This window comes from Ranitomeya imitator, chromosome 3 (assembly GCF_032444005.1).
Source record: "Ranitomeya imitator isolate aRanImi1 chromosome 3, aRanImi1.pri, whole genome shotgun sequence".
Classification (NCBI taxonomy): domain Eukaryota; kingdom Metazoa; phylum Chordata; class Amphibia; order Anura; family Dendrobatidae; genus Ranitomeya; species Ranitomeya imitator.
The window spans coordinates 535,752,361-535,824,449 of NC_091284.1; positions in this window are offsets into that span (position 1 = coordinate 535,752,361).

The following is a 72,089-nucleotide window of genomic DNA, read 5'->3' on the forward strand; positions in this document are numbered from 1 at the left end:
ATTCAACTTATTTTTTCATAAAGTATTATTGTTTTACAATTAGCCCCTAAGGGTAATTCTGGCCATTATCCTCTAATAATGACTCCTGTCCTGTAATAATGTCCCTAATTCTGTAATAATGTCTCCAGTCCTGTAATAATGTCCCCTGTCCTGTAAAAATGTCCCCTGTTCTAAAATAATGTCCTTAATCCTATAATAATGTCTCCTGTCCTGTAATAATTTTTCAATACTATATATAATGTCCTCAGTCTTGTAATAATGTCCCTAATCTTGAAAAAAATGTCCTTTGTTATATAATAATGTCTCCCATCCTGTAATAATGTCCCCCTGTCCTATAATTATGTCCCCAATCTTGTAATAATGTCCCCAATCATGTAATAATATCACATAATGTCCTAAAATGTCCCTTATCCTCTAACAATTACCTCAATCCTGTATTAGTGTCCCCTGTCCTGTGATAATGTTTTTCATCCTGAAAAAAATGTCCCCACTTCTCTAATAATGTCCCCTGTCCTGTAATAATGTCCTCAATAATATAACAATGTTGCCTATCCTGTAATAATGTCCTCAATCCTATAATAATGTCCTCTGTCCTGTAATAATGTCCCTAATCTTCAAATAATGTCCTTTGTTTTATAATAATGTCTCCCATCCTGTAATATTGTCCACCTGTCCTATAATAATGTCGCCAATCTTGTAATAATGTCCTCAATCATGTTATAATGTCACATGTCCTCTAATAATGACCTCAATCCTGTAATAATGTCCTAATGTCCCCTGTCCTCTAACAATTACCTCAATCCTGTATTAGTGTCTCGTATCCTGTGATGTTTTTCATCCTGAAAAAATGTCCCCACTACTCTAATAATGTCCCCTGTCCTGTAATAATGTCCTCAATAATATAATAATGTCGCCTATCCTGTAATAATGTACTCAATCCTATAATAATGTCTTCTGTCCTGTAATATTGTCCCTAATCTTGAAATAATGTCCTTTGTTTTATAATAATGTCTCCCATCCTGTAATAATGTCTCCCTGTCCTATAATAATGTCCCCAATCTTGTAATAATGTCCCCAATCATGTAATAATGTCACATGTCCTTTAATAATGACCTTAATCCTGCAAAAATGTCCTAATGTCCACTGTCCTCTATTAATTAACTGAATCCTGTATTAGTGTCCCCTGTCCTGTAATAATGTTCTTCATCCTGAAAAAATGTCCCCAATTCTCTAATAATTTCCCTCGTCCTGTAGTAATGGTTTTGTCCTCTAAAAATATCCCCTGTCTTGCAATTATGGTCCCCATCTTGAAGTGCGGTAATATAGGTAATAGGAAAAGGGGGTGGGAGAGTGAGCTCACCTTCTGTTCTTTGCTGCACCTTGCTGTGGATATGATCTTCGAATGGGGCCACCCTGTTCCAGGACGCACCACCAAGGATGACGAAATACATTTTTCCACTGAAGACACTTATTAACCACTTCGTCCTGTTTTCACTTTCCTGATTGGGCCAAATTTTACAATTCTGACCACTGTCACTTTATGAGGTTATAACTCTGGAACGCGTAAATGGATCCCACTGATTCTGAAAATACTTTTTCGTAACATATTGTACTTCATGGCAGTAGTAAAATTTCTTTCATATCACTTGCATTTATTTGTGAAAAAAACGGAAATTTGGAGAAAATTTAGAATATTTCACAATTTTCAAACTTTTTATTTTTCTACTCTTAAATCAGACTCATATCGCACAAAATAGTTAATAAATAAGATTTCCCACATGTCTACTTTACAACAGTACAATTTTTGAAACATAATTTTTTTTTGTTAGGAAGTTATAAGGGTTAAAAGTTGACCATCAATTTCTCCTTTTTTACAACAAAATTTGCAAAACCATCTTATTAGGGACCACCTCACATTTGAAGTCACTTTGAGCGGCCTATATGATAGAAAATACAACAAAGTGACATCATTCTAAAAACTGAACCCCTCAAGGTGTGCAAAATCCCATTCAAGAATTTTATTAACCCTTCAGATGCTTCACATGAACTTTTGGAATGTTGAAGGAAAAAATAAACATTTACTTTTCTTTCACAAAATTTTTTTATTTAGACCTATTTTTTTACTTTCTCAAGGGTAACAAGAGAAAATGGACAATACAATTTAACATAGTAACATAGTAACATAGTTAGTAAGGCCGAAAAAAGACATTTGTCCATCCAGTTCAGCCTATATTCCATCATAATAAATACCCAGATCTACGTCCTTCTACAGAACCTAATAATTGTATGATACAATATTGTTCTGCTCCAGGAAGACATCCAGGCCTCTCTTGAACCCCTCGACTGAGTTCGCCATCACCACCTCCTCAGGCAAGCAATTCCAGATTCTCACTGCCCTAACAGTAAAGAATCCTCTTCTATGTTGGTGGAAAAACCTTCTCTCCTCCAGACGCAAAGAATGCCCCCTTGTGCCCGTCACCTTCCTTGGTATAAACAGATCCTCAGCGAGATACTTGTATTGTCCCCTTATATACTTATACATGGTTATTAGATCGCCCCTCAGTCGTCTTTTTTCTAGACTAAATAATCCTAATTTCGCTAATCTATCTGGGTATTGTAGTTCTCCCATCCCCTTTATTAATTTTGTTGCCCTCCTTTGTACTCTCTCTAGTTCCATTATATCCTTCCTGAGCACCGGTGCCCAAAACTGGACACAGTACTCCATGTGCGGTCTAACTAGGGATTTGTACAGAGGCAGTATAATGCTCTCATCATGTGTATCCAGACCTCTTTTAATGCACCCCATGATCCTGTTTGCCTTGGCAGTTGCTGCCTGGCACTGGCTGCTCCAGGTAAGTTTATCATTAACTAGGATCCCCAAGTCCTTCTCCCTGTCAGATTTACCCAGTGGTTTCCCGTTCAGTGTGTAATGGTGATATTGATTCCCTCTTCCCATGTGTATAACCTTACATTTATCATTGTTAAACCTCATCTGCCACCTTTCAGCCCAAGTTTCCAACTTATCCAGATCCATCTGTAGCAGAATACTATCTTCTCTTGTATTAACTGCTTTACATAGTTTTGTATCATCTGCAAATATCGATATTTTACTGTGTAAACCTTCTACCAGATCATTAATGAATATGTTGAAGAGAGCAGGTCCCAATACTGACCCCTGCGGTACCCCACTGGTCACAGCGACCCAGTTAGAGACTATACCATTTATAACCACCCTCTGCTTTCTATCACTAAGCCAGTTACTAACCCATTTACACACATTTTCCCCCAGACCAAGCATTCTCATTTTGTGTACCAACCTCTTGTGCGGCACGGTATCAAACGCTTTGGAAAAATCGAGATATACCACGTCCAATGACTCACCGTGGTCCAGTCTATAGCTTACCTCTTCATAAAAACTGATTAGATTGGTTTGACAGGAGCGATTTCTCATAAACCCATGCTGATATGGAGTTAAACAGTTATTCTCATTGAGATAATCCAGAATAACATCCCTCAGAAACCCTTCAAATATTTTACCAACAATAGAGGTTAGACTTACTGGCCTATAATTTCCAGGTTCACTTTTAGAGCCCTTTTTGAATATTGGCACCACATTTGCTATGCGCCAGTCCTGCGGAACAGACCCTGTCGCTATAGAGTCACTAAAAATAAGAAATAATGGTTTATCTATTACATTACTTAGTTCTCTTAGTACTCGTGGGTGTATGCCATCCGGACCCGGAGATTTATCTATTTTAATCTTATTTAGCCGGTTTCGCACCTCTTCTTGGGTTAGATTGGTGACCCTTAATATAGGGTTTTCATTGTTTCTTGGGATTTCACCTAGCATTTCATTTTCCACCGTGAATACCGTGGAGAAGAAGGTGTTTAATATGTTAGCTTTTTCCTCGTCATCTACAACCATTCTTTCCTCACTATTTTTTAAGGGGCCTACATTTTCAGTTTTTATTCTTTTACTATTGATATAGTTGAAGAACAGTTTGGGATTAGTTTTACTCTCCTTAGCAATGTGCTTCTCTGTTTCCTTTTTGGCAGCTTTAATTAGTTTTTTAGATAAAGTATTTTTCTCCCTATAGTTTTTTAGAGCTTCAATGGTGCCATCCTGCTTTAGTAGTGCAAATGCTTTCTTTTTACTGTTAATTGCCTGTCTTACTTCTTTGTTTAGCCACATTGGGTTTTTCCTATTTCTAGTCCTTTTATTCCCACAAGGTATAAACCGCTTACACTGCCTATTTAGGATGTTCTTAAACATTTCCCATTTATTATCTGTATTCTTATTTCTGAGGATATTGTCCCAGTCTACCAGATTAAGGGCATCTCTAAGCTGTTCAAACTTTGCCTTCCTAAAGTTCAATGTTTTTGTGACTCCCTGACAAGTCCCCCTAGTGAAAGACAGGTGAAACTGCACAATATTGTGGTCGCTATTTCCTAAATGCCCAACCACCTGCAGATTTGTTATTCTGTCAGGTCTATTAGATAGTATTAGGTCTAAAAGTGCTGCTCCTCTGGTTGGATTCTGCACCAATTGTGAAAGATAATTTTTCTTGGTTATTAGCAGAAACCTGTTGCCTTTATGGGTTTCACAGGTTTCTGTTTCCCAGTTAATATCCGGGTAGTTAAAGTCCCCCATAACCAGGACCTCATTATGGGTTGCAGCTTCATCTATCTGCTTTAGAAGTAGACTTTCCATGCTTTCTGTTATATTTGGGGGTTTGTAACAATTTATGCAATTTGTTTGTGCAATTTATGCAATTTGTTTGTGGGTTTGTGCAATTTATCCTGAGCATGCCAATACCCCATATATGGGGAAAATCTACTGTTTGGGCACACGGCAGGGCTTGGAAGGGAAGGAGCACCATTTCACTTTTTAAATGTAACATTTCTGGCATAATTAGCGGACACCAAGTCTTGTTTGGAGAGCCCATGATGTAACTAAACAGTAGAAAGCCCCAACAAGTGAAACCATTTTGGAAACTAGACCCCTTAGGGAACTTATTTAGATGTGTATTGACCACCTTGAACCCACAGGAGCTTTATAAAAGTTTATAACGTAGAGCCGTGAAAATAAAAAAAAAATCACATTTTTCCCAGATAAATCTTTTTCAGCTACAAATTTTGCATTTTCTTAAGGTTAAAAGGAGAAATTGCTCCATACAACATTCTGTGCAATTTCTGCTGAGTGTGCAGATACCCAATATGTAGAGGAAAACAACTATTTTGTTGCACGACAGGGCTTGGAGGGGAAGGAGCACCATTTGACATTTTGAAAGTAAAATTTACTGGAATAATTAGCAGATGCCATGTTGCCTTTGGAGAGCCCCTGATGTGCCTAAACAGTGGTAACCCCCCACAAGTTACATCATTTTGGAAATTTGATCCCTTTGGGAACTTATCTAAATGTGTATTGAAATCCTTGAACCCCAGGTGCAACACAAAAGTTTATAAGCCACGAAAATAAAAAAAAATCTACTTTTCCCCGCAAAAATCTTTTTTAGCACCAAATTTTGTATTTTCACAAGGGTAACAGGATAAAATGGACCCCAAAAATAGATTTACAATTTCTCCGGAGTTTACCGATACCTCATATGTGGTTGAAAACTTTTGAGGCACAGTGCAAAGATCAGAAGGGAAGTTGCAACATTTTACGGTGCAGATTTGGCTGCACTGGTTTGAGGAGGCCATGTCACTTTGGCAGAGCCCCTGAGGTGCCATGAAAGCAGAATCCCCCATAAGTGACCCCATTTTACAAACTAAACCTCTCAGTGAGTTTATCTAGGGGTGCAGTGATTATATTGACACCGCAGGTGTGTCACAGAATTTTATACCAATTGGCAGTGAAAAAATAATAATTTACATTTTTGCCACCAAAATTGTGATTGCCCCACATTTTATATTTTCATACTGGGAAAACGGTAAAAATGGCACTAAAATTTGTCTTACAATTTCTGCTGAATGTAGAAATACCACATATGTGGCTGTACAGTACTACAAAGCTATACGGTGAGACTCGGGAGCTATTTGTCTCCTGGAGAGCAGATTTTCCTAGAATAGTTTGCGGACTCAATATACAGAGCCCTTAAGTGCCAGAAAAGCAGAATCCCCCTCAAGTGACCTGATTTTGGAAATTATATCCCTTTGGGAATTTATCTACAGGTGTAGTGATGATTTTGACTCCATGGGTGTTATCCAGAAACAAGCAGCAGTGGATGTTGCTGAGTAAAAATTGCAAACTGCTATTGTAGTGACCTGTACGTTATGCCTAGTCCATGCTTCTGGAGACGCGCAGCTGTAAATTAGGCTGGCTTTCATCACTACAGAAATTCCAAATCTGTGGGCGCTAAATGTGGTTTAGGCACACTGGGGCTCAGAAGGGAGGGGGGCATTTGGATTTGGGAGTGGAGAATTTGCTGAATTTCTTTTGGGGGTTGATGAGCCATTTTGCTTTTTCAGAGTCTTTGTGCTGCCAGTAACATGGAAACCACTATATTTCTGTTAATAGATGACGGACCTGAGTGAGGTCTTGATTTTTGTGGATTGGGTTGAAGCTTTTATTGGGAACATTTTACATAACATTTATTATCACATTTATCCAGCGCTCAACACTGAGCACTTACATTGGGGTTTCCATATAAATCTTCAAGCGACATTACAGATGAAACCGCCAATGGATCCATTCACTATCGTAAGGCATCTGTCCTCTGTTCAGTGGTGTCCTTCTTTTCAGATGCGCACAAAACTGTGGCTGATGGCACTTTTATGCAATCATAAAAAGACGGACACTGCTGGATCACAGATCCTTTTGGTGTCCATGGTGCCTCAATCTGCCTTATTATAGGGAATCTTCCGCCAGAGGTTCTGTCTGAATCACGTATTTCAGAGATTTACGTGGGATCCAAGAAGTATCATTTCTCTTTGCGGAGAGTGACATGTTAAGCATGTCGAGGTGAGGAGACTTAAAGCCGCAATGCTCCTCTGGGAAATATGCAAATTGTCTCTTCAGAGAGGAAGAGGACTAGAACTCTAGTGCCATCTATTGGAAGTAGCAATCCTAACACTCAATGTCTACTCTTTAACGAGCCTTGTCACATGACTTAGGATAAAAGCCAAACCAGAATCTCAATTTGCAGACACTGTGTTTCGGGGTACTGCCCCTCGTCAGTGCAAAGTGGAGATCTGGTTTGGCTGATTGAGAGGCGTCTGACCGGGATCCAAGAAGTATCGTTTCTCTTTGCAGAGAGTGACATGTTAAGCATGTCGAGGTGAGGGGACTTAAAGCCGCAATCTAGAGTTCTAGTCCTCTTCCTCTCTGAAGAGACGATTTGCATATTTCCCAGAGGAGCATTGCGGCTTTAAGTTTCCTCACCTCCTCACCTCGACATGCTTAACATGTCACTCTCTGCAAAGAGAAATGATACTTCTTGGATCCCGGTCAGATGCCTCTCAATCAGCCAAACCAGATGTCACGCCGTTTATGGCGATAAAGGGGCAGGATGGCGAACTGGAACCTGCACCTGTCACTGCCACTATAAGGGGCCCTGGCTTACCCTTATCTCAGGGGTACCTATGAAGGTTAGGAGGCCTGAGCTGCCAGCGTATCCCTGTCTCCTGTGCAGGCCCTATCAGTGACCCCCTCTCTCCCCAAGAGAGGTGGACTGCACCACAGTATAAATATCACCATAACAGAGTATACAGACAAGGAAAAGGAAAACCACACTTAGCTTAATGCTGCAAGGCACAGCACAGCAGGAAGAAACACCATATACAATGGACACAGCTGTAGAACAATAGTTCCCAGCTAGCTCCTACTCCCGGCTTGGTTGCTGAAGAATGAACTAACACTGACAGTCAGCTGATGAACCAGGTGACCTCTTAAAGGATGGAGGGAGTGGTCACCACAAACATCAGCCGACCCAGCAGCAATGCAATAACATCAACGGCCACCGGGGGGAAAAAACTGCATAAAACGCCGATGACCAGAAAGGAAAAAAGGTCTTAAACTGAGGCAACCAGATCTGCCACAAATCCAAAATTGGATCGTGACATCAGATCTCCACTTTACACTGACGAGGGGCAGTACCCTGAAACACAGTGTCTGCAAATTGAGATTCTGGTTTGGCTTTTATCCTAAGTCATGTGACAAGGCTCGTTAAAGAGTCGACATTGAGTCTTAGGATTGCTACTTCCAATAGGTGGAACTAGAGTTCTAGTCCTCTTCCTCTCTGAAGAGATGATTTAGAGATTTACATGGAAACCCTGGTGTAAGCGCTCAGGGCAGAGCATAGGATACTGTAAATGTGCGCCGATCCTAACTTTGATCTTTGGGAGGCAGAATGAAAAAAAATCATCAGGATGTGAAGAATTGGTTCCTCGTGCAGTATAAGTGAATGGGTGACTTTTTTCTTTGGGTTCAGTGAAATTACAGTGTAACGCCCAAGAGACCGGGGTACCCAGCACCGGACCAATGGGGTCTGTCTCTTGAGGGGGATGTCACGGGTGGCTTGACCCGGTGCTGTGGCCTCAGGCAATGCACAGTGTAAAGGGTATCGTGAGGGGACAGGCACTTACTTGATCAGCAGCAGGTTCTCCCAGCGGTGACGATCCTGATCCTGGATAGATGGCTATTGTCCAAATGAAAGACTGAGGCACTGAAACGTTTAACCAGTTTACTTTAACAAAAAAGGATTTACAACCAGTCCTGTCACCGGAGTCTGTATGGGAACTCTGAGTTACTTTGACCCTGCCTGGGTCTTCGCCTCTTATTGTACGCAATATCTGTGTGGCCCTGCTGCTGTATGTGAACTGGCTGCCGGCCCAATCTGTCCCCTCCGGGTCCTGGTTCGACGGGCAACCCGAGTCCTTTTATCGGCTTACCCCCTCCAGGAGTACCGCTGAACTCTGTGTCTGTTGCTGCGTCCGACCCTAGTGAAGCTGATATCACCTCACGTTTTTCCGGTTGCTGTATTATATGTAATGAATACAGCCACGGATCCGGTATCCGTCTTTGCGCCTGTTCTGGGTAGTGATTAATGCTACCCGGTTCTCACAATGTCCTTTTTCTCTATCCCTCTTCTCCTCAGGCCGGTGATTTAGGCCTGGTAACAGTCACAGGGCTGTTAGAGATTCAACTGTATGACCTCTCACTTTCAGCTCCTTAGCCCAACTGCCAGTTCTTCTCTCAGACCAGAATGGATCAAGGGGAGTCTCTGGAGCTCCCCCTTCTGGCCGGAGGTGGTAGTGCAGTCTTGCTATTTTAGTATTTGCATTTACTGTCAGTAACTATTTTTGTGGCAAATACCCCTAGGGGTGCCACATTCCCCCTTAGTTAAGAACAGTACTCCGGGACTGTGGGACAATAACATTTTGAAATAACAATTAATATGTACAGAGTCTTAAAAATGAAAAGTTACAAAAACCACTCAAGGAAACAAAAATAGAGTTCTGTAAAAAGTCACTTCAAATAGCGTCCATTAATACAGTCCTATCCTTGAAGGTACTAGGAAAGGCACTGCACTTTGTGTCCAGGAATTTAGTTCCATTTTTCCAACGAAGTTGTCAATATAAAGTCTAAAGAAAGTTCAAAAAGAGCAAAAAGCAAAGTTCAAAAAGCAGTCTTTCCGGAGCTTTGATTTAGTACCTCCGGGCTGATAACAAGTTCAAGAATATGCAAGAAGTTCATACAGACAAGTCTCTGTAGGTACTGGGCTTAAACGTTGCAGACTGATAACAATGACTATACTACATTTTCTGTTTAACTATAGATGGCATAACATATATACAATTCACATTATGAGCTTTATAGTTGGTAATCTGCATACCTGGCCGGTAATTGACCCTGGGTACTACGCTGTGATCTACGTAATAGCGGTGTCTCTTCATGTGGTGTACTACTGTCTACTGCGGATGTAGTATCTGCCTGCTCTGCTAAAGATAATTCCACGACTATGGAGTTGGCAAGTCCACCGTGAATGGGATTACTCTGACCAGGAATCTGTTCTTCCTGGCCTGGAACCTCCTGTAGTACGGGACCAGCCTCTTCCTGTCTTGGGACTTCTGGTATTGGGTTCGGTGTTGGGTAAAAGGCCACCATGGGAACCACTACTGCACCATGGTATGTTAGTAGGGTTTTGGGAAAGTCTCCTATATAGGTGTGATACACTTCCTCTTCTTTTTCCTTTACTGGTTGAACCTGTATGGGTTGAATAACTTCTGGTTCTGGCTGGACAACGTCTGGCTCTTTCAATGCTTCCGGACATAATTTAAGATTGTCTCTTGACACTAGTACAGATGTTAAGCCTCCGTTTTTGCTAATGAGACACATTTTAGGATTATCCACTCTTGTTGGTAAAACTGTGTAGGGTACAGCTTCCCACTGATTGTCCAGTTTATTGGTTCGACGATTTCTCTTGAGCACTTGGTCACCCGGTCTTAATGGGGTCGCTAGAGCATTCTGGTTGAAAGTTCGCTCTTGTCTTTCTCTAGTTTGCTGAAGGCTTCTTTCCACACTCTCTTGCACTTGGCGATACTGTTTTTGCCGTATGATATCCCAATTGGAGTCTTGGACTTCTGCGTCTGGTTTCAGAATTCCCATTTCTAGATCGATTGGTAATTGGCCGGGTCTTGCACGCATAAGGTAAGCTGGGGTGCAATTGGTGGAACTCACCCGGACATGATTATACAGATCCACCAAGTCAGGCAATTTCTCTGGCCATTGATTCCTTTCTGCCTCAGGTAAAGTCTTTAGTAGTTCTATTACAATATGGTTCATCTTCTCGCATAAGCCGTTTGTTTGTGGATGATAGGCCGTCGTCCGGATCTTTTTGCAACCATACATATTACAGAATTCTCTGAAGATCTCTGATTCAAAGGCTGTACCTTGGTCGGTGAGAACCTGTTCCGGATATCCATGGGGTCTACAAAAGTACGTTTGGAATGCTTTGGCTGCTGTTTATGCTGTCAGATCTTTTACGGGTACTACTACCAAGAAGCGTGAATAATGGTCCACGATGGTCAAGGCATAGACATAGCCAGACCGGCTTGGTGTCAACTTCACGTGGTCAATGGCTACAAGTTCAAGTGGTTGTTTGGTGATTATGGGCTGCAGTGGTGCTCTTTGGTTCTTTTGATCGTTTCTTCTGAGGTTGCATGGGCCACAATTTCTGCACCACTGTTCGATTGATTTTCTCATCCCGACCCAATAAAATCTTTCTCTTAGAAGTACTTCTAACTTTTTCCAACCGAAGTGACCAGCACCATTATGGTAAGCTTCGAGGACCATCTTGACATCTTGTTTAGGCACGATAATCTGCCAAACCAATTCATGTGTTTTCGGATTGGTGTACCTTCTACAGAGCTTCCCTTGATACAGGAACATTTTGCCTCTCTCTTTCCAGAGTTGATGCGTCTCTTCTGGGGCATCCTCATCGGGATATGCACTTTGCTCAGTTAACAATTCCTTCACCAACTTCACAGCCGGATTGCTGTCTTGGGTGTCAGCCCATCTATGGTGTGCTAACGGATTTAAATTCACCTCTTGTTGTTTCTGATAGGTACTTGACTGATGATGTTTTGCCTTGGGATGATGGAAGGCTGGTAGTTCAATTTCTTCAAGCTCCCCCATTTCTTCTTCTACATCTCTCAAGTGTGGCATCCGGGATAGGGCATCGGCATTTCCATTCTTGCGACCTGCTCGATACTTGATCTTGAAGTTGTAATTAGATAACCGGGCTATCCATCGCTGTTCTAACGCACCTAATTTGGCTGTGTCCAGGTGGGTCAACGGATTGTTGTCAGTATAGACAATAAATTCTGCAGCGGCCAGATAGTGTTTGAAACGTTCAGTCACAGCCCAAACTACTGCCAGTAGTTCCAATTTGAAGGAGCTGTAATTTTCTGAATTTCTTTCAGTAGGCCGGAGCTTTCTACTTGCAAAGGCGATGACTTTCTCCCGACCTTCTTGCTTTTGTGACAGCACCGCTCCTAGTCCCACATTACTGGCATCGGTGTAGAGGATGAAAGGTTGATGGTAATCTGGGTATGCCAGAACCTCTTCTCCGGTTAGTGCCTTCTTTAGTTGTTCAAAGGAGTCTTCCCTTTCGTCGTTCCACTGAAAAGGAGGGTTTCGGTTTGAAGGTTTCTTCGTCTGCCCTACCAAGGTGTCTTGCAAGGGTGCTGCCAACTTGGTAAATCCTTTTATAAATCTGCGATAGTAACCCACCAATCCCAGGAATTGTCTCACTTCTTTTGCGCTGGTAGGTCTTGGCCAATCCCTTATGGCGCTTATTTTCTCGGGATCTGGTGCTACTCCCTCCGAACTCACGATGTGTCCCAGGTACTGTACCTTTGGCTTGAGAAGGTGACATTTGGATGGCTTGACTTTCATGCCATACCTGGATAAGGCTTCGAACACTTCTGCCAGGTCTATTAAGTGTTGTTCGTAAGTCTTTGAGTAGACGATCACATCATCTAGGTACAGGAGGACGGTCTCGAAGTTCTTGTGTCCGAGGCAGCATTCCATCAGCCGCTGGAAGGTACCGGATGCGTTGCAGAGTCCGAACGGCATGCGATTAAATTCACATAGACCCATTGGTGTGGTGAATGCCGTCTTTTCCTTATCTCGCTCAGCCACAGGGACTTGCCAATACCCGCTTGTTAAGTCTAAGGTGGAAAAATAATTAGCAGATTTCAAAGCAGTTAAGGACTCTTCTATCCTAGGCAAGGGGTAGGCGTCTTTATGGGTGATGTTATTAATCTGCCGGTAGTCTACGCACATTCTCATGGTTCCGTCCTTTTTTTTGACAATCACTAGAGGGGCCGCCCAGGGGCTACAGCTGTCTCTTATTACCCCAGCCTGTTTCATCTCCCTCAGCATATCTTTTGCACATTGATAGTGAGCGGGCGGTATGGGTCTATATCTTTCTTTTATTGGGGGATGGTCACTGGTGGGGATTGTGTGTTCTACCCCTTCTATCCGTCCGAAGTCCAATGGGTGTTTACTGAAGACTTGTTCATATTCCGTCACTAGCCTATACACCCCTTGTTTTTGATGGGTAGGTGTTGAATTTATGCCCATGTGTAGCTGTTGGCACCAATCCTCCATTTCTCCATCTGAGCCATTGCCTTCCACCTGACAGGTTGGTTCTAAGGGCTCAATGGTTGTGATGGCATTGTTGTCAACAGTATATAGCTTTGCCATTGTAGCATACCTTGGCAAAGTAACCTCTTCCTCTCCACAGTTCAAAAGTCGTACCGGCACTCGTCCCCGGTGTACCTCGACTATCCCTCGTGCTGTGAGTATAGTGGGCCTGCTGTCGGTGTACACTGGTTCTATTAAGGCTTGATAATCTCGTCCCTTAGTACCAATGGCTGCTCTACACCATACCAGCATTTCTGTTTTTGGTGGGATTACAATAGACGTTGGATCACTTACCCTCACACTGCCGATTTCTCCACCTGCAACTTCTACCTGTTGCCTTAACATCAATACTTTTATTTCCCTCCGGAGAACTCTCTGCTGGCAGGATTGGGCAGTTTCAGCAATTTGCTGTAAGACAGAAATGACTTCGGAAAAGCAGTTCTCTAACACATTCATTCCTATCAATACAGTTGGTTCACAGTTCCGCCGGTCAACATCAACAACAATTATACCCTGTTTCTTCAATTCTACTTTACCAATCTTTATGGTCATCTCCCTGAATCCTAGTTTCGGTACCAACTTACCATTACTGGCCCATATATCTAGTTCAACATCAGAGGGCCCTTTATCAATATCTGCATCAGCCCAGTACCTCTTATAAAGGATATACGGGATAGATGAAATCTGGGAACCTGTGTCCAGCAAAGCGTTGAGGGGCATTCCGTCCAGCACGATAGGGATAATGGGTCGTCCTCCGATGTACCTGTCGTGCCAGGGTGTTGGGCCTTGAAAGTTCATTCCTGCGAAGCGGCCCGCATTCCCAGGGGATTCCCGTTTAAATCACAATCTCGTGCAAAGTGGCCTGGCTGCTGGCAACGGCGGCAAATGGGCTGTCCATCCGGTTGGTAGCGGTCGCGGGGTCGTCCTCTCCATGTCGGGTATCTCCGGGGTCTCATCCATGGAACACCTTCTCTACGGTTTGACAACTCCATCTTGGGTCCTCTCATCTCCTGCATGGTTTTAGCCATTGAAGCAACAACATCAGTTAAAGAGTCAAGCTTTTGTTGAAGAGCCTCATTAGTACTGGGCCCCAGGGGCTTAGCAATGGCCCCGGACATAGCTGATGTCACTGGAACTCCATGTTGTTGAGGAGCCTCTGCCATGAGTTGCGCAGGATCCTGACCCCGAGGTGCCTCTGCCAACTGGAGACGTATAACGCTCTCCTTTAATTGGGCAAATGTCAATTCAGGGTTCTTAAAAACAAGCATGCTCACATGCCCCCGGTGAGAAGGGGTGTAGAGTCCCTCAATAAATTGATCTCTTAGCAGTTTATCCGCTCCGGTGTTAAAAATGGGTTCAGCCAGTGTAAGTGATTTAAGGGCTTCCTGCAGGTTTAAGGCAAAGTCTCTCACGCCCTCATTAACTTTTTGTTTGCAATTAAAGAATCGTACTTTAGCTTTGCTGCTGGCAGTGGTTTCAAATGTAGCTTTTAATCCAGCAAATATGCGTTCAACAGTGCCTTTTAGATCAGCTGCCCATGCTGTGACTTCTCGCTTAGCATGGCCACTTAACTGCATCATCAGGAGACTAACACGCTGAACTTCACCCACAGGGAACATGTCAAAATGGGCCAGCATCTTTTCTCTGAAATCGTCAAGGGTATTAGGCTCACCTTCATACATTGGAAGCCATGGGCCACCCGGGGTATATGGCATCAGCACTGGCATGATGGGCGCCACTCCTTGCACCGCTGTGCTACCGGACTCTCTATCGACACTCTGTCTTTCAGCTGCATTAGCGTCGCCGGGTGCTGCGGCGTCTCCGTGCTGCGACATACTGTGCCCCCTTAGTTAATCCGGACCCTTCCGGTCCTCCGCTTCCGTCGGGATAGTGTAGATTCGTTCCGCTGTGCAGCAGGATCGATTTTCCCCTTGCTCTGATGTCAGAGCGCTCAGCTTGGTGCCGCCCACAATGACACGCCCCCTGCTGCTCCCACCCACCGCGCTCTGTAATGGCGGATTCTGAAGTTTTTCAGTCAGACTGGGGCTCAGGTGATGGCGTAGCTCAATTAACAGTCTCGTGCCTAACGGTTATGAAGTGATTACCTCAGGGGATGGCGGCCATCTTTACTCCATTATAACCAATGGGGAAAAGTCACTTTCAATAGTTTTCAATGGGGAATGGATTTTTCTTTAATAAAGTCAATTTTCAAGATTTTTCATCCAAGTTTTCACAGTTTTGGGCTCCAATCACGGCACACAATACCCGGTATACGGGCTGGCTAGATCCTGTTCGTGACGCCAATTGTAACGCCCAAGAGACCGGGGTACCCAGCACCGGACCAATGGGGTCTGTCTCTTGAGGGGGATGTCACGGGTGGCTTGACCCGGTGCTGTGGCCTCAGGCAATGCACAGTGTAAAGGGTATCGTGAGGGGACAGGCACTTACTTGATCAGCAGCAGGTTCTCCCAGCGGTGACGATCCTGATCCTGGATAGATGGCTATTGTCCAAATGAAAGACTGAGGCACTGAAATGTTTAACCAGTTTACTTTAACAAAAAAGGATTTACAACCAGTCCTGTCACCGGAGTCTGTATGGGAACTCTGAGTTACTTTGACCCTGCCGGGGTCTTCGCCTCTTATTGTACGCAATATCTGTGTGGCCCTGCTGCTGTATGTGAACTGGCTGCCGGCCCAATCTGTCCCCTCCGGGTCCTGGTTCGACGGGCAACCCGAGTCCTTTTATCGGCTTACCCCCTCCAGGAGTACCGCTGAACTCTGTGTCTGTTGCTGCATCCGACCCTAGTGAAGCTGATATCACCTCACGTTTTTCCGGTTGCTGTATTATATGTAATGAATACAGCCACGGATCCGGTATCCGTCTTTGCGCCTGTTCTGGGTAGTGATTAATGCTACCCGGTTCTCACAATGTCCTTTTTCTCTATCCCTCTTCTCCTCAGGCCGGTGATTTAGGCCTGGTAACAGTCACAGGGCTGTTAGAGATTCAACTGTATGACCTCTCACTTTCAGCTCCTTAGCCCAACTGCCAGTTCTTCTCTCAGACCAGAATGGATCAAGGGGAGTCTCTGGAGCTCCCCCTTCTGGCCGGAGGTGGTAGTGCAGTCTTGCTATTTTAGTATTTGCATTTACTGTCAGTAACTATTTTTGTGGCAAATACCCCTAGGGGTGCCACAACAGCAATACCAGACTTACTTTGGGTTCTTATGTTTGGCTGCTGTCATTCATTAAAAAAAGCTTTTTACTCCGAAAACTAGTTTTTGCATCACCACATTTTGAGAGCTATAATTTTTCCATATTTCGGCCAAGTGTCATGTTATGGCTTGTTTTTTGATGGATGAGTTAACATTTTTACTGGTACCATATTTGGGCATATGACTTTCTATTCCGATTTCTGGGAGACAGAATTAACAAAAAACAGCAATTCATAATTGAATTTTCTTAGTTTTTTTATACTGTTCCACGTGTGGTAAAATTGGTAAGGCAGCTTTATTCTTCAGGTCAGTACAATTACAGCAATACCCAATTTAAAGTTGTGCTCAAAAGTTTACATACACTGGCAGAATTTTTGCTTTTTTGGCCCTTTTTCAGAGAATACGGATGATAACACCAAAACTTTTTCTCCTCTCATGGTTAGTGGTTGGATGAAGCCATTTATTGTCAAACTACTGTGTTTTCCCTTTTTATATCATACTGACAACCCAAAACATAAAAATGACCCTGATCAAAAGTTTACATACCCCATTTCTGCAAAGCCAATGACAGATCCACAGGTGGCCTGTGTTTTGGATCGTTTTCATGTTGGAACATCCAAGTATGTCCCATGCGCAGCTTCCGGGCTGATGATTTCAAATTTGCCTCCAGTATTTGCTGATAATATGCTGCATTCATCTTTCCTTCAACTTTGATCAAGTTTCCTGTGTCTTTTGTAGCTCACACATCCCCAAAACATCAGCGATCCCACTCTGTGCTTTACAGTAGGAATGTATAAGTGTTTTGGATGTTCCATGGAGCCTGTTTTGGACTTGTCCACAATAGAGTCTGGTACTTCATCCTGCCCTTGAACTTCCTGCCTGTTCTGTGAATTAAGTTCGGGTTGGGAAACACTCCTTGTCTGAGTATTTTGTTGTGCTGCTGGCTTCTGAGCTCTCTCCTGGCTTGCTTCTGTAGTTGCTACTGCTGCTCGTTAATCGGTGCTCTACCTCATCACCTTCAGCTGTCTTCAGTCATCTGTGCTGCTTCCTGATCCTGACTGTAGTTACCTTTGTTTTGAAGTCTAAGTGAGGAGTTATACTTTTCAGGAACTGCTGTGTCCGTAAGAACCTTTGACATTATTATCAGTGTACTAATTCTTGAATTGTTTCTGTGCGAAATGCGGTGCAGGATTTTATGGGACTTTTTCAGCACTAAATACTACACAGGAAATCCTCCTCATTGCTGGACATCACCTGCATATTTCTGGACTACCATGAAAGTTGCTGGATACTTTCATTATGTATAAGTAACGGTCGTATTCTGCTTCATATAACATAGTTGCTGGACACACTTAGTTTCATTTAACGCTGTTGCTGGACATTTTCGCTTTGTGCTATTTGCACTTCGCTGTAAGCACAGGATAATCTGTGTCAGTTTGTGGTACACCTTGCTTGTTGATACAGTTTATTTTGCCATAACTTCGGTCTCTGATTCGTTCTTATCCTATGCAATCAGATTCCATAGTATCTTCATAATTGTTACAGAATGGTGTTCCCTTCATCATAGGCCTCTCTCAAAATGTAACGTTTATCGTTGTGGCCAAAAGTTAAATTTTAGTCTCATCACTCCAAATTACCTTGTTCCAGAAGTTTTGAGGCTTGTCTCTGTGGTGTTTTGCTTATTGCAGGCAAGATACTTTGTGGCATTTGCGCAGTAATGGCTTTCTTCTGGTGACTCAACCATGCAGCCCATTTTTCTTCAAGTGCCTCCATATTGTGCATCTTGAAACAGCCACACCACTAGTTTTCAGAGAGTCCTGTATTTCAGCTGATGTTATTTGTGGGTTTTTCTTTGCATCCTGAAGAATTTTCCTGGCAGTTGTGGACAATATTTTTGTTGGTCTACCTGACCATGGTTTTGTTTTTACAGAGCCCTTCATTTTCTATTTGTTAATCACAGTTTGAATGCTACTGACTGGCATTATCAATTCCTTGGATATCTTTTTGTATCCCTTTCCTTTTTTATTTAGTTCAACTACCTTTTCCGGTAATTCTTTTGCTTTCCCAATGACTCACAATCCAGAAATGTCAGTAGCTGGATGAAAGATGCAAGAGTCTTGTCTGGATCCCAGAAACTCATTTAGATTTTATGCACACACACTGATTACAAGCAAACAGGTCACAGGTAAGGATGTTACCTTTAGTAGCCATTCACACCCATTTGTGTCAATTTCTGTGCCTGTTATCAGGCCAAAATCACCAGGGTATGTAAATCTTTGATCAGGGTAATTTGGATGTTTGGGGTTGTCATTATGATTTAAAAAGAGAAAACACAGTAGTTTGATAATAAACACCTAAACACTAACCATTAGGGTTGAGCGAAACGGGTCGGCCATTTTCAGAAGTCGCCGACTTTTGGCAAAGTCGGGTTTCATGAAACCCGACCCGACCCCTGTGTGGGGTCAGCCATGAAGTCGGCGATCTTCTGAATCTGGTATCGAATTCCGATCCCGAGTTCCGACATGTTTACAATATCGGAAATCGGTATCGGAATCCATATTTAAGTGTAAAATAAAGAATTAAAATAAAAAATATCGCTATACTTACCCTCTGACGCGCCCTGGTACTAACCGGCAGCCTTTCTTCCTTCGAATCAGCGCTTGCAGGACCTTGCGGTGACGTCGCGGCTTGTGATTGGTCGCGCGACCGCCCATGTGACCGCTCACGCGACCAATCACAAGCCGCGATGTCACCGCAAGGTCCTGCAAGCGCTGATTCTTAGGAAGGAAGGCTGCCGGAAAGAAGCAGGGCGCGTCCGAGGGTGAGTATATACCTAATAGGAATATACTCACCCTCGGACGCGCCCTGCTTCTTTCCTATTTTTTTGTTTGATTGGAATTCTATATATTAAATTTTTTTTTATTTTATGACGGACTCCATATTTTAGATCCATAGGTATTTCTGTTAGAAATGTAAATGTACAATTTGAAATCCTCCGTATAGTGAACTATTCCATTATTCTGCATGTAGCCATGGTCTCTTCTGTTTTATGTGTAACATTCAGTTTAGTAAATTTCTGCAATGAATCAAGTGACCGCAAATCTGATCTCATTGAATCTTGTCCTGTAGAACGGTTGCAGATAGAATAGTTGATATTCTAATAGGAATATACTCACCCTCGGACGCGCCCTGCTTCTTTCCGGCAGCCTTCCTTCCTTCGAATCAGCGCTTGCAGGACCTTGCGGTGACGTCGCGGCTTGTGATTGGTCGCGCGAGCGGTCACATGGGCGGTCACGCGACCAATCACAAGCGGCGACGTCACCGCAAGGTCCTGCAAGCGCTGATTCGAAGGAAGGAAGGTTCCTTGTTAGTACCAGGGCGCGTCCGAGGGTGAGTATAGCGATATTTTTTATTTTAATTCTTTATTTTACACTTAAATATGGATCACAGGGCCTGAAGCAGAGTTTCCTCTCCTTCAGACCCTGGGAACCATTGGAAACCCAATGCACTGCATTGGGTTTCGAGTTTCGGCCGACCCCGACCCCGACTTTTTTATAGGATCGGCCGATTTCACTTGACCCGATTTTTGAAAAAGTTGGGTTTCGTAAAACCCGACCCGATCCTATAAAAGTAAAAGTCACTCAACCCTACTAACCATGAGTGTAGAAAAAGTTTTGGTGTTATCATTCATATTCTCTGAAAAAGGCCAAGAAAGCAAAAATTCTGCTGGGGTATGTAAACTTTTGAGCACAACTGTATATGTTTTGTTTATGTTTTGGCACTTTTACATAATAAAAACTATTTTATAGAATAAATAATTATTTTTGCATCACTTTTTTCTGAGAGTTATAATCTTTTATTTTTCTGCAGATGGAGCTGTATTATGGCTTGTTTTTTGCAGGACATGATAACATTTTCAGCTGTCCAATTTTTATTCACATTTGTCTTTTTGATTGCGCTTTATTGCACTTTTTGTTTGGCGGTATGATGATAAAGCATGATTTTTGGCCTTTTTTATTACGTTGTTCACTGAAGGGGTTAACTAGTGGGACAGTTTTATAGAGTAGGTCATTACGGGCGTGCAATACCAAATATGTGTACTTTTATTGTTTTGGTTCTTTTGCCATAAAAAATGTATTTATTGGAAAATACTTGATTTCTTTTCTTTATTTGGGGATTTAAAAAAATATATATTTTTACACTTTTTAATTTTTTTTACTTTGTCCCATCCTTGGACATCACGGTATGGTGTCAGATCGCTGATCTGATACTCTGCACTGCAGAATATCACATCAGCATCTGACAGGCAGAGAAGGAGGCATGTCAGCCACCTTCCACCTCCCCTGCAGGACCCTGAAGGATTCCGGGGCCATCCCGCAGCCTGGGATCTCCTTGGAGACTATCAGGACAACACTTTCGCATCACGTCCTGATGGAAACGCGCAGAGAACTCATACGCTCTAACAGTTTTGGCTCCATTACTCCTCACTCTCCTTCGCTATCCCCAAACCCCAGAACCCTCCAGCAAAGTAATAATCTCTCCTTCCCTCTTGCCTCCCCACCTGACCTCCTCCACTGACCTGCTGCTGAACCTCAGATCTCTCCTAATAAAACACAAAACAAGCCACTCACTCTTCTTCTCCCACCTGCTCTGTCTCTCTCTGCTTCTCCTCACTGCTGGTGACATATCTCCCAATCCTGGACCCCCACAGCTCATACGTCTCATTACTTCCCTTTCCTATCACTCCAAACCCAATATAAAAACCCAAAATCTTGCCCACCTCAAATCCGTGCCCATGACGCCCACCCCCTTGCACCCTCTCTCTGGATCAATATGGAATGCTCAATCCATCTGCAATAAACTCCATGTGATTTACAACCTCTTTACCTCTCGTAATCTTTTCTTTCTGGGCATCACCGAAACATGGCTGACACCCTCTGACACAGCCTCCCGTGCTGCGCTGTTTTACGGTGACCTCCACTTCACCCACACCCCTCTCCCTGGCAACAAACATGGTGGAGGAGTGGGCCTTCTCCTTTCTTCCAACTGTACCTTTAACCCAATCCCACATCTACCCTCTCTTATCTTCCCCTCTTTTGAAGACCACTCTGTCCGCATCTACTCCCCCTACAACCTCCAAATGGCCATCATGTACCGACTTGCGGACCCGACCACTGCCTTTATTGACCAATTCTCCACCTGGCTCCTTCACTTTCTGTCTGCTGACATTCCCACCATCATCATGGGTGACTTCAACATCCCCATTGACACCCACCAGTCAGTAGCCTCCAAACTCCTGTCACTTACTTCATATTTTGGACTTACTCAGCGGTCCTTCACAGTCACCCACACAAACGGACATACGATAGACCTGGTCTTCACCCGTCTCTGCTCCATATCTAACTTCACAACCTCCCCTCTCCCTCTATCTGACCACCATCTACTCACTTTCTCATCCCTGTCCTCCTCACCTGTCACCCATGTCCAGCAACATGCACTCCCCCCCAGAAACCTCGTACACCTTGACACCCACATGCTCTCTGACTCTATGCTACCACTAGCATCCATATCCTCACTCCACAACACAGACACTGTCACTAGTTTCTACAATGCCACTCTTGCATCAGCCATCGACTGGGTCGCCTGTCATGCATAGCAGAGTGCGACAAATTAATAGACAACCCTGGTACAATAACATCACTAAAAAGCTTTGGCAAGTATCCAGAATTGCAGAACGGCGTTTGAAGAAAACGCATACGCAAGATGATTTCACTACACTCAAACAAGCAACACTTTCATTTAAATCAGCTCTCACCTCTGCTAAACAGGCCTATTTTACATCCCTCGTATCTTCTTTATCCCACAGCCCAAAACAGTTGTTCAACACTTTTAACTCCCTCCTCCACCCTCCACTGCCCCTTCCGTGTTTCCTAATCGTTGCCGAGGACTTTACCACGCTCTTCAAAAATAAGATAGACTAAACAAGGCAAGTTTTTGTTGTCAAACCATCACAGCCCCTTTGTATACCAGACCAATGCCCTAACCCCATAACTGCCCTCTCCAAAATGACTGATGGGGAGCTTGCTCATCTTCTCTCCAAATTACACCTCACTACTTGTGCGCTTGACCCCATCCCATCCCACCTCCTCCTCAACCTCACCAACACACTAATCCCATCCCTAACTCATCTCTTCACCCTATCACTAACTTCTGGTACCCTCTTCTCTGCTTTCAAACATGCCACAATCACACCTATCCTCAAAAAGCCATCCCTTGACTCTAGCGCTATGCCCAGCTATTGCACCATATCTTTGCTCCCATTTTCTTCCAAACTCGTTGAGCAGCACGTCCATGCTGAACTTCCCTCTCACTTTGCATCTCACCCCCTCTCTGTTAGTGTCCCTCAAGGCTCTGTCCTAGGACCCTTACTTTTCTCAATCCATACCATCTTCCCGTACCATCTATATGCTGATGATACTCAGATCTACATCACTGGCCCAGATGTCACCTGTCAGCTCTCCAGAATAACAGAATGTCTATCAGCCATATCCTCCTTCTTCTCCTCTCGCTTCCCCAAGCTCAATGTGGACAAATCTGAACTAATTATCTTTCCTCCTTCTCGCATATCTTCCCTACCTGATCTATCTATCAAAATAAATGAAATCACACTTTTCCCTGTCCCCAAAATCTGCTGCCACGGAATAACCCTTGACTCTGCCCTGTCCTTCAAACTGCACATCCTAGCTCTCGCCACCTCCTGTCCCCTTCAGCTCAAAAATATTTCCAGAATCCGTCCTTTCCTCAACCCTTACTCTACCAAAATGCTTGTGCATGCCCTAATCATCTCCTGCCTCGACTACTGCAACATCTTCCTTTGTGGCCTACCTTCTAACACTCTTGCACCCCTCCAGTCCATCCTTAACTGTGCTGCCCAAATAATTAATCTCTCTCCTCGCTACACTCCTGCTTCCCCCCTTTCCTGCTTCACTGGCTCCCAATTTCCCAGAGTATCCAGTTTAAACTACTAACACTGACCTATACAGTAAAGCCATCCCTAACCTTTCTCCTCCGTATATTTCCAAACTAAACTCTCAATATCTTCCCTCTGCGGTCCTCCCAAGATCTCCTTCTCTACTCCATGCTTATTCGCTCCTCACCCAATCGCCTCCAAGACTTCTCCCGAATATCCCCCATCCTCTGGAATTCTGTGCCCCAACACATCCAGCTATCCACCACATTTGGATCCTTCAAAAGAAACCTGAAAACCCACCTCTTCAAGAAAGCTTACAACCTGTAATGACCACACGGCCACCTCAACACCATTGGAGCTACTGCAACCCCCGTCCTACTGTCTCCTTCCCCATAATCCTGTAAAATGTAAGGGCAGGGTCCTTTTCCCTATGTACCAGTCTGTCATTGTTAGTTTATTTACTGTAAGTGATATTTGTATTTTGATGTAACCCCTTCTCATGTACAGCACCATGGAATTAATGGTGCTATATAAATAATAATAATAATTCCCTGAGTGATGCTATCATTGATCGTGGGCATTGCTGTGGGGTATCACCCACACCCAATCGCTGTGGCGCTAAGCATGAGGCTGCAGGATCGGTGCACCGTACCTGTACTGCTGACTGCGAGAATGCAGTATCCCCAGAGCAGAACATGTTTGGCCCATGTCGGGAAGGGTTTAAAATATAACTTCACATTTATTTCTTACATATCAAAAATGTGACATGCTGGTAGACCACCTGGTACCCCCAAAGCAAACCTATGCATTTTGACTATACAGCTTTATTCAGTCCATGAATAAGGCTGTATGATCGAAACACGTTGGTTTGCTTCAGGAGTTCTAGGTGGTCTGCCAGCATGTCACATTTTTTAGATGTAAGAAATAAATGTGAAGTTATATTTTAACAAGTATCTTTGCTAGATAAAATGTTGCTTTTTAGACACACATAAAAAATTATTTTCAGATCCGCTTCGAAATGCGTTGTTTGAATAAACCCCTGCTTTTTTTCCAAGCTATTTCAAATCTCCTCTTCACTGGCAGCGCTCACCAAGAACGCAGTATTTTTACCGTGACTGATTAGCTGCTTGTGACAGAAAAGCTCTTGAAACGTATAGCAGTATGAATAAAATTAGACCAAAAACTGGTCACTTTTAACTAGGTGACTGGTCCTCCATAATGGATTCATGATAGGGGGATATAAAATCTGAAGGTAGATTGGTTAAGTAGGTATGTAGAATGCAAATATCGGAATGCTGTGAAAAATAAGATCAGACAAAGGCATATTACATATTATGAATCTAATTTAGAGGCCACATCTGAGCGTAAGAACAGGAATTCAAAATGGGTGATACCTGGGGTTTTCTAGATATTGTCCTTTATATTTCCCAGGGTCTTCAGCTATCATATAGGTAGACTATAGTGTTGGAGGCTGTGCGTTGAGGCTCCGTGATCATCATTTTCGTGGACTGAGTGATTGAATGAATGTGTCTCTTATTCAAAATTCTAAATTGGACCTAAATTCAAATCTATATGACAATATAATATACTGAGGCAATAATACACTTGCATTACAATAAATTGGTCACTTTTGCTCATACCTTGATCAATATTACACCTCTGACATTTTGACATTGGTGAGTTTTTCTATTATGAATTTTAAGATAGAGCAGCTGCAAAATGAGACATGACACCTCTGCTCCTGCCAGGTCCTTCTAAATACCGTATGTATCTGCCAGCTGTATTTAAATAGAGCTGCCAACAAAAAGATAAACAGATGGTTGGTTATATTGCAGGGTTGCTTTTCTTCGGTACAATGACATAAGGGCACGATTTCTGGAGTCTTACTTTTACATGTTGTTTCACATTCTTTTCTGAATACCGCCATGAATTGCAATTTTGTTTTCCTGCTTATTATTTTCTACAGTTTGCCAATTACAATGAATTTAATAATTGGTAATCTACAATTACAGTTACAAATTACAATGCATATTTCCTCTGATTTAGATTTCTTGTGCTATTGAAAAACTTTCTTAAGAACTTAAGTAGTTATTAGTGATGAGCGAATAGCATTGTTGCTCGGGTCGTCCCGAGCATGCTCAGGTGATCTCGGAGTATTTTGTAGTGCTCGGACATTTAGTTTTCTTTGCATCAGTTGCATGATTTACGGCTGCTGGACAGGCTGAATACATGTTGGAATTCCCTAACAAACAGGCATTCCTCACATGTATTCAGCCTGACTAGCAGCCATAAATCATGTAGCTGAGGATACGAAAACTAAATGTCCTAGCACTACAAAATACTCGGAGATCACCCAAGCGTGATTGGGGAGACCTGAGCAACAATGCTATTCGCTCATCACTAGTAGTTACTTGATGACTTTAGCTATTGAATCTTTGCCTATATGCTGCAGCCAGCTCGTTATGAAAAATAATATTCAACGTGAATTAGAAAAACTATTTTAAAACATCATATTATGCTTATTTCACATTTCCTACATTTACAGTCTGAGTACTGATCGCAATTTCTAGACTGTCAATGGGTCTCATTACTTTTACTCAACAGTCTCATTGGCATTTATAAGACTGTTGAGTTCGGACATTGTGGTCAGTACTCAGACTGTGAATGTAGGATGTGATTGGGGTTAGGGTACCCTTGTGAGAGAGAAGGTTGACATCTTCAATTGTCAAAGTGGAGGCTGACTACAAGAAGTGTCTGTTATCTTGAGGGCTCAGAATATCCAGGCATTACATGAAAGACTGATTTAAAGGGAACCTGTCAATAATTTAAAGGGAACCTGTTTTTTTCTTCCCTCAAAACAGCTAGCATCACCTTATAATTTTGTAAATTTTTGAAAAGCAGTTGAAAGACATATTACTAGTCTGCTGTCACAAGGCTTGATTTATGTGCAAAGAAGTGAAGATTCCCATGCTCAAATCCCATTCAATCAGGCTTGAATGTCATTCCTGAAAACAGGGTAGATAATTCTAAGTGTTTCTGATATCCCCCTCTATGTCTCGTTCTGATGCACTCTCAGTAATCAGGATGTTATTGCCCCGGCTTCATTGGTGCACACATACAGTACATTCATACATTGCAACACTGTTGATGTGTCAAATCTAGACATCAGCACTAGTGTTGAGCCACCTCCCTAGTGTTCGGGTTCGGTTCGTCGAACAGGGAGGTGTTTGCCGAACTGTTCGTCGAACGTTCGACGAACACCGTCAAACCCCATTGAAACCAACACATACAAACACATGGAAAACACATAGAAAACACCTTAAAAGGTGTCCAAAAGCTGACAAACTGCTCAGAAGACACAACAAACACATGGAAAAGTCACAACTGCATATAGTCATGCGAAAAGAAAAGAGGTGGAGGTGTAAAAGGAGGAGGAGACAGATATAGGCATGTCATGCCCTTCTAAAATCAAGAAAGGCTGGAGTAAAAATCTAAACTCACTCTACCAACACCCAGACGTCTTGCCAAAAAAAATAAAAAAATAAATATCTTTAGGTAGAATGGCGGCGGCTCCATTCAGAACACTTTCCTTAGAAGACGTAGTGGTACCCCCGTTGGGAGTTGTGCCAAAAAATGAACCCAATACATTCAGACTAATCCACCATTTGTCATATCCAAGGGGCAGGTCAGTAAACGATAACATCGACGCGGAACCAAGTACAGTACTATGTACTGTACATCCTTTGACGAGGCAATCAGACGGGTCAAGAAGTTGGTAAGGGGCACGCTAATGGCCAAAACAGACATTGAGGGGGCGTTCCGGTTACTACCTGTGCCTCCGAATAGTGTCCTCCCATTGGGCTGCTTCTGTGAAAGAGCATACTACATAGATCGCTGTTTTCCCATGGGGTGCTCCATATCCTGCTCACTATTTGAGGCATTTAGTTGCTTCCTCGAATGTGTCATCATGGACGTTTGTAAGGCGGCACATATTATCCATTACCTCGACGACTTCTTATGCCTGGGCCCAAAAGATTTGCAACAGTGAGAAAACACGCAATAGTCCACCTGTGAGAAAGAGAGAGCTGGAGGGAGAGTGGACACCCCAGAGCCGAGGGGTTAGATTGAGAAAGAAAAAAGGTGGTGTAGCTTGCTTCATGGGTGGGGTACTCTGCTGAGTAGCAGAAATTGCTACTAGGCCCAAAAGGATTTCCTGGGCCAGATGCCGTTAAAAAATACTACTTAGGTAAACAGGCGGTATAGCTTGCTTCATGGGTGGGGTACGCTGCTGAGTTGCACCAAATTCTACTTGGCCCAAAAGGATTTCCTGGGCTAGATGCCGTTAAAAAATAGTACTTAGGTAAACAGGCGGTGTAGCTTGCTTCATGGGTGGGGTACGCTGCTGAGTAGCACCAAATTCTACAAGGCCCCAAAGGATTTCCTGGGCTAAATGCCGTTACAAAATAGTAGTTAGGTAAACAGGCGGTGTAGCTTGCTTCATGGGTGAGGTACACTGCTGAGTAGCACTAAATTCTACTAGGCCCAAAAGGATTTCCTGGGCCAGATGCCGTTAAAAATAGTACTTAGGTAAACAGGCAGTGGGTGGCTGGGCTACTCTTCTGACTAGCAGACACTGAAGCTTTGGAGCAGACCTCTGAATCCCAGGCCATAGTATGAGTAAACAACTCTGCAGACGACCTCACCCACCTGAAATTGACGATGGCAACGTCATGTAAAACTCAGCAAGGGGACTAAATAAAGAGTTTCCATTTTTTCCCAAAAATCGGCCACAGACACCACTTAAGTGACCTCAATTTTGCCAGAGTTTTTTAAAATGGTTGGTGAGGTGATTTTCAAAAATCATCAAGCTTTTTGTCTCCCCAAGATGACACAGGGGTAGAAAAGTCCTTGTAGATCCAGAATTTGTTCATCTTATTGAACGTTAGTCTGTCTACATTGTCACTGGACAGCCGCATGCGTTTATCTGTCAGCACACCACCAGTAGTGCTGCACACACGTTCAGAGAGAATGCTGGCTGTGGGGCATGACAAGATCTCCAAGGCGTGAGTGGCGAGCTCAGGCCATCTTTCAAGATTGGAAGCGCAAAATGAGCAAGGGTCTAATTCCACAGTCATGGCATCGATGTTAACTTGGAGATACTCTTATACCATCCTCTCTAGGCGTTGGCTGTGCGTCAGACTTCTTGTCTCCTGTGGCCTTGCAAAGGAAGGTCTAAAAAAATCTTGAAACGATTGGAAAAAATTGCTGTTACCACCAGATACGATGTTACTGTTACGGTTTGAGTGATGACTCGATAGTACAACAGTTGGCAAGTTAGAACTCAGAGATTCACTTCGTGCTCCACTGGTGTTTTGTGGAAAAGCAGATGTTAGATTCTGTAACAGTCTCTGCTGATACTCCTGCATGCCTGAATCCCTTTCTATGGCAGGAATTATTTTGCCAAATTTGCTTTTGTACCAGGGATCTAAGAGTGTGGCAACCCAGTAGTCGGCATTACTTCGGATTCTGACAATCCGAGGGTCATGTTGCAGGTAGTGCAGCAAGAATGCACTCATGTGTCTTGCGCATCCAGGAGGACCAAGTCCTTGTTGTCTTGGTGGTGGCGAGGTGAGAATCATGCTTCCTTCATCTGCCCTCTCCCCCCAACCTCGCACAACAGAAATTTGATCAAGGTCTCCCTCATCTGATGAGTCTTCCATGCCTAGCGCCAGTTCGTCCTCCACTTCTTTCTCGCTTCCTGCACCGTCCTCAAGAGTTTGGCTGCTACCATGCACCCTCGGTAATCCCTCTCCCCCAGCCTCCAATGCCAGCCGCCTTGGTGCTGCCAACCTTCTTGACCTTGGAGATATGATCCCTTGCGCATATGACTCCTCCTGTTCCTCCTCTTCCTCCTCCTCTTGTTCCACCAAATGACTCCGAACACTGTGTAAGGTGTGCTCCAGCATGTAAATCACTGGAATGGTCATGCTGATAATGGCATTGTCAGCACTAAACATCTTCGTTGCTATTTCAAAACTGTGCAGAAGGGTGCATAGGTCACTGATCTGAGACCACTCCTGCAGCGTGATTTGCCCCACCTCTTCATCTTGTTGGCCCAGGCTATACGTCATAACGTATTGTACCAGGGCTCGTCGGTGCTGCCACAGTCGCTGCAACATGTGCAGAGTTGAATTCCACAGTGTGGGCACATCGTATTTCAGCCGGGGAACTGGCAGGCCCAATGACTTCTGTAGAGATGCAAGTCATGGAGCTGCGGGATGTGAATGGCGGAAGTGAGCACACAGCAACCGTGCCCTCTGCAGAAGCCTATCTAGTCCGGGATAGTGGGATAAAAATTGCTGGACAACCAGGTTCAAAACGTGAGCCATACAAGGCACGTGTGTGACATTGCTCCGGCGAAGGGCAGCACCCAGGTTTGCAGCATTGCTACACACAGCCTTCCCTGGCTGCAGGTTGAGTGGAGACAACCATTGATGGAACTCGGTCTCCAGAGCTGACCAAAACTCCTCAGCTGTGACTCACATTTCCCAGACAGCATAGTGAGGTGTGCAGGATTCCTTCCGCCTAGTTACAACGCGGGTGGCATTACCAGACAGGCTTTGGGTGCAGGTGGAGGACCGAGAGGAGGTTAAGGAGGCAGAAGCAGTGGAGGAACTTCTAGATACAGAGGATCGACGAGCAACTCGTGGGGACGGCAAGACTCGGACAGCAGCCCCTTCTCCTGATGTTGCCATAGTTACCCAATGCCCAGTCACCGACATGTAACGCCCCTGTCCAAACCTACTCGTCCAAGTGTCTGTGGGGAAATGCACCCTGTCACACACAGAGTTTCTCAAGGAAGTGGTGATGTTATGTGGCTCCTGCACATCAGGAGGTTATTCGCTTTCTGGTGTTGCATAATCTGCATGATGTGGTCGTGCTGGGGTAGCCATGGCTACAAGTCCATAATCCAGTATTAGATTGGAAATCCATGTCTGTGTCCAGCTGGGGTTGTCTTGGGGTACATGGTGATGTCCCATTTCTGACTATTTCGTCATCCACCCCTTCTGAGGTTCCCGAGTTCTTGTCTGATTACCGGGATTTATTTGATGAGCCCAAGTCCGATACCCTACCTCCGCATAGGGATTGTGATTGTGCTATCGATTTGATTCCTGGTAGTAAATTCCCAAAAGGTCGACTGTTTAATTTATCTGTGCCTGAGCACGCTGCTATGCGGAGTTATGTGAAGGAGTCTTTGGAGAAGGGGCATATTCGCCCGTCATCGTCGCCATTAGGAGCAGGGTTCTTTTTTGTAACCAAGAAGGATGGTTCACTGAGACATTGTATAGATTACCGCCTTCTAAATAAGATCACGGTTAAATTTCAGTACCCCTTGCCATTGTTATCTGATTTGTTTGCTCGGATTAAGGGGGCTAGTTGGTTCACCAAGATAGATCTTCGTGGTGCGTATAATCTTGTGCGTATTAAGCGAGGCGATGAGTGGAAAACTGCATTTAATACGCCCGAGGGCCATTTTGAGTATCTAGTAATGCCATTCGGACTTGCCAATGCTCCATCAGTGTTTCAGTTCTTTATGCATGACATCTTCCGAGAGTACCTGGATAAATTCCTGATTGTGTACTTAGATGACATTTTGATCTTCTCGGATGATTGGGAGTCTCATGTGAAGCAGGTCAGAACGGTGTTTCAGGTCCTGCGTGCTAATTCTTTGTTTGTGAAGGGATCAAAGTGTCTCTTTGGTGTTCAGAAGGTTTCATTTTTGGGGTTCATCTTTTCCCCTTCTACTATCGAGATGGACCCTGTTAAGGTCCAAGCCATCCATAATTGGACTCAGCCGACATCTCTGAAAAGTCTGCAAAAGTTCCTGGGCTTTGCTAATTTTTATCGTCGCTTCATCTGCAATTTTTCTAGTATTGCTAAACCATTGACCGATTTGACCAAGAAAGGTGCTGATTTGGTCAATTGGTCTTCTGCTGCGGTGGAAGCTTTTCAAGAGTTGAAGCGTCGTTTTTCTTCTGCCCGTGTGTTGTGTCAGCCAGATGTTTCGCTTCCGTTCCAGGTCGAGGTTGATGCTTCTGAGATTGGAGCAGGGGCTGTTTTGTCGCAGAGAAGTTCTGATTGCTCGGTGATGAAACCATGCGCCTTCTTTTCCAGGAAGTTTTCGCCTGCTGAGCGAAATTATGATGTGGGCAATCGAGAGTTGCTGGCCATGAAGTGGGCATTCGAGAAGTGGCGTCATTGGCTTGAAGGAGCTAAGCATCGCGTGGTGGTCTTGACTGATCATAAGAACTTGACTTATCTCGAGTCTGCCAAGCGGTTGAATCCTAGACAAGCTCGTTGGTCGTTGTTTTTTGCCCGTTTTGACTTTGTGATTTCATACCTTCCGGGCTCTAAAAATGTGAAGGCGGATGCTCTGTCTAGGAGTTTTGTGCCCGACTCTCCGGGTGTATCTGAGCCGGCGGGTATCCTCAAAGAGGGAGTAATTGTGTCTGCCATCTCCCCTGATTTGCGGTGGGTGCTGCAAAAATTTCAGGCTAATAAACCTGATCGTTGCCCAGCGGAGAAACTGTTTGTCCCTGATAGGTGGACGAATAAAGTTATCTCTGAGGTTCATTGTTCGGTGTTGGCTGGTCATCCTGGAATCTTTGGTACCAGAGAGTTAGTGGCTAGATCCTTTTGGTGGCTATCTCTGTCGCGGGATGTGTGTACTTTTGTGCAGTCCTGTGGGATTTGCCCTTGCCGGTCCCGAAGAGGCCTTGGACACATATCTCTAAGGATTTTATTTCAGATCTTCCCGTCTCTCAAAAGATGTCAGTCATTTGGGTGGTCTGTGATCGCTTCTCTAAGATGGTCCATTTGGTACCCTTGTCTAAATTGCCTTCCTCCTCTGATTTGGTGCCATTGTTTTTCCAGCATGTGGTTCGTTTACATGGCATTCCAGAGAATATAGTTTCTGACAGAGGTTCCCAGTTTGTTTCGAGGTTTTGGCGAGCCTTTTGTGGTAGGATGGGCATTGACTTGTCTTTTTCCTCGGCTTTCCATCCTCAGACTAATGGCCAAACCGAACGAACCAATCAGACCTTGGAAACATATCTGAGATGCTTTGTTTCTGCTGATCAGGATGACTGGGTGTCCTTTTTGCCTTTGGCTGAGTTCGCCCTTAATAATCGGGCCAGCTCGGCTACCTTGGTTTTGCCGTTTTTCTGCAACTCTGGGTTCCATCCTCGTTTCTCTTCAGGGCAGGTTGAGTCTTCGGACTGTCCTGGTGTGGATACTGTGGTGGACAGGTTGCAGCAGATTTGGACTCATGTAGTGGACAATTTGACCTTGTCCCAGGAGAAGGCTCAACGTTTCGCTAATCACAGACGCTGTGTGGGTCCCCGACTTCGGGTTGGGGACTTGGTTTGGTTATCTTCTCGTCATATTCCTATGAAGGTTTCCTCTCCTAAGTTTAAACCTCGTTTTATTGGTCCGTATAGGATTTCTGAGGTTCTTAATCCTGTGTCTTTTCGTCTGACCCTTCCAGATTCTTTTTCCATACATAACGTATTCCATAGGTCATTGTTGCGGAGATACGTGGCACCTATGGTTCCATCTGTTGATCCTCCTGCCCCGGTTTTGGTGGAGGGGGAGTTGGAGTATATTGTGGAGAAGATTTTGGATTCTCGTGTTTCAAGGCGGAAACTCCAGTATCTGGTTAAGTGGAAGGGTTATGCTCAGGAAGATAATTCCTGGGTCTTTGCCTCTGATGTCCATGCTCCCGATCTTGTTCGTGCCTTTCATATGGCTCATCCTGGTCGTCCTGGGAGCTCTGGTGAGGGTTCGGTGACCCCTCCTCAAGGGGGGGTACTGTTGTGAATTCTGTGGCAGAGCTCCCTCCTGTGGTCACAAGTGGTACTTCGGCTGGTTCTCTCTGTGAGCTTCCGTTGGTGGAGGAAAGTGGTACTGCGGCTTCTGAGTTTCCTTCCTCAGGTGATGTGGTGAAGTTGTTAGGTGCTGCTCTATTTAACTCCACCTAGTGCTTTGATCCTGGCCTCCAGTCAATGTTCTAGTATTGGACCTGTTTCCTCCTGGATCGTTCCTGTGGCCTGCTGCTCTGCATAGCTAAGTTCCTCTTTGCTATTTGTTTGCTGTTTTTTTCTGTCCAGCTTGTCAATTTGTTTTTTTCTGCTTGCTGGAAGCTCTGGGACGCAGAGGGTGTACCTCTGTGCCGTTAGTTCAGTACGGAGGGTCTTTTTGCCCCCTTTGCGTGGTTTTTTTAGGGTTTTGTGTTGACCGCAAACTTACCTTTCCTATCCTCGCTCTGTTCAGAAAGTTGGGCCTCACTTTGCTAAATCTATTTCATCTCTACGTTTGTCTTTTCATCTTAACTCACAGTCATTATATGTGGGGGCTGCCTTTTCCTTTGGGGTATTTCTCTGAGGCAAGGTAGGCTTATTTTCTATCTTCAGGCTAGCTAGTTTCTCAGGCCGTGCCGAGTTGCATAGGGAGCGTTAGGCGCAATCCACGGCTGCCTTTAGTGTTGTTGGAGAGGATTAGGGATTGCGGTCAACAGAGTTCCCACGTCTCAGAGCTCGTTCTTGTTTTTTGGGTTATTGCCAGGTCACTGTATGTGCGCTGACCTCTATGTCCATTGTGGTACTGAATTACCTTTCATAACATGTAGCGCAGGCACAGCTTTCTTTGAGAAGTAGTGGCGACTGGGCATCTGGTACTGGGGCACTGCGACGGACATAAGGTCTTGAAAATACTCTGTGTTCACCAGGCGGAAAGGCAGCATTTCTGTAGCCAACAGCTTGCAGATGGAGAAATTCAACCTCTTAGCTTTGTCATGGCTAGGAGGAAATTGTCTTTTACTTGTCCACATCTGAGGGACTGAGGGCTGGCTGCCGTGCTTAGATGGAATTGAGTAGGGTGTCCCTGGCAAACTGCTGGTCTGTGAGGAAGGTGCAGGCGGAGATGTCATGTTGCCTTGATCAAAATGTGGTGTCGATGTCGGAGAGTGCTTAACACCAGCAGGTGTTTCCACGTGCAAATGGCCTGACGATCTGCCAATCACACTGGCTGTTACGGGTAAAGAAGTGGAAGGTCTGCATCCAAAACCATGTGCAACTGCTGTCCCCACAGTCACAGAGGATGAAGAGGATGCGGATGCCCTTGATGGGGCAGACAGTGGTTGACCCGGCCCACTAGGCCGCATTGTAGCACAGTGAGCTTCCCACTGCAAATTATGCCTCATATCCCTGTGATGGTTCATGCATGAAGTACTCAAGCTAGTGACTTTTTGGCCTCTACTGAGATTGTGTTGACAAATCTTACAGACAACATGAGTTGGGTCATCCTTTGCGATGTCAAAAAATACCCAGGCTATGCAAGGCTTAGAGCCCATGCGACCTGAAGAGCCACCACGACTTCTGGACTGAGGCACAGTTGGGGTAGAGGATGCAGTTGTTGACGTGCTTCTAGTACTCCGTCTCTGTCCAGGAAGGCGCACCGTTACCTCGTCGTCAGACTCGTCACTAGCATCCTCCTCCACCTCCTCTGCTGACCTCATGGACTGGCGGACTGGGGGTTGACAGTAAGTGGGGTCTACAAACTCGTCATCATCATTCTGTGTGTTCTCACACCCGTCGTCCTCAGAGCCAACCTCTTCCTGCCCCGACCGAAAAGTCAAGTTTTTGTTCCAATCAGGTATCTCAGTCTCTTCATCATCTTCCTCATTGTCTCCACCAAGAGGAGTTGCAGTTTGGGAATGAGGGTCTACATTATGCTCAGAACCTTCTTCATCTGGGCCTGGATCTGACTCACAAAGATTCTGGGCATCAGTGCAGATCATTTCCTCATCTGGATTCACAGAAGTTCTGGAGCAGACCTCTGATTCCCAGGCTATAGTATGCGTAAACAGCTCTACAGACTCAACCATGTGTGTTACCCCATGCTCAGACGGGCAGCAGGGGACTTGGGAGCTGTGAGGAAGCAAGTGCGATTGGGGTGAAAACTCTGAGGACTGGAGTAGTTGTGATGTTGAAATTGACATGGAGGAGAGCCCAATTGAACGAGCACTTGATATCCGTTCAAGCACCTGCTGTTTTGGTGCCTCATCTGGAATTTTTGGCGATGATTGTAGTAGCAATGGTCGTAAGAAAGGGATCAGTTCAGATTGTCCAGAAAAAGAAGTAGACATCTTACTTTAGCTGGAAGATGGTCTTTCTTCTGCAGATGTTACTATTGCTTGACCACCTACCCCACGGACACAACCTTTTTTTCCCTTTCCAACATGCCTATTCCCCTTTCCACCAGCAGCAGGCCTTTTGCCACTCATTTTAGTGCTAATTAATTGGCAATTCTGCATCTGTAGTTGTTGGCACAACAACCGATGGATGAAAACCGAGCAGAACTGAGTGGCCAAACTGTGGTACTAGGCCCAAAACTAATAACTGGATTAGAAGCAGTGAAAATTGAGATACACAGGCGGTGTAATTAGTTTCACAGGCGGGCTACTCTGCTGACATGCAGACACTGCTCCTAGGCCCTAAACTATCAACTGGATTATATGCAGTGAAAATTGAGATACACAGGTGGTGTAGTTGTTTTACAGGCAGGCTACTCTGCTGACGTGCAGACACTGCTCCTAGGCCCTAAACTATTAACTGGATTAGATGCAGTGAAAATTTAGATGCACAGCCGTCATAGTTTGTTTCACAGGCGGGCTACTCTGCTGATGTGCAGACACTGCTCCTAGGCCCTAAACTATTAACTGGATTAGATGCAGTGAAAATAGAGATACACAGGTGGTTTAGTTTGTTTCACAGGTGGGCTACTCTGCTGACGTGCAGACACTGCTCCTAGGCCCAAAACTATTAACTGGATTAGATGCAGTAAAAATAGAGATACACAGGTGGTGTAGTTAGTTTCACAGGCGGGCTACTCTCCTGACGTGCAGACACTGCTCCTAGGCCCTAAACTATCAACTGGATTAGATGCAGTCAAAATTGAGATACACAGCCGGTATAGTTTGATTCACAGGCAGGCTACTCTGCTGACGTGCACACACTGCTCCTAGGCCCTAAACTATCAACTGGATTAGATACAGTGAAAATTGAGATACACAGGCGGTGTAGCTAGCTTCACAGGCGGGCTACTCAGATGACTATCAGACAATGCTACTAGCCCAAAAAGATTGGCTGAGCTAGATTACACCAAATGCTGTGACAAACACTTGCACAGTACTAGCACAGACCTGCCTGGCAATCAGTGCTATGAACTGCTGTAACCTACCCTGAAAAGTGCTGATATTACAACTAGTCCCGACTCCTCCCACCTTTCTCTCTGACAATTCGCTCCAAAAAACACTATTAATCTGTATAGCGCTCACAGCAGCCGTCTAACACTAAGCTGCAGCAGTGAGGAAATGGTGGAGATGGGGCAAATGGCTGGTTCTTATAGGGCAAGGACATGTGACATACACAGCCAATGACACATGCCCTTGCTTGTGTGCATCACATGCACATTGCTGTGTGTGTGTGCACTGCTGAAAGGCTGCACCGCCCCACTGTAAATGCGGGAAAGAAAAAAAAATGGAGATCGGTGTTATTTCAGCACAGATCTATTCCCCCCCCCCCCCGCCCACTATACACTGAAACAGTCTATTAACAATGATAAACAATTTTAATGTGCGAATCAAGCGAGGCTTTTGCTGAACGAACAGTTATCAAACAGAAACTGGAACAGCTGAATTTTAAGCAAACTGTTCGGGTTCGTCGAACGACTCAAACACCGCCCAAAACAGCTCGAATTTGAGATTGGCGAACAGTTCGACTCGAACACCGCTCATCTCTAATCAGCATTACACTTATCCTCAAGGGTGTCAAGTAAACCTGAATTGGTGAGATCAATGAATGGCAAGATTGACTTCTCAGCACGTTTCCACCTTCTGGAATTATAATCTGTATATCCTTTGAGCCTTCCTTAAACTGCTAAGCTCAGAACAGTTGTATAAAAGTTTCAGGGCAGAATTGTGTGCCAGTGGTAGCAGTTTAAGTGGCAAAAAAACACATTTAATTGACAATTAAGTGAGAAATGCGTAATGCTTTATTTAACCTTCAATGAGAATTTAACAAATACTGCAGGGTTCTTCCACCATGGTATGCTTGAAGGGGGTTTTCACTTTAAGGAAAGTAGACCGTAATTAACTTTATATACCTAAAGTAATAAATGGAGCAGAAACTCACCCACCGTAGGTCCAGCTCCCCACTACTTCTCAGGTCTCGGTGTATCGGCTGCAGCAATGACGTCATGTTGACAGAAAGCATCCCTTCTGCATCCTATCACTGAGCTCAGCGGCTCTGAAGAGGTAAGGGCATTTGAGGTCCACTTTTCTTAAAGTTTTAAAGTGGAAAACCCATTTAAGGCCTTACAGCTGGATGATTTATGATTGGTTTGCATTTTAAAGAGCAACTTTACAAAACCTCAGAAACTTAATGATTAAAGTTGCACACCCTTCAAATGCATTATTTTTTTCTGCCCAGAATATCTGCTGCCACATACCGTGTATGTTTATGCAACACACATTTTGAAGCTTAAATGGAATTTGTATTGTCCTTGCTTGCAGAAGCTGATTGATAGTTGAAAAATAGAAATTGAAACATGGTGAAGGTCAATCTGTCTATTTAATAGCAAAGTGGATTGTGTGAATCAGGAAACATCTCTGGAACTTAGTGAATTAATGGAGCATAGACAATGAACCCATTCTTCTGTGTCAGTTAACTTGAAGTACAAAATGTTCACCCTCAATAATGCTTACAGTACAGAGATCTTGTAGTAAGTGTAAAAATAGTACATGTTTCAAGTCTATTGATAAATGGGACTTAAATTACTTGAACACAGATGCATTAGGCAGATCTCGAAGCATCTGGCAGATCTGAATATTGCCATGAACATTTAGCATAATGCAGACTTTTAGCTGCCTTTGTGTTATTGAGGTGAATAAAACTTGAAAAATGGTCATAGAAACAGAGGCATCCTACATAGCTGTAATGCGCAAAACATTGTAATGCATATAATGACAATGCAGCAGGCTTGAACCTGCCCGTATATGACCTTCTATAACATACAATAACAAAGGTAAAAGTACAAAAATATCAAGGAAAATGTCAAAAGTAATATCCTATAAACATTTATCACCTCTACACAGGTGCGAATAGCAATGGGATTCTTAAAGCTGCCTGTGTGAATGGAGTTCTCATATCAAGTAAAAGTAGCTGTGGAGACTTTTGTTCTCTACTTATCCATTCACACTAGGGACAATTTTTCATGAAAGTAATAAAAATGCAAGAGTATTCTATACTGTTCCAAAAAATTAAGGAAACACTAATATCACTCAACAACCTCAATGAATTAAAGATTAAGGTGGTTGAAAATCTTTACTGATATAAATTGTGCATTTAGTTCAGATCAAAATGACTGACATATCAATGGTCAATGGTAACCAAAATCATCAACAAATTGGGGCTGGATTCCAAAATGACCTTACGAAACAAAGAAAAATATTGAAATCACAGGTGGATTAAATGTCCATGAATTTCATCATGACAATTCATGATGTGATTGTGTAGTGTGTATGACCCCATCGTACCTATATGCGCTCCCAATAATGACTGAACATGCTACTGACGAGACAGCAGATAGTGCCTTGGGATATTTCCTCTGTGATAGGGTCACTCACGCTATATGTGAGGGGCGATATGTATCACAAAGATTGCTTTCTCCCGTCATCCGAAACCCATAAGATTCTCTCCATCATCTTATGTGCTGAAGGGGTTAGCCAGCCATAACAAGGGCCTGGGTTTTTGTGAGTAGCTGAGAGATGGACTGGACGCCTACTCACTAGTGTTGAGCATTCCGATACCGCAAGTATCGGGTATCGGCCGATACTTGCGGTATCGGAATTCCGATACCGAGATCCGATATTTTTGTGATATCGGGTATCGGTATCGGAAGTGTAAAATAAAGAATTAAAATAAAAAATATTGTTATATTCACCTCTCCGGCGGCCCCTGGACATCTGCGCGAGGAACCGGCGTCCGGCACGGCTTCTTTCTTCAAAATGCGCGCCTTTAGGACCTGTGGTATGACGTCCCGGCTTCTAATTGGTCGCGTGCCGCCCATGTGACCGCCACGCGACCAATCAGAAGCCGCGATGTCATTCCTCAGCTAAAGTCCTAGAATGAGCGCCTTTTAGGACCTGAGGAATTACGTCGCGGCTTCTGATTGGTCGCGTGGCGGTCACATGGGCGGCACGCGACCAATCAGAAGCCGGGACGTCATTCCACAGGTCCTAAAGGCGCGCATTTTGAAGAAAGAAGCCGTGCCGGACGCCGGATCCTCCCGCTGATGTCCAGGGGCCGCCGGAGAGGTGAATATAACAATATTTTTTATTTTAATTCTTTATTTTACACTTTAATATGGATCCCAGGGCCTGAAGGAGAGTTTCCTCTCTCAGACCCTGGGATCCATGAGGATACATTCCGATACTTGATGTCCCATTGACTTGTATTGGTATCGGATATCGGTATCGGCGATATCCGATATTTTTCGGGTATCGGCCGATACTATCCGATACCGATACTTTCAAGTATCGGACGGTATCGCTCAACACTACTACTCACAATATCTCCACCTCAAGGGTGTGGTCAGCAGAGTTAAATATCCAGGTACTGTGTTTTTCTCTTGGCTGTATGTTTGGAGGAAAGAATTCTCCAGACTCAAACTCCGGTGAGAGCTGAAGCTCGTTGTATCCCAGAGGGCTGGAGCCATGTTGGGAAGGACTTTTTGTATGGACTTATTATTTTAATTTGTGCCAGTACGGTTGTTTTTGTGTTATCACTTTGCTATGTGTTCTGTGAAGCAATAAACCCCCCAGGACTGTAATACCAAGTGTTCCCCCTTGTCCACCTTGGGGACCAGCTGAGTTAGCTGACCTGCCACACCTCCCAGAACTGGGAGGGCATCAGTGAATTCCTGGACAGTCTGTGGTACTATTTGCTGATATTAGATGCACTGATACATACAGTATTGTCCCCGAGGTTCTCAATTTGATCCAAGGGACAGAACCCAAGAAAAAAAGCAAAATGAGTATATACCATGTAGTAAGTAAATAAGTAGTCGGTCCGTCCTTATTGGGTATACCTTGTCAAAGTAAGATGGCTTTTGCACTTTTATTTATTTATCAAATAGCATTAACTAAGTATCCTATGTTATTTACATATACTACTAGATGGTGGCCCGATTCTAACGCATCGGTATTCTAGAATATGCATGTCCACGTAGTATATTGCCCAGCCACGTAGTATATTGCCCAGCCATGTAGTATATTGCCCAGCCACGTAGTATATTGCTCAGCCACGTAGTATATTGCCCAGCCACGTAGTATATTGCCCAGCCATGTAGTATATTGCCCAGCCACGTAGTATATTGCTCAGCCACGTAGTATATTGCCCAGTGACGTAGTATATTGCCCAGTGACGTAGTATACAGCACTGAGCCACGTAGTATATTGCACAGCAATGTAGTATATTGCCCAGCCACATAGTATATTGCCCAGCCACGTAGTATATTGCCCAGTCACGTAGTATATTGCCCAGCCACGTAGTATATTGCACAGCCCACATAGTATATTGCCCAGCCACGTAGTATATTGCCCAGCCACGTAGTATATTGCCCAGCTATGTAGTATATTGCCCAGTGACATAGTATATTGCCCAGTGACGTAGTATACAGCACAAAGCCACATAGTATATTGCCCAGTTACGTAGTATATTGCCCAGCCACGTAGTATATTGCCCAGTCACGCAGTATATTGCCCAGCTACGTAGCATATTGCCCAGTCATGTAGTATACAGCACAGAGCCAAGTAGTATACAGCACAGAGCCACGTAGTATATTGCCCAGCCATGTAGTATATTGCCCAGTGACGTAGTATACAGCACAGAGCCACGTAGTATATAGCACAGCGGCGTAGTATACAGCACAGAGCCACATAGCATATTGGCCAGTTACGTAATATATTGCCCAGCCACGTAGTATATTGCCCAGCTACGTAGTCTATTGCCCAGTCACGTAGTATATTGCCCATCCACGTATGTCACAGGTTAAAAAAAAACAACAAAAAAAGCATACTCACCTTCCGATGGCCAGTTGTAGTTCGATCACATGACCGTGACGTCATGGCAGGTCCTTGTCGCGCAGGACCTGTGATGATGTCGCTGTCACATGACCGTGATGTCATGGCAGGTCCTTCTTGCGCAGGCGCGCAGGGCCTGTGATGACGTCGCGGTCACATGACCGTGACGTCATGGCAGGTCCTTCTCCCATACCACCGGAACTTGCCGCTTGCATGGAGTGGTCACCGGACCATAGCCAGGAGCGGGAAAGGCACCAAAAGGTGAGTATATAATGATTTTTTATTTTTTTTATTATTTTTAACATTAGATATTTTTACTATTGACGCTGCATAGGCAGCAGCAATAGTAAAAACTTGGTCACACAGGGTTAATTGCAGCGGTAACGGAGTGAGTTACCCACGGCATAACGCGGTCCATTACCGCTGGCATTAACCCTGTGTGAGCGGTGACTGTGGGGAGTATGGAGCGGGCGCCGACTGCAGGGGAGTAGGGAGGGACTAATCGGACTGTGGCCATTGCTGATTGGTCGCGGCAGCCATGACAGGTAGCTGGCGAGACCAATCAGCGACTTGGATTTCATGACAGACAGAGGCCGTGACAAATGAATATCCATGACAGACAGAAAGACAGACAGACAGAAGGACAGAAAGACGGAAGTGACCCTTAGACAATTATATAGTAGATTTCTATTTAATTACTTACTACAGGGTATACAGTTATGTTAAAAAGTGTTGCCCCCTTCCTGATTTCCATGCTTGTCACAAATAAATGTTTCAGATCACCAAACAAATTAAAATATTAGACAAAGATAACATGAGAAACACAAAATGGCGCAGTGGTTAGCACAGCAGCCTTGCAGCGCTGGAGTCCTGGGTTCAAACCTCACCAAGGACAACATCTGCAAAGAGTTTGTATGTTCTCTCCGTGTTTGTGTGGGTTTCCTCCGGGTACTCCGGTTTCCTCCCACATTCCAAAGACATACTGATAGGGAATTTAGATTGTGAGCCCCAACGGGGACAGCAATGATAATGTGTGCAACCTGTAAAGCGCTGCAGAATATGTTAGCGCTTTATAAAAATAAAGATTATTATTATTATTTAAACAAAGCTGTTTATTATTAAGGAAAAAATAAATCCAAACGTATATGGCCCTGTGTGAAAAAGAAATTGCCCTCTAAACTTAATAAATGGTTGGCCACCCTTAGCAGCAACAATTGCAATCAAGCATCTATATATATAATTGTCTAAGAGTTTTTCCGTCTGTCTGTCTGTATGTCTGTCGGTCTGTCCTGGAAATCCCGCGTCTCTGATTGGTCGAGGCCTGGCGGCCTCGACCAATCAGAGACCGGCACAGCATCGACGTAGAAATCCCACGTCTTTGATTGGTCGAGGCCGCCAGGCCTCGACCAATCAGCGACGAGCACAGCGATGATGATGTCATAAAGGACGTAGATATCCCGCGTCTCTGATTGGTCAAGGCCGCCAGGCTTCGACCAATCAGCAACGGGCACAGCGACGATGATGTCATAAAGGACGTAGAAATCCCACGTTTCTGATTCAGCGACGGGCACAGTATCGACGTAGATGTCGTAATGGTTGCCATGGCGACAATGATGTCATAAAGGTTGCCTCGACCAATCAGCGACGGGCACAGTCTGCCGCGAATTCTGGAATCATCATTGTCCATATACTACGGGGACATGCATATTCTAGAATACCCGATGCGTTAGAATCGGGCCACAATCTAGTTTGCAATAACTGGCAATGAGTCTTTTACAATGCTCTGGATTAATTTGTCCCACTCATCTTGGCTGAATTGTTGTAATTCAACCTCATTAGAAGGTTTGCAAGCATGAACCGCCTTTTGAAGGTCATACCACAGCATTTCAATCGAATTAATGTAAGGACTTTAACTAGATCACTCCAAAGTCTTAATTTTGTTACTCTTAAGCTATTTTGAGGTAGGCTTGCTAGTGTGTTTTAAATCATTGTCCTGCTGTATATTTCAATGGATTTTTTGGTAGACAGCAGAATTCATGGTTTCATTTACCACAGCAAGTTTTCCAGGTCACAAAGCAGTAAAACAGCCCTGGACCATCACATTGCCACTACCACCATATTTTACTGTTGGTATGATGTTACTTTTATGAAATGCTGTGTTACTTCAATGCCAGATGTAATTGTACATATGCCTTCCACAAAGTTCAACTTTTGACTCGTCAGTCAACAGAGTATACTCCGATAAGTCTTGAGGATAATAAATATTTTTTTATGGCAAAACTGAGAGGAGCCTTTATGTTGTTATTGCTCAGCAGTATTTTTTTGTCTTGGAACTCTGACATGCAGTCCATTTTTGACCAGTCTTTTTCTTATGGTGGAGTCTTGAACACTGACCTTAACTGAGGCAAGTGAAACCTGTTGTTTGGATTTTGCTTTGGGGTCTTTTGTGACGTCTTGGATGAGTCATTGCTGCACACTTGGTATAATTTTGGTCAGCCGGTAACTCCTGGGAAGGTTCACCACGGTTCCATGTTTTCACCATTTCTAAATATTACCTCTCACTGTGGCTCACGGAAGTCCTAAAGCTTGAGAAATGGCTTTACAACCTTTACCAGACTGATGAATCTCAATTACTTTGTTTCTCATTTGTTACAGAATTTACATTACAGGCTATTTGTAATGCAGGTCCTATTAAACTGATTTCTTGATTGAAAACCGTTGTGGCAGTAATCAGGCCTGCGTGTGGCTAGGGAATTTGAACTCTGTTTCGCAAAGATGTGATAATCCACAGTTAATTTATTTTTAAGGGGGGTGGGGCCATCAATGTTTCATACAGGACCCTGTAGGTTTGGATTTCTTTTCCCTTAATAAAGACCTTCATTTAAAAACTGCATTTTGTGTTTACTTGTTTTATCTTTGTCTAATTTTTACATTTGTTTGGTGATCTTAAACTTTTAAGTGTAAAAAACATTCAAAAGAATAGGAAATCAGGAAGGGGAAAATACTTCTTCAAACAACTGTATGGCTTTTATCTTTTGTATTTATAGTCTGCATACTGGGTTTTGTTGCAGACAGCAGGCAGCATCACATTTACCACATAATCTTCAAACATTTTTTATCTTTGACATGAGCTCACTGTCATCCTGCTCTCAGCTGCATAACCAATGGCTGACCTTATGTAGACTGATAGGATAGAAACACACTAATTAATTACCTTCTGGAGATAATTTTATTGGACTCTGGTAGAGTTCCTCCTATTCCTATTTACACAAAATTGCAAGATATCACCCCAACTGCTGAAATGATGGCCCTCTCTGTTCCTTTTCTGCCTTTCTTGTGTAATCTCCTTTATCCTAGTATCTGATCCATGTTCTTGAGGTTGTGAGACACAGCAAACCTTTTGATGATGACAAGTACAGATGTGCCATCCTGGAGGATCTGGACAAGTTGTATAACATAACTTGAATTGGTTGCTGGGACTGCATCATGCTACCATTAATGACAAAGATAGTCTGTGGCAACCATCTGCAAAACCATTCCCTTTTTCAGGGTTGTTTTTCATTTTCTTCTGCTATTATACCTGGTGTCATTTTCTTTTGTTTCCAAAGAAAGTGAAATTCATTCACAATTACTTTTGTTTCTGATCTGAACAGATGATCTCTATGAAGTTTAATTTACTTGGCTTTATACTGTGATTCATAAAAGAGTATTCTCATGTTTTTTCAGCAGCTCAGCAGCACTATTCAGTATTTTAACAATCTCTTTAATTCCTGGTTTCAGGTGGAGCAGGCTCTCCTCCTTGAGTGACAGTTCTGGTGAGTAGCTTAAAAGCAATATTAGTAGAAGTATAAAGCTCAGCAAAAGTTCTGCTATAACACATTCAGCTATCAGTGGTATGTTCTGGAGTCTAAACTATTATCACTAAATTTACACATGCAAATAACAGGGCACAGAGCTTAGGACAGGGAGATCTGTGGGCCATAATGAAATGAGAACAGCTTCAGGAAAACCTGTCATGGGTGTGTCAGATACAACAGATTGTTGCTCTGTATCTGGCTGCAGAATGTCTCTGCATTTGGCATTACATACACCTCGATAATCCTTCTGACTGTAACGCTCGCACCTTGGCAGGTTGGCAAGAGCGTGGGGGATGTTGTGGCCCCACTGTGCCACAAACTAGACTACCATGGAAGGGGCATGACTAAGTAGCTACCCTGGTGTTCACTGGAGCCTCTGATGGTGAGGTCAGGCTGGTGCGGCAGGTAGCTGCCTGGTACCACTCCAGGGTGTTGTCTGGCTGTGACTGCTGATCCCACTGGGGGATGGAACATGGGTAGGCAGGCGGGCTGTTGTGAATTCTGTTGTCGAACTCCCTCCTGTGGTCGTGAATGGTACTTCGGCGAGTTCTGTCTATGGGCTCCCTCTGGTGGCTATGAGTGAAGCTGCTGCTTCTGAGGTTCCTTACACAGGTGACGTGGTTTATCCTTTGGTTGGCTGCTCTATTTAACTCCACTCAGATCGTTACTCCATGCCAGCTGTCAATGTTTTTGCATTGGTTCAGTTCGCTCCTGGATCTGCCTGGTGACCTGTCTTCTCCTGCAGAAGCTAAGTTCCTTATTGTTATTTTTTGCTCATTGTTTCTTTGTCCAGCTGGTTATCTAGATTTAGCTGGAAGCTCTGGAATGCAAAGTGGCACCCCCGCACCGTGAGTCGGTGCGGAGGACCCTTTTGCATACTCTGCGTGGTCTTTTGTAGGTTTTTGTGCTGACCGCAAAGATTCCTTTCCTATCCTCTGTCTATTTAGTAAGTCTGGCCTCCCTTTGCTGAAACCTATTTCATTTCTGTGTTTGTGACTTTCATCTTTACTCACAGTCATTATATGTGGGGGGCTGCCTATTCCTTTGGGGAATTTCTCTGAGGCAAGGTAGACTTTATTTTCTATCTCTAGGGCTAGCTAGCTCTGAGGCTGTGACGAGGCGCCTAGGGAGCGTCAGGAGCGCTCCACGGCTATTTTTAGTGTGTGCGATAGGATTAGGGCTTGCGGTCAGCAGAGCTCCCACATCCCAGAGCTCGTCCTGTATGAGTTTAACTATCAGGTCGGGTGCTCCTAACCACCAGGTCATAACAGTACAGCTGGCCCAAAGTATTAATGCATCTCAATAGAAGGATAAGAGGACTTCTGAGACCATTTTTTTTTCTTTGCATTGTGTTTTGTCTTTCTTTTCCCCTAGACCATTCAGGACACAGGTGTAGAGATGGACATTCAGGGTCTATCCTCTTGTGTGGATCATCTCACTGCAAGGGTACAAAACATTCAAGATTTTGTGGTTCAGAATCCTATGTTAGAGCCTAGAATTCCTATTCCTGATTTATTTTCTGGGGATAGATCTAGATTCTTGAATTTCAAAAATAATTGTAAACTGTTTCTAGTTTGGAAACCCCGCTCCTCTGGTGACCCCGTTCAACAAGTACAAATCATAATTTCTTTGTTGCGTGGTGACCCTCAAGACTGGGCATTTTCCCTTGCGCCAGGAGATCCTGCATTGCGAGATGTAGATGCGTTTTTTCTGGCGCTTGGATTGCTTTATGATGAACCAAATTCAGTGGATCAGGCAGAGAAAATCTTGCTGGCTTTGTGTCAGGGTCAGGATGAAGCGGAGGTATACTGTCAGAAGTTTAGAAAGAGGTCTGTGCTTACTCAGTGGAATGAATGTGCCCTGGCGGCAATTTTCAGAAAGGGTCTTTCTGAAGCCCTTAAGGATGTCATGGTGGGATTTCCCATGCCTGCTGGTCTGAATGAGTCTATGTCCTTGGCCATTCTGATCGATCGGCGCATGCGTGAGCCCAAAGCTGTGCACCATCTGGCGGTATTCTCTGAGCATAGGCCTGAGCCTATGCAATGTGATAGGACTTTGACTAGAGCTGAACGGCAAGAACACAGACGTCGGAATGGGCTGTGTTTTTACTGTGGTGAATCCACTCATGCTATCTCCGATTGTCCTAAACGCACTAAGCGGTTCGCTAGGTCTGCCACCATTGGTACGGTACAGTCTAAATTTCTTTTGTCCGTTACTCTAATTTGCTCTCTGTCATCCTATTCTGTAATGGCATTTGTGGATTCAGGCGCTGCCCTGAATTTGATGGACTTGGAGTTTGCCAGGCGCTGTGGTTTTTTCTTGGAGCCCTTGCAGTATCCTATTCCATTGAGAGGAATTGATGCTACGCCTTTGGCCAAGAGTAAGCCTCAGTACTGGACTCAATTGACCATGTGCAAGGCTACTGCACATCAGGAGGATATTCGCTTTTTGTTGTTGCATAATCTGCATGATGTGGTCGTTTTGGGGTTGCCATGGCTACAGGTCCATAATCCAGTGTTGGATTGGAAATCTATGTCTGTGTCCAGCTGGGGTTGTCAGGGGGTACATGGTGATGTTCCATTGCTGTCAATTTCGCCTTCCACTCCTTCTGAAGTCCCTGAGTTTTTATCAGATTACCGGGATGTATTTGAAGAGCCCAAATCTGGTGCCCTACCTCCCCATAGGGATTGCGACTGTGCTATTACCGTATATACTCGAGTATAAGCCGAGATTTTCAGCCCAAATTTTAGGGCTGAAAGTGCCCCGCCCTCGGCTTATACTCGAGTCACGGTAGCGGTGGGGTCGGCGGGTGAGGGGGTGAGGGCGCTGGGGTATACTTACCTAGTCCCAGCGATCCTCGCGCTGTCCCTGCCGTCCCACGGGCTTCGGCGCTGCAGCTTCTTCCTCTCTTCAGCGGTCACGTGGGACCGCTCATTACAGAAATGAATAAGCGGCTCCACCTCCCATAGGGGCGGAGCCGCTTATTCATTTCTCTAATCAGCGGTGCCGGTGACCGCTGATAGAGAAAGAAGCTGCAGCGCCGAAGACAGGAGGGGACAGCGCGAGGATCGCCAGGACTAGGTGAGTATGTTATATTCACCTGTCCTCGTTCCAGCCGCCGGGCGCCGATCCATCTTCCCGGCCGGCGCCTCCATCTTCCCGGCGTCTGCGCTCTCTGACTGATCAGGCAGAGGGCGCGATGACGCATATAGTGTGCGCGGCGCCCTCTGCCTGATCAGTCAGAGCAGAGACGCCGGGAAGATGGAGGCGCCGGAACGAGACGCTGGGAGCTGCAATCAAGGGAGGTGAGTATGTGTTTTTTTTTTTTTATTGCAGCAGTAGCAGCGGCAGCACAGATTAATGTGGAGCATCTATGGGGCACAGTGAACGGTGCAGAGCACCGTATATGGCACAGCTAGGGGGCACAATGAACGGTGCAGAGCACCGTATAAGGCACAGCTAGGGGGCACAATGAACGGTGCAGAGCACCGTATAAGGCACAGCTAGGGGGCACAGTGAACGGTGCAGAGCACCGTATATGGCACAGCTAGGGGGCACAATGAACGGTGCAGAGCACCGTATAAGGCACAGCTAGGGGGCACAGTGAACGGTGCAGAGCACCGTATAAGGCACAGATATGGGGCACAGTGAACGGTGCAGAGCACCGTATATGGCACAGCTATGGGGCACAGTGAACGGTGCAGAGCACCGTATAAGGCACAGCTAGGGGGCACAATGAACGGTGCAGAGCACCGTATAAGGCACAGCTAGGGGGCACAGTGAACGGTGCAGAGCACCGTATATGGCACATCTATGGGGCACAGTGAACGGTGCAGAGCACCGTATATGGCACAGCTATGGGGCACAGTGAACGGTGCAGAGCACCGTATAAGGCACAGCTAGGGGGCACAGTGAACGGTGCAGAGCACCGTATAAGGCACAGCTATGGGGCACAGTGAACGGTGCAGAGCACCGTATAAGGCACAGCTAGGGGGCACAGTGAACGGTGCAGAGCACCGTATATGGCACAGCTATGGGGCACAGTGAACGGTGCAGAGCACTGTATATGGCACAGCTAGGGGGCACAGTGAACGGTGCAGAGCACTATATGGGGCACAGCTATGGGGAAATATGAATGGTGTAGAGCACTATATGGCACAGCTATGGGGAAATAATGATCTATTTTTATGTTTGAAATTCACCGGTAAATGCTGCATTTCAACCCTAGGCTTATACTCGAGTCAATAAGTTTTCCCAGTTTTTTGTGGCAAAATTAGGGGGGTCGGCTTATACTCGGGTCGGCTTATACTCGAGTATATACGGTAATTTGATTCCTGGTAGTAAGTTTCCTAAGGGCCGTCTGTTTAATTTATCTGTGCCAGAGCACGCCGCTATGTGGAGTTATATAAAGGAATCCTTGGAGAAGGGTCATATTCGTCCGTCGTCGTCACCATTGGGAGCAGGGTTCGTTTTTGTGGCCAAGAAGGATGGTTCTTTGAGACCTTGTATTGATTACCGCCTTCTTAATAAGATCACAGTCAAATTTCAGTATCCTTTGCTGCTGCTGTCTGATTTATTTGCTCGGATTAAGGGGGCTAGTTGGTTCACCAAGATAGATCTTCGAGGGGCGTATAATCTTGTGCGAATTAAACAGGGTGATGAATGGAAAACAGCATTTAATATGCCCGAGGGCCATTTTGAGCACCTGGTTATGCCATTCGGGCTTTCTAATGCTCCATCTGTGTTTCAGTCCTTTATGCATGACATCTTCCGAGAGTACCTGGATAGATTTATGATTGTATATTTGGATGACATTTTCGTCTTTTCGGATGATTGGGAGTCTCATGTGAGGCAGGTCAGAATGGTGTTCCAGGTCCTTCGTGCGAATTCCTTGTTTGTGAAGGGGTCAAAGTGTCTCTTTGGAGTTCAGAAGGTTTCATTTTTTCCCCTTCTACTATCGAGATGGACCCTGTTAAAGTTCAGGCCATTTACGATTGGACTCAGCCGACATCTGTGAAGAGCTTGCAGAAGTTCCTGGGCTTTGCTAATTTTTACCGTCGCTTCATCGCTAACTTTTCCAGTATTGCTAAACCGTTGACTGATTTGACCAAGAAAGATGCTGATGTGGCCAATTGGTCCTCTGCGGCTGTAGCGGCTTTTCAGGAGTTGAAGCGTCGTTTTGCTTCTGCCCCTGTGTTGTGCCAGCCAGATGTTTCGCTCCCTTTTCAGGTGGAGGTTGATGCTTCTGAAATTGGAGCAGGGGCTGTTTTGTCGCAAAGAAGTTCTGATGGCTTGGTGACGAAATCCTGTGCCTTCTTTTCTAGAAAATTCTCGCCTGCTGAGCGCAATTATGATGTGGGCAATCGGGAGTTGTTGGCCATGAAGTGGGCATTCGAAGAGTGGCGACATTGGCTTGAAGGAGCTAAACATCGCGTGGTGGTCTTGACGGATCACAAGAATTTGACTTATCTCGAGTCTGCCAAACGGTTGAATCCTAGACAGGCTCGATGGTCGCTCTTTTTCTCCCGTTTTGATTTTGTGGTTTCATACTTTCCGGGATCTAAGAATGTGAAGGCTGACGCCCTGTCAAGGAGTTTTGTGCCTGACTCTCCGGGTGTTCCGGAGCCGGCGGGTATTCTTAAAGAAGGGGTAATTTTGTCTGCCATTTTCCCTGATCTGCGGCGTTTGCTGCAAAATTTTCAGGCTGATAGACCTGACCGTTGTCCTACGGAGAAACTCTTTGTCCCTGATAGATGGACTGGTAGAGTTATCTCGGAGATTTATTGTTCAGTATTGGCTGGTCATCCTGGAATCTTTGGTACCAGAGATTTGGTGGCTAGATCTTTTTGGTGGCCTTCTTTGTCACGGGATATGCGTTCTTTTGTGCAGTCCTGTGGAATTTGTGCTCGGGCTAAGCCCTGCTGTTCTCGTGCCAGTGGGTTGCTTTTGCCCTTGCCGGTCCCGAAGAGGCCTTGGACGCATATTTCCATGGATTTTATTTCTGATCTCCCTGTTTCTCAAAAGATGTCGGTCATTTGGGTGGTTTGTGATCGCTTCTCTAAGATGGTCCATTTGGTACCCTTATCTAAACTGCCTTCCTCCTCTGATTTGGTGCCATTGTTTTTCCAGCATGTGGTTCGTTTGCATGGCATTCCGGAGAACATCGTCTCGGACAGAGGTTCCCAGTTTGTTTCGAGGTTTTGGCGGTCCTTTTGTGCTAAGATGGGCATTGATTTGTCTTTTTCTTCGGCTTTCCATCCTCAGACTAATGGCCAAACCGAACGAACTAATCAGACTTTGGAGACATATCTGAGATGCTTTGTTTCTGCTGATCAGGATGATTGCGTGTCCTTCTTGCCTTTGGCTGAGTTCGCCCTTAATAATCGGGCCAGCTCGGCTACTTTAGTTTCTCCTTTTTTCTGCAATTCTGGTTTCCATCCTCGTTTCTCTTCAGGGCAGGTTGAGCCTTCGGACTGTCCTGGTGTGGATGCGGTGGTGGACAGGTTGCAGCAGATTTGGACTCATGTGGTGGACAATTTGACATTGTCTCAGGAAAGGGCTCAACGTTTTGCTAACCGCCGGCGTTGTGTTGGTCCCCGACTTCCTCTTGGGGATTTGGTTTGGTTGTCATCTCGTCACGTTCCTATGAAGGTTTCCTCTCCTAAGTTTAAGCCTCGTTTCATTGGACCATATAAGATTTCTGAGGTTCTTAATCCTGTGTCATTTCCTTTGGACTTTCCAGCTTCTTTTGCCATCCATAATGTGTTCCATAGGTCGTTGTTGCGGAGATACGTGGCGCCTATGGTTCCCTCCGTTGATCCTCCTGCCCCGGTGTTGGTCGAGGGGGAGTTGGAGTATGTGGGGGAGAAGATTTTGGATTCTCGTGTTTCGAGACGGAAACTCCAGTACCTGGTCAAGTGGAAGGGTTATGGTCAAGAAGATAATTCCTGGGTTTTTGCCTCTGATGTTCATGCTGCCGATCTTGTTCTTGCCTTTCATTTGGCTCATCCTGATCGGCCTGGGGGCTCTGGTGAGGGTTCGGTGACCCCTCCTCAAGGGGTGGGTACTGTTGTGAATTCTGTTGTCGAACTCCCTCCTGTGGTCGTGAATGGTACTTCGGCGAGTTCTGTCTATGGGCTCCCTCTGGTGGCTATGAGTGAAGCTGCTGCTTCTGAGGTTCCTTACACAGGTGACGTGGTTTATCCTTTGGTTGGTTGCTCTATTTAACCCCTTTACCCCCAAGGGTGGTTTGCACGTCAATGACCAGGCCAATTTTTACAATTCTGACCACTGTCCCTTTATGAGGTTATAACTCCGAAACGCTTCAACGGATCCTGGTGATTCTGACATTGTTTTCTCGTGACATATTGTACTTCATGATAGTGGTAAAATTTCTTTGATAGTACCTGTGTTTATTTGTTAAAAAAACGGAAATTTGGCGAAAATTTTGAAAATTTCGCAATTTTCAAACTTTGAATTTTTATGCAATTAAATCACAGAGATATGTCACACAAAATACTTAATAAGTAACATTTCCCACATGTCTCCTTTACATCAGCATAATTTTGGAACCAATTTTTTTTTTTGTTAGGGAGTTATAAGGGTTAAAAGTTGACCAGCAATTTCTCATTTTTACAACACCATTTTTTTTAGGGACCACGTCTCATTTGAAGTCATTTTGAGGGATCTATATGATAGAAAATGCCCAAGTGTGACACCATTCTAAAAACTGCACCCCTCAAGGTGCTCAAAACCACATTCAAGAAGTTTATTAACCCTTCAGGTGTTTAATAGGAATTTTTGGAATGTTTAAATAAAAATGAACATTTAACTTTTTTACACAAAAAATTTACTTCAGCTCCAATTTGTTTTATTTTACCAAGGGTAACAGGAGAAATTGGACCCAAAAAGTTGTTGTCCAATTTGTCCTGAGTACGCTGATACCCCATATGTGGCAGTAAACCACTGTTTGGGCGCATGGGAGAGCTCGGAAGGGAAGGAGCGCTATTTGACTTTTCAATGCAAAATTGACAGGAATTGAGATGGGACGCCATGTTGCGTTTGGAGAGCCACTGATGTGCCTAAACATTGAAATCCCCCACAAGTGACACCATTTTGGAAAGTAGACCCCCTAAGGAACTTATCTGGATGTGTGGTGAGCACTTTGACCCACCAAGTGCTTCACAGAAGTTTATAATGCAGAACCGTAAAAATAAAAAATCATATTTTTTCACAAAAATTATATTTTTGCCCCCAATTTTTTATTTTTCCAAGGGTAAGAGAAGAAATTGGACCTCAAAAGTTGTTGTCCAATTTGTTGTCCTGAGTACGCTGATACCCCATATGTGGCAGTAAACCACTGTTTAGGCGCATGGGAGAGCTCGGAAGGGAAGGAGCGCAGTTTGACTTTTCAATGCAAAATTGACAGAAATTGAGATGGGACGCCATGTTGCGTTTGGAGAGCCACTGATGTGCCTAAACATTGAAACCCCCCACATGTGACACCATTTTGGAAAGTAGACCCCCTAAGGAACTTATCTAGAGGTGTGGTGAACACTTTGACCCACCAAGTGCTTCACAGAAGTTTATAATGCAGAACCATAAAAATAAAAAATCATATTTTTTCCCAAAAGTTATATTTTTGCCCCCAATTTTTTATTTTTCCAAGGGTAAGAGAAGAAATTGGACCTCAAAAGTTGTTGTCCAATTTGTCCCGAGTACGCTGATACCCCATATGTGGCAGTAAACCACTGTTTGGGCGCATGGGAGAGCTCGGAAGGGAAGGAGCGCCGTTTGACTTTTCAATGCAAAATTGACAGGAATTGAGATGGGACGCCATGTTGCGTTTGGAGAGCCACTGATGTGCCTAAACATTGAAACCCCCCACAAGTGACACCATTTTGGAAAGTAGACCCCCTAAGGAACTTATCTGGATGTGTGGTGAGCACTTTGACCCACCAAGGGCTTCACAGAAGTTTATAATGCAGAGCCGTAAAAATAAAAAATCATACAAATCAGTTTTGTATTTTCCCTAGGGTAACAGGAGAAATTGGACCCCAAAAGTTGTTGTCCAATTTGTCCTGAGTACGCTGATACCCCATATGTGGGGGGGAACCACCGTTTGGGCGCATGGGAGGGTTCGGAAGGGAAGGAGCGCCATTTGGAATGCAGACTTAGATGGAATGGTCTGCAGGCGTCACATTGCGTTTGCAGAGCCCCTAATGTACCTAAACAGTAGAAACCCCCCACAAGTGACACCATTTTGGAAAGTAGACCCCCTATGGAACTCATCTTGATGTGTTGTGAGAGCTTTGAACCCCCAATTATTTCACTACAGTTTATAACGCAGAGCCATGCAAATAAAAAATATTTTTTTTTCCACAAAAATTATATTTTAGCCCCCAGTTTTGTATTTTTCCAAGGTTAGCAGCAGAAATTGGACCCTAAATGTTGTTGTCCAATTTGTCCTGAGTACGCTGATACCCGATATGTGGGGGGGAACCACCGTTTTGGCGCATGGGAGGGCTCGGAAGGGAAGGAGCATCATTTGGAATGCAGACTTAGATGGATTGGTCTGCAGGCGTCACATTGCGTTTGCAGAGCCCCTAATGTACCTAAACAGTAGAAACCCCCCACAAGTGACCCCATATTGGAAACTAGACCCCTCAATGAACTTATCTAGATGTGTTGTGAGAACTTTGAACCCCCAAGTGTTTCACTACAGTTTATAACGCAGAGCCGTGAAAATAAAAAATCTTTTTGTTTTCCCACAAAAATTATTTTTTAGCCCCCAGTTTTGTATTTTCCCAAGGGTAACAGGAGAAATTGGTCCACAAAAGTTGTTGTCCAATTTGTCCTGAGTACGCTGATACCCCATATGTTGGGGTAAACCCCTGTTTGGGCACACAGGAGAGCTCGGAAGGGAAGGAGCACTGTTTTACTTTTTCAACGCAGAATTGGCTGGAATTAAGATCGGACGCCATGTCGTGTTTGGAGAGCCCCTGATGTGCCGAAACAGTGGAAACCCCCCAATTATAACTGAAACCCTAATCTAAACACACCCCTAACCCTAATTCCAACGGTAACCCTAACCACACCTCTAACCCTGACACACCCCTAACCCTAATCCCAACCCTATTCCCAACTGTAAATGTAATCTAAACCCTAACCCTAACTTTAGCCCCAACCCTAACTGTAGCCCCAACCCTAACCCTAGCCCTAACCCTAGCCCTAACCCTAACCCTAGCCCTAACCCTAGCCCTAACCCTAGCCCTAACCCTAGCCCTAACCCTAGCCCTAACCCTAACCCTAGCCCTAACCCTAGCCCTAACCCTAGCCCTAGCCCTAACCCTAGCCCTAACCCTAGCCCTAACCCTAACCCTAGCCCTAGCCCTAACCCTAACCCTAGCCCTAGCCCTAACCCTAGCCCTAACCCTAACCCTAGCCCTAGCCCTAACCCTAGCCCTAACCCTAGCCCTAATGGGAAAATGGAAATAAATACATTTTTTTTTTATTTTTCCCTAACTAAGGGGGTGATGAAGGGGGGTTTGATTTACTTTTATAGCGAGTTTTTTAGCGGATTTTTATGATTGGCAGCCGTCACACACTGAAAGACCCTTTTTATTGCAAAAAATATTTTTTGCAATACCACATTTTGAGAGCTATAATTTTTCCATATTTTGGTCCACAGAGTCATGTGAGGTCTTGTTTTTAGCGGGACGAGTTGACGTTTTTATTGAAAACATTTTTGGGCACGTGACATTTTTTGATCGCTTTTTATTCCGATTTTTGTGAGGAAGAATGACCAAAAGCCAGCTATTCATGAATTTCTATTGGGGGAGGCGTTTATACCGTTCCGCGTTTGGTAAAATTGATAAATCAGTTTTATTCTTCGGGTCAGTACGATTACAGCGATACCTCATTTATATCTTTTTTTATGGTTTGGCGCTTTTATACGATAAAAACTATTTTACAGAAAAAATAATTATTTTTGCATCGCTTTATTCTCAGGACTATAACTTTTTTATTTTTTGCTGATGATGCTGTATGGCGGCTCTTTTTTTGCGGGACAATATGACGCTTTCAGCGGTACCATGGTTATTTATATCTGTCCTTTTGATCGCGTGTTATTCCACTTTTTGTTCGGCGGTATGATAATAAAGCGTTGTTTTTTGCCTCGTTTTTTTTTTTTTTCTTACGGTGTTTACTGAAGGGGTTAACTAGTGGGACAGTTTTATAGGTCGGGTTGTTACGGACGCGGCGATACTAAATATGTGTACTTTTATTGTTTTTTTTTTTTTATTTAGATGAAGAAATGTATTTATGGGAATAATATTTTTTTTTTTTCATTATTTTGGAATATTTTTTTAAATTTTTTTTACACATTTGGAAAATTTTTTTTTTACTTTTTTACTTTGTCCCAGGGGGGGACATCACAGATCAGTGATCTGACAGTTTGCACAGCACTCTGTCAGATCACTGATCTGACATGCAGCGCTGCAGGCTTCACAGTGCCTGCTCTGAGCAGGCTCTGTGAAGCCACCTCCCTCCCTGCAGGACCCGGATCCGCGGCCATCTTGGATCCGGGGCTGGAGGGAGCAGGGAGGGAGGTGAGACCCTCGCAGCAACGCGATCACATCGCGTTGCTCCGGGGGTCTCAGGGAAGCCCGCAGGGAGCCCCCTCCCTGCGCGGTGCTTCCCTGCACCGCCGGCACATCGCGATCATCTTTGATCGCGGTGTGCCAGGGGTTAATGTGCCGGGGGCGGTCCGTGACCGCTCCTGGCACATAGTGCCGGATGTCAGCTGCGATAAGCAGCTGACACCCGGCCGCGATCGGCCGCGCTCCCCCCGTGAGCGCGGCCGATCGGCTATGACGTACTATCCCGTCCAGGGTCAGATAAGCCCAGGGCACCTCGACGGGATAGTACGTCTAAGGTCACAGAGGGGTTAACTCCACTCAGATCATTACTCCATGCCAACTGTCAATGTTTTTGCATTGGTTCAGTTCGCTCCTGGATCTGCCTGGTGACCTGTCTTCTCCTGCAGAAGCTAAGTTCCTTATTGTTATTTTTGCTCATTGTTTCTTTGTCCAGCTGGTTATCTAGATTTTGTCTTGCTAGCTGGAAGCTCTGGAATGCAAAGTGGCACCCCCGCACCGTGAGTCGGTGCGGAGGACCCTTTTGCATACTCTGCGTGGTCTTTTGTAGGTTTTTGTGCTGACCGCAAAGATTCCTTTCCTATCCTCTGTCTATTTAGTAAGTCTGGCCTCCCTTTGCTGAAACCTATTTCATTTCTGTGTTTGTGACTTTCATCTTTACTCACAGTCATTATATGTGGGGGGCTGCCTATTCCTTTGGGGAATTTCTCTGAGGCAAGGTAGACTTTATTTTCTATCTCTAGGGCTAGCTAGCTCTGAGGCTGTGACGAGGCGTCTAGGGAGCGTCAGGAGCGCTCCACGGCTATTTTTAGTGTGTGCGATAGGATTAGGGCTTGCGGTCAGCAGAGCTCCCACATCCCAGAGCTCGTCCTGTATGAGTTTAACTATCAGGTCGGGTGCTCCTAACCACCAGGTCATAACAGCGGGCACAGCTGAGAAACTGGCAGGCAGGCAGGTACGGCTGAGACACTGGCAGGCAGGCGGGCACTGCTGAGAAACTGGCAGGCAGGCACAGCTGAGACACTGATAGGCAGGCATTGCTGGCACTCTGACAGGACAGGCGGACACGGGTGATACTCTGGCAGAACAGGTACTGACTAGGTAGGAACTGGAATAAAGGCAGGAATATGAAAACAGGTAGGGACCTGTTCAGACAGAAAAGTATATGGGAACAGGTAGGAACCTGACCCGCCGGTAGCAGAACGGAAATAGAGCAGGACTGCAAGGAGTGGATACAAAGCTGAACCACAGGAGGCAGAGTTAAGAGAAGGAATGTAGAAGGCAGAGTTAAGAGCAGGAACATAGGAGACAGAGCTAAGAGCAGAACCGGAGGAGGCAGAACCAAGAGCAGAACTGCTTGAGGTGAAGCCAAGAGCAGAACCGCTGGAGGCAGAGCCAAGAGCCGGAAGGCGCAGAGCCACAGGTTGTGGCGAGCAGACCAGGGAGGTGCATAGCCACTGGTTGCAGCGAGCAGAGCAGAGAGGTGCAGAGCCACTGGTTGCGGCAAAAGAGCAGAGAGGTGCAGAACTACTGTTTGCGGCAAGCAGAGCAGAGAGGTGCAGAGCCACAGGTTGCAAGGAATAACAGGAACAGACATAGACCAGAGTACAGACAGGGACAGATACGGATACAAGAACAGGACACGGATATAAGCCTGGGTATTGCAGCTCCCAGAAGGCAGAAACAGAACAGGACCTGGCAGCTCAGTGGCAAGATACTAACTGAGGAAAATAGTTTGCTCAGGTAGCCTCCAATGGGTGGGGATGCCTTAAGTATCAGAGGCTTCAAGGCAATTGGCTGGGGACACCTTAGGGAGGTGCACACAGTCTTAATAAGAATATGGAATTGCCAGCACCGCCCCCTATGCACACAGCCAGGATGCATGCACAGAGCAGGCAGATGAAATAAGGCACACAGCATGGAGCCAGCAGCAGACAGAACTCACAGCATGGCCCAGGGTGAGTACGTTGATGTGTCAGGCAGGTAGGGATTGGAAGGCCATGCAGTGATGCTGGCAGGGTTGGTACACTGACTCTTAGACTCAGTGGCAACCTCCCTCCGACTCTAGTTGACACACCTGCACCTTGTTGTCTATAAATCACCAGACTGCAGCAGAATGTCACTGGTGATATTCACATTTTTTCCTTGTTAAGGCTTGGAGCTATAGCAGCTGGCTAACTTCCTCTCTGGAGTGGTTTGACAATGTTTGTCATTACCTCTCTGAGTCTGCTCAAGCTAAGTTCATTCCCCTTATATGTCTACCTTTTTGTGTTTAGTTTTCAGTGGGGATTGACCAGTTCGCATCCCCCTTCCCTATTTAGGGTTTAGCTCTAGAGATATACAGGGCTTAGGTTTCCTGCTCGGCGATTGGTGAGGAATCAATTTAAGGAAGGTAGGGTGTTATCAGATCTGCCTAGGGGTCTCCACTCACCCTTTCCCTAGTGTCTGGGCTTCCTTCCCCTCATCCCTTCTTGTTGCACTTATTCTTCCCACACTGTGCGTGACAGTACCTATGTATACTATGTAGTAAAATTTATAAGAGCAGTTTACCAGTAGCTTAGCTGAATGAGGAGAGAGGTGAGCAGTTAACGGGTGTATAGAAACCAAAGGGCTGGAGAGAAGAAGTGGCTATGTTAGGAGTTATTTCCTGTCCTGGAATGTAACTACTGAGTACTCTTTGCCAAAATCTAGGCAGGCACAATTGGCCTAGCTCCATGGACACCAGCTGTGCACTATGAAATATAAAAGCTCTCATTACAGGAGAATGACAGCAAATAGAAAAAGCAAGTCAATTGCAAACCTGCTTATTTTCACATGGTCTATTAACCCCTTAACGACCGCCGATGCGCCTTTTAATGGCGGCAGTTAAGGGTACTTAAACCACAGCGCCGTTAATTAACAGTGCTGTGGAAAAAGTGAATAGTGCCCCTCAGAGTCGGATTTTCTCTAGGGTCTCAGTTGCCAGGGGTAGCCGAGACCCCAGAGAACATGATTCAGGTTTTTTTTTACTGACCCCCGGGTTGCGATCACCGGTAATTAACCGTTTACCAGCGGTCGCAAAAAAAACGCGATTTCCCATTTAATTTCTCTGCTCATGATCGCACATCAGAGGACAGAGAAATGAGGTCCCCGATAGCCCCTCGATACTCACTTGTTTCCCCCGTTGTACCTCGTGGCTCCCGATGGGCGCCGCCATCTTGTTCTGGCCAAAAAATGGCTGGTGCATGCGCAGTGCACCCGCCGGCCGGCACCCAGAAAATCTTTGGGGTCTCGGCTGCCAGAGGTAGCCGAGACCAAAAAGAACATGATCGGGGTCGGTTTTTACTGACCCCTGTTTTGCGATTGCCAGTAATTAACTGTTTACCGGCGGCTGCAGAAAAAAAAGCTATGTGTCATTCTCTGTGTGATCCCACATCAGAGGACAGAGAAACAGGGGAATTCAGGGACCCTGCTATACTTACCGGTGTCCCTGGGTCCTCCTGCATCCCCTCCTGCCCGCCGGCTTCTTCATCCGGTAAGAAAATGGCGGGCGCATTCGCAGTGCGCCCGCCATGATCTGCCGGCCGGCAGCTAGAGGAGTTGGGGCTAAAGTTAGGGTTAGAATTAGGGTTGGGGCTAAAGTTAGGGTTAGGGTTGGGGCTAAATTTAGGGTTAGGGTTGGAGCTAAAGTTAGGGTTAGGGTTGGGGCTAAATTTAGGGTTAGGGTTGGGGCTAAATTTAGGGTGAGGGTTGGGGCTAAATTTAGGGTTAGGGCTAGAGTTAGAGCTAGGGTTAGGCTTCTTTCACACTTGAGTCGGTACCGGGCCGTCGCAATGCATCGGCCCGACGTACCGACACACGTTGTGAAAATTGTGCACAACATTGGCAGCGGATGCAGTTTTTCAACGCATCCACTGCCCAGTCTATGCCCTGGGGAGGAGGGGGCGGAGTTACGGCCACGCTTGCACGGTCGGAAATGGCAGACACGACATACAAAAAAACGTTACATTGACGGTCTGCCAAAACACAACGGATCCAGTGCACGATGGACGCGACGTGTGGCCATCCGTCATGATCTGTCGGCAATACAAGTCTATGGGCAAAAAACGCATCCTGCAGGCACATTTGCAGGATCCGTTTTTTGTCCAAAACGATGGATTGCGACGAATGCCACACGACTCAAGTGTGAAAGTAGCCTTAGAGCTAGGTTTAGGGCTAGGGTTAGAGTTGGGGCTAAAGTTAGGGCTAGGGTTAGGGTTAGGGTTGGGGCTAAATTTAGGGTTAGGGCTAGGGTTAGGGCTAGGGTTGGGGCTAAAGTTAGGGTTAGGGCTAGGGTTAGGGTTGGGGCTAAAGTTAGGGCTAGGTTTGCGGCTAAAGTTAGGGTTAGAGTTGGGATTAGGGTTATGGTTTGGATTAGGGTTGGTATTAGGATCAGGGTTGGCATTAGGGTTACACTTGGGAATAGGGGTAGGTTTAGGATTAGGGTTAAGGTTAGGGTTGGGATTAGGGTTAGGGGTGTATTGGGATTAGGGTTAGGTTTGAGGTTAGGGTTGAGATTAGGATTAGGGGTGTGTTGGACTTAAGGTTTTGATTAGGGTTATGGTTAGGGTTGAGATTAGGGTTGTTTTGGGGTTAGCGTTGTGATTATCGTTAGGGTTGTGATTAGAAGTATGGATCGGGATTAGGGTTAGGGGTGTGTTGGGGTTAGGGTTGGAGTTAGAATTGGGGGGTTTCCACTGTTTAGGTACATCAGGGGGTCTCCAAACACGACAGCCAATTTTACGCTCAAAAAGTCAAATGGTGCTCCCTCCATTCTGAGCTCTGCCGTGCGCCCAAACAGTGGTTTACCCCTACATATGAGGCATCAGCGTACTCGGGATAAATTGGATAACAACTTTTGGGGTCCAATTTCTCCTGTTACCCTTGTTAAAATAAAAACTTGGGGGCTAAAAATCTTTTTTGTGGAAAAATTGTTTTTTTCATTTTCACGACTGCATTATAAACTTCTGCGAAGCACTTGGGCATTCAAAGTTTTCACCACACATCTAGATAAGTTCCTTGGGGGGTCTAGTTTCCAAAATGGGGTCACTTGTGGGAAGTTACTACTGTTTAGGTACATCAGGGGCTCTGCAAACGCAACATTTGACCATTCTATCAAAGTCTGCATTCCAAAACGGCGCTCCTTCCCTTTTGAGCTCTGCCATGTGCCCAAACAGTGGTCCCCCCACACATGGGGTACCAGCATGCTCAGGAAAAATTGGACAACAACTTTTGGGGTCCAATTTCTCTTTTTACTCTTGTGAAAATAAAAACTTGGGGGTTAAAAATCTTTTTTGTGGAAAAAAAAATATTTTTATTTTCATGACTCTGCATTATAAACTTCTGTGAAGCACTTGGGCATTCAAAGTTCTCACCACACATCTAGATAAGTTCAATGGGGGGTCTAGTTTCCAAAATGGGTCACTTGTGGGGGGTTTCTACTGTTTAGGTACATCAGGGGCTCCTCAAATGCAACATAATGCCCACAGACCATTCTATCCAAGTCTGCATTCCAAAACGGCGCTCCTTCCCTTCCGAGCTCTGCCATGCACCCTGTTATGGACCTGGTGGTTAGGTGCACCCGGCATGACCTGATAGTTAAACTGACACAGGACAAGCTCTGGGATGTGGGAGCTCTGCTGACCGCGACCCCTAATCCTATCACAACAACTAGAAATAGCCGTGGAGCGTTCCTGACTCTCCCTAGACGCCTGTTCACAGCCTAAGAGCTAGCTAGCCCTAGAGATAGAAAATAAAGCCTACCTTGCCTCAGAGAAATTCCCCAAAGGAAAAGGCAGCCCCCCACATATATTGACTGTGAGTAAAGATGAAAGTCACAAACGCAGAAATGAAACAGGTTTCAGCAAAGGGAGGCCAGACTTACTAAACAGACAGAGGATAGGAAAAATATCTTTGCGGTCAGCACAAAAAACTACAAAAGACCACGCAGAGTGTGCAAAAAGACCTCCGCACCGACTAACGGTGCGGAGATGAAACTCTGCATCCCAGAGCTTCCAGCTAGTAAGGCAAAATCATGATATCCAGCTGGACAAGGCAACAATGAACAAATAATAACTGGCAGGAACTTAGCTTCTGCTGGAGTAGACAGGTCACCAGAAAGATCCAAGAGCGAACTGAACAAATGCAGGAACATTGGCAGCTGACATGGAGTAACGATCTGAGTGGAGTTAAATAGAGCAGCCAACCAAAGGATAAATCACGTCACCTGTGGAAGGAACCTCAGAAGCAGCAGCTCCACTCACAGCCACCAGAAGGAGTCCATGGACAGAACTCGCCGAAGTACCATTCACGACCACAGGAGGGAGTTCAACAACAGAATTCACAACAGTACTCCCCCTTGAGGAGGGGTCACCGAACCCTCACCAGAGCCTCCAGGCCGATCAGGATGAGCCAAATGAAAGGCACGAACTAGATCGGCAGCATGAACATCAGAAGCAAAAACCCAGGAATTATATTCCTGACCATAACCCTTCCACTTGACCGGGTACTGGAGTTTCCGTCTCGAAACACGAGAATCCAAAATCTTCTCCACCACATACTCGAACTCCCCCTCGACCAGCACCGGGGCAGGAGGATCAACGGAGGGAACCATAGGCGCCACGTATCTCCGCAACAACGACCTATGGAATACATTATGGATGGCAAAAGAAGCTGGAAGGTCCAAACGAAATGACACAGGATTAAGAACTTCAGAAATCTTATATGGCCCAATGAAACGAGGCTTAAACTTAGGAGAGGAAACATTCATAGGAACATGACGAGATGACAACCAAACCAAATCCCCAACACGAAGTCGGAGACCAACACAGCGCCGGCAGTTAGCGAAACGTTGAGCCTTCTCCTGGGACAATGTCAAATTGTCCACCACATGAGTCCAAATCTGCTGCAACCTGTCCACCACAGTATCCACACCAGGACAGTCTGAAGGCTCAACCTGCCCTGAAGAGAAACGAGGATGGAAACCAGAATTACAGAAAAAAGGAGAAACCAAAGTAGTCGAGCTGGCCCAATTATTGAGGGCGAACTCAGCCAAAGGCAAGAAGGACACCCAATCATCCTGATCAGCAGAAACAAAGCATCTCAGATATGTTTCCAAAGTCTGATTAGTTCGTTCGGTTTGGCCATTAGTCTGAGGATGGAAAGCCGAAGAAAAAGACAAATCAATGCCCATCTTAGCACAAAAGGACCGCCAAAACCTCAAAACAAACTGGGAACCTCTGTCTGAGAAGATGTTCTCCGGAATGCCATGCAAACGAACCACATGCTGGAAAAACAATGGCACCAAATCAGAGGAGGAAGGCAATTTAGACAAGGGTACCAAATGGACCATCTTAGAGAAGCGATCACAAACCACCCAAATGACCGACATCTTTTGAGAAACAGGGAGATCAGAAATAAAATCCATGGAAATATGCGTCCAGGGCCTCTTCGGAATCGGCAAGGGCAAAAGCAACCCACTGGCACGAGAACAGCAGGGCTTAGCCCGAGCACAAATTCCACAGGACTGCACAAAAGAACGCACATCCCGTGACAAAGAAGGCCACCAAAAAGATCTAGCCACCAAATCTCTGGTACCAAAGATTCCAGGATGACCAGCCAATACTGAACAATGAATCTCCGAGATAACTCTACAGGACCTTCTTAGAGAAGCGATCACAAACCACCCAAATGACCGACATCTTTTGAGAAACAGGGAGATCAGAAATAAAATCCATGGAAATATGCGTCCAGGGCCTCTTCGGGACTGGCAAGGGCAAGAGCAACCCACTGGCACGAGAACAGCAGGGCTTAGCCCGAGCACAAGTCCCACAGGACTGCACAAAAGAACGCACATCCCGTGACAAAGAAGGCCACCAAAAGGATCTAGCCACCAAATCTCTGGTACCAAAGATTCCAGGATGACCAGCCAACACCGAACAATGAACCTCAGAGATAACTCTACTAGTCCATCTATCAGGGACAAACAGTTTCTCCGTTGGACAACGGTCAGGTCTATCAGCCTGAAACTTCTGCAGCACGAGCTGCAAAGCAGGGGAGATGGCAGACAAAATTACCCCCTCTTTAAGAATACCCGCCGGCTCCGGAACACCCGGAGAGTCAGGCACAAAACTCCTTGACAGGGCATCAGCCTTCACATTCTTAGATCCCGGAAGGTATGAAACCACAAAATCAAAACGGGAGAAAAAGAGCGACCATCGAGCCTGTCTAGGATTCAACCGTTTGGCAGACTCGAGATAAGTCAAATTCTTGTGATCCCTCAAGACCACCACGCTCATGTTTAGCTCCTTCAAGCCAATGTCGCCACTCCTCGAATGCCCACTTCATGTCCAACAACTCTCGATTGCCAACATCATAATTGTGCTCAGCAGGCGAGAATTTTCTAGAAAAGAAGGCACATGGTTTCATCACTGAGCCATCAGAACTTCTTTGCGACAAAACAGCCCCTGCTCCAATCTCAGAAGCATCAACCTCGACCTGAAACGGGAGCAAAACATCTGGCTGGCACACCACAGGGGCAGAAGAAAAACGACGCTTCAACTCCTGAAAAGCCTCTACAGCCGCAGAGGACCAATTGACCACATCAGCACCTTTCTTGGTCAAATCTGTCAACGGTTTAGCAATACTAGAAAAATTAGCGATGAAGCGACGGTAAAAATTAGCAAAGCCCAGGAACTTCTGCAAGCTCTTCACAGATGTCGGCCGAGTCCAATCATAAATGGCCTGAACTTTAACAGGGTCCATCTCGATAGTAGAAGGCGAAAAAAATGAAACCCAAAAATGAAACCTTCTGAACTCCAAAGAGACACTTTGACCCCTTCACAAACAAGGAATTCGCACGAAGGACCTGGAACACCATTCTGACCTGCTTCACATGAGACTCCCGATTATCCAAAAAGACCAAAATGTCATCCAAGTATACAATCATGAATCTATCCAGGTACTCTCGGAAGATGTCATGCATAAAGGACTGAAACACAGATGGAGCATTAGAAAGCCCGAATGGCATAACCAGGTACTCAAAATGGCCCTTGGGCGTATTAAATGCTGTTTTCCATTGATCACCCTGTTTAATTCGCACAAGATTATACGCCCCTCGAAGATCTATCTTGGTGAACCAACTAGCCCCCTTAATCCGAGCAAACAAATCAGACAGCAGCGGCAAAGGATACTGAAATTTGACTGTGATCTTATTGAGAAGGCGGTAATCAATACAAGGTCTCAAAGAGCCATCCTTCTTGGCCACAAAAAAGAACCCTGCTCCCAATGGTGACGACGACGGGCGAATATGACCCTTCTCCAAGGATTCCTTTATATAACTCCGCATAGCGGCGTGCTCTGGCACAGATAAATTAAACAGTCGGCCCTTAGGAACTTACTACCAGGAATCAAATTAATAGCACAATCGCAATCCCTATGAGGAGGTAGGGCACCGGATTTGGGCTCTTCAAATACATCCCGGTAATCTGATAAAAACTCAGGGACCTCAGAAGGAGTGGAAGGCGAAATTGACAACAATGGAACATCACCATGTACCCCCTGACAACCCCAACCGAACACAGACATAGATCTCCAATCCAACACTGGATTATGGACCTGTAGCAATGGCAACCCAAAAACGACCACATCATGCAGATTATGCAACACCAAAAAGCTAATATCCTCCTGATGTGCAGGAGCCATGCACATGGTCAATTGAGTCCAGTACTGAGGCTTATTCTTGGCCAAAGGCGTAGCATCAATTCCTCTCAATGGAATAGGATACTGTAAAGGCTCCAAGAAAAAAACCACAGCTCCTGGCAAACTCCAAGTCCATCAAATTCAGGGCAGCACCTGAATCCACAAATGCCATAACAGAATAGGACGACAGAGAGCAAGTCAGAGTAACGGACAAAAGAAATTTAGACTGTACCGTACCAATGGTGGCAGACCTAGCGAACCGCTTAGTGCGCTTAGGACAATCGGAGATAGTATGAGTGGATTCACCACAGTAAAAACACAGCCCATTCCGACGTCTGTGTTCTTGCCGTTCAGCTCTGCTCACGCAAGCGCCGATCGATCTGAATGGCAAAGGACATATACTCATTCAGACCAGCAGGCGTGGGAAATCCCACCATGACATCCTTAAGGGCTTCAGAAAGACCCTTTCTGAAAATTGCCGCCAGGGCACACTCATTCCACTGAGTAAGCACAGACCACTTTCTAAACTTCTGACAGTACACCTCCGCTTCATCCTGACCCTGACACAAAGCCAGCAAGATTTTCTCTGCCTGATCCACTGAATTTGGTACATCATAAAGCAATCCAAGCGCCAGAAAAAACGCATCAACATCATGCAATGCAGGATCACCTGGCGCAAGGGAAAATGCCCAGTCTTGAGGGTCACTACGCAACAAAGAAATAATGATTTTTACTTGTTGAACGGGGTCACCAGAGGAGCGGGGTTTCAAAGCTTGAAACAGTTTACAATTATTTTTGAAATTCAAGAACTTAGATCTATCCCCAGAAAATAAATCAGGAATAGGAATTCTAGGCTCTAACATCGGATTCTGAACCACAAAATCTTGAATGTTTTGTACCCTTGCAGTGAGATGATCCACACAAGAGGACAGACCTTGAATGTCCATATCTACACCGGTGTCCTGAACCACCCAAAGGTTTAGGGGAAAAGAAAGACAAAACACAATGCAAAGAAAAAAAAATGGTCTCAGAACTTCTCTTATCCCTCTATTGAAATGCATTAATACTTTGGGCCAGCTGTACTGTTATGGACCTGGTGGTTAGGTGCACCCGGCGCGACCTGATAGTTAAACTGACACAGGACAAGCTCTGGGATGTGGGAGCTCTGCTGACCGCAAACCCTAATCCTATCACAACAACTAGAAATAGCCGTGGAGCGTTCCTGACTCTCCCTAGACGCCTGTTCACAGCCTAAGAGCTAGCTAGCCCTAGAGATAGAAAATAAAGCCTACCTTGCCTCAGAGAAATTCCCCAAAGGAAAAGGCAGCCCCCCACATATATTGACTGTGAGTAAAGATGAAAGTCACAAACGCAGAAATGAAACAGGTTTCAGCAAAGGGAGGCCAGACTTACTAAACAGACAGAGGATAGGAAAGGTATCTTTGCGGTCAGCACAAAAAACTACAAAAGACCACGCAGAGTGTGCAAAAAGACCTCCGCACCGACTAACGGTGCGGAGATGCCACTCTGCATCCCAGAGCTTCCAGCTAGTAAGGCAAAATCATGATATCCAGCTGGACAAGGCAACAATGAACAAATAATAACTGGCAGGAACTTAGCTTCTGCTGGAGTAGACAGGTCACCAGAAAGATCCAAGAGCGAACTGAACAAACGCAGGAACATTGACAGCTGGCATGGAGTAACGATCTGAGTGGAGTTAAATAGAGCAGCCAACCAAAGGATAAATCACGTCACCTGTGGAAGGAACCTCAGAAGCAGCAGCTCCACTCACAGCCACCAGAGGGAGTCCATGGACAGAACTCGCCGAAGTACCATTCACGACCACAGGAGGGAGTTCGACAACAGAATTCATAACAGCACCCAAACAGTGGTCCCCCCACATATGGGGTATCAGCCTACTCAGCATAAATTGCACAATACATTTTGGGGTCCAATTTCTCCGGTTACCCTTGTGAAAGTAAAAAATTGGGGGTGAAAAGATTATTTTTGTGGAAAAAATATGATTTTTTATTTTCATGGCTCTACATTATAAACTTCTGTGAAGCAGTTGGGGGCTCATAGTGCTCACCACACATCTAGATATGCTCTTTGGGGGGTCTAGTTTCCAAAATGGGGTCACTTGTGGGGGGTTTATACTGTTTAGGTACATCAGGAGCTCTGCAAATGCAACATGACACCCGCAGACCATCCCATCAAAGTCTGCATTCCAAGCGGCGCTCCTTCCCTTCCGAGCCCCGATGGGTGCCCAAACAGTGCCGCCCCACATATGGGGTATCAGCATACTCAGGGCAAACTAGTCAACAGATTTTGGGGTCCAATATCTCCTTTTGCCCTTGAGAAAATCAAAAATTGCAGGCTAAAAAATCATTTTTGAGGAAAAAAAAGGATTTTCTTTATTTTCACGGCTTTACTTTATAAATTTCTGTGAAGCACTTGAGGGTTTAAAGTGCTCACTATACATCTAGATAAGTTCCTTAAGGGGTTTAGTTTCCAAAATGGGGTCACTTGTGGGGGTTTCTACTGTTTAGGCACATCAGGGGCTCTCTAAATGTGACATGGCGTCCGATCTCAATTCCAGCCAATTCTGCATTGAAAAAGTAAAATGGCACTCCTTCTCTTCCAAGCTCTGCGGTGCGCCCAAACAGTGGTTTACCCCCACATATGGGGTATCGACATACTCAGGAGAAATTGCACAACAACATTTGTAGTCTAATTTCTCCTGTTACCCTTGTGAAAATAAAAATTTGGGGTCAAAAAGATCATTTTTGTGTAAACAAATGCGATTTTTTATTTTCACGGCTCTACGTTATAAACTTCTGTGAAGCACTTGAGGGTTCAAAGTGCTCACCACACTTCTAGATAAGTTCCTTAAGGGTTCTAGTTTCCAAAATGGTGTCACTTGTGGAGCGTTTAGAGAGCGGGGGCTCTCTAAAAGTGACATGGCATCCGATCTCAATTCCAACCAATTCTGCATTAAAAAGTCAGACAGCGCTCCATCTCTTCCAAGCTCTGCGGTGCGCCCAAACAGTGGTTTACCCCCACATATGGGGTATTGGTGTATTCAGGAGAAATTGCACAACAAAATTTATGGCTAAATTTCTGTTTTTACACTTGTGAAAATCAAAAAAAATGGTTCTGAAGCAAAATGTTTGCAAAAAAAAGTTAAATGTTCATTTTTTCCTTCCACATTGTTTCAGTTCCTGTGAAGCACGTAAAGGGTTAATAAACTTCTTGAATGTGGTTTTGAGCACCTTGAGGGGTGAAGTTTTTAGAATGGTGTCACACTTGGTTATTTTCTATCATATAGACCCCTCAAAATGGCTTCAAATGTGATGTGGTCCCTAAAAAAAAAATGAGAAATTGCTGGTCAATTTTTAACCCTTATAACTCCCTAACAAAAAAAAAATTTTGTTTCCAAAATTGTGCTGATGTAAAGTAGACATGTGGGAAATGTTATTAACTATTTTTCATGACATATCTCTCTGATTTAAGGGCATAAAAATACAAAGTTTGAAAATGGCAACATTTTAAAAATGTTCGCCATATTTCTGTTTTTTTCATAAATAATCGCAAGTAGTATCGAAAAAATGTTACCACTAACATGAAGTACAATATGTCATGAAAAAACAGTCTCTGAATCAGCGGGATCTGTTAAAGTGTTCCAGAGTTATAACCTCATAAAGTGACAGTGGTCAGAATTGTAAAAATTGGCTCGGTCATTAAGTACCAATTTGGCTTTGTCACTAAGGGGTTAAAGTATGTAATAACTTGAGACTACCCCTTTAAGTGTTCCCTTAATTTTGTTTGCACTTTTTTTTCTTAGTGCCATATAACAATTCTTCCTATTTAATGAACTCCTAAAATATATGTTCTTTTGCTGTTATGTAAGTGATACATTTGTGCATAATACATAAAATTACAAATATTTTATTGCAGGTTTTTTTGGTCTGGCCATATTTGGGAATATGGATAGGGGGTTGGCAGGAGAAAGCAAAGAAAATATTGCTATAAGGAATTCAAACATCCTTTTCAAATAACCTTTTTTAGACTATAAAACATACTTTTTCACCTAAAATTAGCTGTCAGTAATTGGAAAAATACAATACAATTTTTGTTTATTGCCAGACCCACTTTTTAGTTTACTGCCTAAACTTGCCACAGTTCATAGCTCATTGAGTCACTATTCAGAAGTGTGAATTCAACTCTCAAAAAAAAATCTGACGTTATTAAAGGATCTAAAAGACCTATGCTTTTACATTTTCTTACTTATTCATATTCACTGTTTGAAAAGTTTGTCCTTCCCGTCTTCTTCAGGTAAATAAATTATTTTGAGTGACAAATATTTATACTGTTAAATAGATTCAAGGAAAAGGTAATAAATACCCAATATGAATGAAAAAGTGAAATGTTTTTGGGAAAGTCAAAGAGCTCAACTAGTGTTCTAAGGTCTGGAATTTAGATGTATTAATAAATACATTACCATGTTTGAGGGGAAGTCACCTTTGATAGTCCTAATTATGTTTCTGCAGAAAAAGATGATTCTGCAAAATACGCTAATATTATTCCCTCAAGCAATTCATCAGTTCCAACTCTTAATGACTGCATGTTTGACTTTGGAGATATTCCTCTATGTTCACTTAGAATAGGAAACAAATTATGAAGAAATATTGACTTTTCAAAAAATCCTTAAAATTCAATATAGTAAACATCAACTTGGAGCATAAAAGAAAAATGAAAAGAGAAAATATACCCTTGAATGCATGATGTATTGATGAGCAATAACTGCACAATGTAGCTTACTTGACTGCTTTATTCTTGTACAACTTTGAGCATTTTATTAAAAAAAAAAGTTGAATTTAATTTATTTTGCGTGTTACAGATTATTATAGCAGTTCGTTTTAGCTCTGTTTTTGCATTTCCATTTTTTGCCCCCCATATTCCCACAGCCATAACTTTTTTATTTTTCCATCAATGTGGACATGTGAGGGCTTGTTTTTGTGGGGCAAGTTGTACTTTTGAACTACATATTAGAGTTTACCATACAATGTACAGGAAAAAGGGAAAACAAATCCAAGTGCTGTGAAATTTAAAAAAAAAGTGCAATTTCACAATTTTTTTATTTTTTTTTATTTTTACCATGTTCATCAAATGCTAAAACAGACAGACCTGCCATTATGATTCTCCAGGTTATAACAAGTTCGGAGATACCAAACATGACTAGGTTCTTTTTTCATTTATGTGGTGAAAACAATTCAAAGTGTGTTGAAATTTTTTTTTAAATTTTGACATTTTCCGAGATC